Source organism: Coccinella septempunctata, chromosome 5 (assembly GCF_907165205.1).
Source record: "Coccinella septempunctata chromosome 5, icCocSept1.1, whole genome shotgun sequence".
NCBI lineage: Eukaryota > Metazoa > Arthropoda > Insecta > Coleoptera > Coccinellidae > Coccinella > Coccinella septempunctata.
Genome location: NC_058193.1, coordinates 2,348,040 through 2,408,987, shown reverse-complemented (window position 1 = coordinate 2,408,987; position 60,948 = coordinate 2,348,040). Strand labels below are relative to the sequence as shown.

The window sequence follows — 60,948 nt, the reverse complement described above, 5'->3', positions numbered from 1 at the left end:
GCGCGAGTTGTACAACAATTCAGACTCAAGTAACGAGAGCTCGACTCAGATGGAGCGGCCACATTCAGAGGATGCAAGACACAAGACTGCCCAAAATAGCTCTGTATGGCGAATTCACAGAAGGAGCCCGAAAACCATGCAGGAGGCCAGTATAAGCGGTTTAAGGATATGCTACATCAATCCCTGAAATCAGTTAATGCCAATCATAACTGGGAACAACTAGCGTTGGAAAGGTCACAGTGGAGGTCTCTGGTAAACAGTTATAATGGAGACTCGAGAAGGATACAGCGGCGGCCAGCCCACCCATCTGGTTGGTGACTATCCATGCCCTGAGTGTGAAAGGATCTGCAGGTCACGGTTGGGTCTCTTCAGTCAGTTACAGGCGTAGATAGATAGATAGATAGATTCCTCTATCTACGGTTACAGGAGGAAGAAATTACAAGTCTGTTCGCACTTTTTTTTATTTTTGTAGATTTATTTCCGGTAACGGGATACAGCAATGGAATGGAATGGATAGAAAGGGAAGGCACAGTCCATGTCTATATGTCTATGGAATAACCCAAACCAAACAGAAATTCTTCACTGGAAATTTTCCTTTTTCGCAGTAGGAAATTGTATGAGCTGGCAACAAGGACTGAAGTCCCTTGTTGACACCTGTCAACTTGACTTGAGTTGTCAGACAACTCATAAACATCAAAAAAATTGTTGGTTATTTTGATTTATCATTAGTAAGATTCAGCTCAGCTGCGATTTATGGTTAAGATCCTCTTGGTCTTCTACTCTGTTTCCTGTGTTATTGGTTTAGATGTTAACTATAAAAATAATCTGTAGGAAATTGATAGTTGAAAACTAATCGATATGTCTGACTACTTGAAAATTGGTCGAAAGGTCGAAATATCAGGCAAAGACGTGCAAGGGGTTATAGCATATTATGGTCAAACAGAATTTGCTCCTGGAAAATGGATAGGAGTAATTCTCAATGAGCCCAAAGGAAAAAACAATGGGATTGTTAGAGGTCGAGAGTATTTCAAAGTATGTTGAATGTCAACTTTGTATAATAAAACTTGATTTTTTGCCTTCATTTTAGTGCGAAGAAAATCATGGAATGTTTGTGAGGGCTCAGCAGATCATACCTCTGGATGATGAAGGAAAGGCACTTGAAACAACATCAGGAATTGCAAGACCTAAAGCTAGGCAGAGCATGTAAGTTCCAAATGATCAATTGGGGATTCGTAGTAGTATTGCATTGCTATTTCAATTCACATATTTTTCATGACTAGAGTTGGAACGAAGGCAAAACCTACACCGTAAGTTTATAAAACATTACATATCAATAGAATGCTAATAATTATTGCAATTGTTTGAAATTTTTTATGGCTGCTGGATAGAGTGAAAAGGAAATCATCACCACAGAAAATTCCCCCCTCTCTCTCTGCATCTAGGTAACCTACTGAGCTTATATCTGTAACAATACATCATCAATAAGGAATGATATATTTTCATGCATGTTCTGATAGTAAATAATATTAGTAAATGATGAAACTTTTCCATTTTCTATGGGTTAAGAAATATACGGGGTGGCTCGTCTGAGATGTGTTTGCAACAAAGTGCTTTTTCGAAAATAAGCATAGGATAAAATATCCTTAAAATAGTCAAAGGAATAACCTCTTGAATTTTTTCCGCAAGTACATTTATGTTCTTAATTTAATCGAACAAATTTGTAAGATAATTGTATCAGTTTTGAATGCTGATTAGTTTTCCTTGAATTTGAATTTTCTTCTTTTCAAGTATTTTTCTAGGTTATATTTATATCTTCTAGTTCTGTGATTGAAACTACAGAAATTTTTGGAAATTTTTTGTAACCAAATACACTGCGCAAAAAATTCTTCTGAAAATCTCAATTTTAATGAAAGTTAACTCTACATTGACTTTATAACTTATTTTTTTTGTTCTCTCGGGTAGGTTTTGAACGAAACAAGACTCATAAAAAGGACGAGAAATTCAGGATTTCACCGAATCTTATGTGAAAGAAGAGAAATAAACAATTTTCAAAATACTGAAATGCTGATAAGTGATTTGATACTTGGTATTTCCACCCCTTGCGTTAATTACAGCTCGGCAACGACGGTTCATACTAAAAATGAGTGATCTTAAAATGTTCTCATCTAATCCTTCCCAGATTTCTCCGAGTTGGATTCCTAAGTCATTAAGAGTAGCTGGATGATTTTCTGAACTTCTCAGCCTTCTATTGAGGTTGTCCCAAACCTGCTCAATCGGATTGAGATCTGGATTTCTTGCTGGCCATTCCTTTCGAGAGACTTCAACCTCTTCAAGGTACTCCTGAACGATGCGCGCACGATGGGTTCTAGCATTATCGTCCATAAAAATGAAATTTTCACCAATGTATGGGGCAAATGGCACTACATGCTCTTCAAGAATGTTCCTTATATACTTATCAGCATTCATAGCTCCATTATCAACTACCACTAGGTCTGTGCGAGCAGTCAAAGATATTCCACCCCATACCCTAATCGATCCTCCCCCGAAACCAGTAGTATTCAGGAAATTGCACTGAGCATATCTTTCATGTGGACGTCTGTACACAAGGGAACGTCGATCAAAATGGTAGAGGCAGAATCTAGACTCATCTGTGAAGAGAACTCTTTCCCAATCGGCCTTTTCCCAATGGATATGCTCTCTCGCGAAATCCAAACGCGTCCTTCGATGGGCTGGGGTAAGAGCTGGGCCTCTTGCCGCGACACGAGGCCTTAAATCATATTCTCTGAGGCGATTTCTTATTGTCTGAGTGCTAATTTGCACCTCATGAGTTTGCTCAAGCTGAATTTGAAGGAGGCGAGCGGTTACAAACCGTTGTCTCAAAGAAGAAACTCTCAAGTAACGTTCTTGAATGGCAGTTGTTACCCGTGGTCTACCCTGTCCTGGCCTTCGGACATTCATACCTGTCTCCCTGAATCGCTGCAACATTCTGGACACACTTGTATGGGAAACTCCAAACCTTTCTGCAATTCTTGTGTATGTCCACCCTTCTTCTCGCAAAACTACCGCTTGGGCACATTTCTCTTGGGTAAAATTGCGTGTTTCGCGTTGCATAGCGATCGAGTGTAGAAAATCAAATGAAAGAAAAACTAAGGATCAATAGAATTGATCGAGAACAACTGATTTTAGAATGGAGCCAATACATTCAAAATCTGATAATATCATCTTTTTTTATTCCTGCTGGAAAAAAAACATCTGTATTGAAGAAAACCATTGAAAGTGGATAACATATGCATGCATAATTCTGATAAAAATAATTATCATTGAGAACACCTTCAGCTGTAGAATAAATTTGAGATTTCCATAATGTGCGTTAATTTTTTTGCGCAGTGTATTAAGCTGCGACTGGAATTTCAAGGCCAACTGGGGTGTCAATAATTCTTAAATGGGGTATAGAGGGTGAGTCCTTGACTCGTACAAATATTTTAACAGTAAATTCTTGAGGTCAAAAGAAATATTTTTTCCTACACCATTTTTTGCCGATTCGGCCCTGATAAAAAGATATAGCTATTTTAAGTTTTCATAATGTGCCATCCCTGAAAAAACAAACTTACCTTCAGAATAACCAACTATATAAATCTGTGACACTACACATCTGTGACACTACACATCTGTGGATCTTTTAAACAGAGTTATAATTAGCCAATGTACCCAATTTTTCAAATTTCACGAATACTCTTTAATTTTTGAACATCAAATTACTCGAAAACGGCGCATTGTACGAGAACATATGAACAATACTTTTATTTTATAAAACGTTCAAATATTAATCAGCGTCCAACTTAGTTTCAAGAGGTGGGTTTTTTGAATTTTTGGTATTTTTATGTTACGTGATGGTCATAATGAAAAAACTTGAAGACGTGGGTGATATTTTGTGTTCGAAAAAGATCAATCAAATAAATGAAAAACGATATTCAGAAATTCATTTCATTCGATAAAACCGTTTGTAGTTTTTCAACAGCCTCTATCTTTTAAATCTAGCCGATTCGGAAAAAATGGCAAAGGAAAAAAGTGTTTCTTTTGACCTCAAAAATATACTGTTAAAATATTTGTACTAATCAAAGACTCACCCTGTATAGTCCATTCAAGAATGATTGACATCCCAGTAGGTCTTGAAAGTCCAGACTCAGCAAAAATTTCTCTAGTTTCAATTTGAGTATTTTTTCCGAAGTTTATTGCGAATAGTAGATTACGCCCCATCTTTCATGTCGAAGTGCACTTCGGCCAGCCAATTGATCACGAATGCTTTATGATAAATGACTGACGCACAACAGAAATGATCCACGACATATGGATATCTTTCGAAGAATAATATTTTAAGTATTAATTTAAGGTATCGATTGAAATTTATTCTGGCAGGATTCTACATTTCCAGAAACTTTTTAGTGTTTTCACTCCCAATCTCTGGAACAAAATCAATTAAAAAAATTGAAATGGGTCCATATCAGACACCTTCATCACACGAAAATCTTCATTTAATTTTTAAATTACCGGATGTTCCTTTTTCAGTAAATTAATCCTAAGAGGTCTGAAACACTGGTGTATGCACTTGTCACTTTTTGCAAGCATCAACATTTCAGCAAATCGGGGATATGGGATCAGTTTCGTGGCGGCGCCACCATGTCATTTGCTTTTTTCTATCCTTGTTCTACCGAAGGAAGTCCAATGATACTCTCTCGTTTTATTTTGTTTTGCGTTTTTTTTTTTTTAATCTTTTTGTAGGTTCATTCTCGGTAACGGGATACAGCAATGAATGAATGTTTTGCGTTGATATCGAATATCGATGAACGAGTCCAAAATATGAACTGGCCCATTTTGTCAGCTGTTAAAGAATATTTGTGATTTACAGTTTAATTTTCGTTGTAAAAACAAATCTGTCAATATCTCAACACTATCGAATAAGGGTTCGAAGGACTGATCTTCAAGATAATTTGTAATTGACAACTTGAATTCGGGAGGGGGATAATTCAATATGATTTCAATAAAACACAGTTGATTGGTCAAATATCCAATATATTCAGTTGACGGAAAGGGAATTTTCACTATATCTACTTAGGAAGAACATTTGAAGAACAGACTCGAATAGATTTATGTATTTCTGATTCTCAATACATGCTCACAATTCACAGTTTACAGTTTCATTGAAATAATGCTGAAGTTGACATAAAACTTAGCTATATCCGTCCCGAATGTTCGTCCATCTGATTTGGTTCTGCCTCAAATTCCAACAACACCGAATTCTTAGCTTTAGTTCTTTATTCTTCATACAGAAAACTGAACTTACTGAACGACATGTTGAATAAATGAATGTTCTACACCTCTTTCTCGAAACTAATACATTTTCACACACCAATAATCACTTATAAAAACAACATATTTGTAAGTCGTACGAAAGTATTCAAATTATTTTCAAATATCAATTGACAATGCTCTATCAAATTCTAAACAGCGCTACCTACAGTGAGAAAAACGAAACTGATCCCTTATCCCCACGAAATTAAAAACAAAATCGAATCAGTGAATATACCAGAGTTTTAGAGATCTTAATTAATCCAAATATGATCTATTCCTACCGAACAAATTATTGGTTTGATCCAACAAAATACACGTGGACTCTTTAATCTTTCGTTTATGATGATCCGGTTCTGTCATTAAAATTTACACAGGAGCAAATTGTTCTAGAAATTGGGAGTGAAAACCCTAAAAAACTTCAGGAAATTAATTTAAGGACCTATAAAAGTAGATTGTGATGTAAAATGGACCTGGAAACACGCTCTGATTATGAAGGCATTCTCCTCCTTATATTCCATCTCAAAGTTGAACTCCATAATGAAAGCCTCAGGGTTGGTTTATGCTGATCAGATTAGATCTGCGGTTATGCATTACACTTGTGTGATATAAAGTTTCTAACGAGTATTCATTTGTCTTTTTTTTTAATGGTGAATAACTCGAAAACTGCTTCTAGATAGCTATATCTTTTGAAACTCTTTAGGGCTTTCACTCTCAGTCTCTGAAACATAATCATTTAAAAAATTGAAACAATTTATTGTTGGATCAAAATAATTATTTGGCCAATTGTTCAGTAGGAATAGATCGTATTTGGATTGATTTACTGAGGAAAGAACTGAAATCTGGTCAATTCAAAATTAAATGAATCAATGTCTCCGTGTATTGACAAATTAATGCCAATTGAGAAACTACAGTTCAGAAGATTTTTTAAGAATTCGTCTGATGAAGGACTTTCATTTAGACTCCGAAACGTTACGAAGTTATCAGTTTTAAGTTTAATTTATTCGTTCATTGTCAGGCAACAATTTTTTCTATCTGATTTGCTCCTATCAATTTAGTTCAAGAATTTACGCAGGAGCAAATCAAATATTTCAATTTTTTAACCCTAAAGACTTCCAGCGGAGTCCTCCCAGATTGAATTTCAAAGGATATCTGGATAGCTATAGGCGTTAACAATGCAACGCCCTCAGTCCGCAGCCGCGGAACTATAAATGCTTTTGCGTTCAGACGCCTATGGGAAATATTGCAGAAAATGTAAAGATATACACTGTGTTCAATTTGAAATAAACGAGTTGATATTCATCCTTCCTTATATTTAAAAAAAGAAGGTCTATTTGCCTCTTGCCTTAGTACAAAATTTCAAATGGATTAACTCCTAAACTGGTTATTATAATTTGTTCAAATTCATTTATTTTTTATCTGATGTTCAGTTTTACTAGTTATGTATTCCCTTGCCACTTAGTATGCTTTTGAATTTTGTGCAAAATTCATCCGCCACGATAATTTCCGAAAGGACACGTTCGTTTCTTCTTTCACTCTAAAAATCTATTTAAGAATTTTCAGTCACTACACATTCATACTCCAACGGACTAATTATATTCAGTTCAAGAATATCTTTGGCAAGTAGTCGCCAGTCCTTATCAGGAAGCAGACAATCGTTGTCAGGAAGCAGGCAATCTTTGAGTGGAAGTAGACAGTCATTAAGTGGTAGTAGAAGTCATTTAGCATCACCAGTAGCAGAGAAAAATAGCGAAATTGGAGAAAGTGGCAATCAGTCATCTAAAAGAGCATCTTTCATTGAGGTAAGAATAAAAAATGAGGAACGCAATGAAATGAAGTCATTAGATTTTGTGCGCTTTTTCAAACTCATCACTAGGGCGGTCACTCATCCAGGTAGTTGAGTCGCCCAACGCTGTTTAGATTCCAGGACAAAATTATTTTCTTTTTATTGTCTATAGCCCGTTTGCAACAGCCGAGAATTCTCTACAAAATTCTCGCAAGAAAACGGCAGAGATTATTTTGTATGCAACTGAACAGAGAATTCTACCGAAAAATTTTCGAGTAAATTCTCTAGAGAATTCTCGGCTGTTGCAAACGGGCTTATTAGATGACGGAATTATCAATCAGAAGCACATCTACAAACTATATTAACTTAGACAAATTGCCGCATACGCAATTCAGTCAATTCTGTCACCCTGAACCCGTCACTTCATCAGCTGTCACTTCCACATTTTTCATTTTCGTGTATCATCAGGATGTAGGAATATTTCCATATAACGTAGTTTAATGCCCAGTTTCACGAGGCTTGCTTTGAAGCGAAAAAACAAATATGAGCATTCAAAATATCATTCTTCCATCAAATTATAATAAAAACGACTATTTAGGGATTCTCAATAAAGTGGTTAAGTTTCCTAGATAGTTTTCGTGATAGTCTGCGTAATTGGTGGTTTAGGTCAATTCCAACTTATGTAGTAATAGAATGCAGGAAAGCCCTGCGTGAGCTGTAATTCAGAGAACTCATATTTAATATAGATTTGAAGAAACGTATTTGAAAAATCAGAAAAACTACGATGACACATAACCTAAAATAAAATGAAGGCTGTTCATTTCAAATTGACGCTTAAATCCCCACCACTAATCGATCAACCATGCGATCGCAGCGACTCCTATGTTCCCCGTTTTTGGAGACACATTTTTAGTACGGCGATCATTCTCCTTCTCTCTACTCTCCATATTTGGAGTTCACATTTGACAAGAAAAACAAATAATGACACAAAATATCGACGGTTTTAAGAAGGCATAGACACAGATTACAGAAACAATTTTTTGTAATCTGTGGATATAGAATTCTATATCTTCTTGATCGGTTCCACTATTGTCGAATTAATAAAAATTACTAGACTTTAGTTAAGGCATTCTACTAAGTTTCGAATGGTGTATTTCTGAATTTTGAAGCGAATCTTTCACGTGTTGGATAACTAATGAAAAAGGGTTTCCATAAATAATCTTAAATTCGATTTTGGAGATTCGAGAAACTTACCCATTCAAATGTAGATTGGAGCGACATTGTGATGACAGTTCGAACTAAAAAGTTAATGCAGTCATTGTCATTCTTGAAGAGGATTTTGAGATTTTCGTCAAATGAATTCTTTTTTCTCAGTTTAGAGTTGTTTTTTCTCAATTTTGAATATTGGTTGTCGAAACTGGTTTAATTATTATCAATTTTAGGTCAATAAATTTCATGAAGTATTAGTATTTATGAAGAAAATTCCGAACTAAGTTCTGAATCAGCTAATAAAAGAAAGCAATATTTTTTTAATCCGAACTTCTTGGCTCTTTGCACGATCATAATAGAAGGAAATTGGTTATATGGAGAGCCACAACTATGATATCTTGCCTTCACCATTATATGCAATGGCTAAAATTGCAACATTGATGTTTAGAAAACTTATCCATGTTGAACTGAAAATCAGAAATGATTTTCTAAATTAATTTTGTGTGAATGTTATCGACATCCATTATAACGTCGGATCTCCCATGGAACAAGTAGCTATCAACATCGCTGGCCCCTTTCCTGTAACAGACCATGGGAACAAGTACATTATGGTAGCGATGGACTATTTCACAAATGGGTGGAAGCCTACGGTATTCCCAATCAAGAGGAAGAGGAGAGTACGGTTGCTGATAAATTGCTCAAAGAATTCACAAAGCTCCCCAGAGGAAAACCGAAGGTCGTCCATTTCAACCGATTACCCCCGTATGCGCAGGACGAAGAAGAAATACGTCTTGTGGAAGTTTTGATGCAAGGTAGCAGCAAACACCAGAAATTTATGGATTGCTATGGTGATTCACGCGTTGCACGGTTCGACGTCACACAGGAAGTACATCAAGACCTCTTTAAAGTTTCTGAGGAATACTCTCGCTCATTGTGTAGCGAAAGACCTTTGTATGAGCAAAGGTATAGCAAGAGTATTCAGAAACAAATTTGGACGTCAGAAAAAACTATCGCGACAGCACCCAAGAATCGGAAAAGCTTGGAAATTGAAGGCTGCAGGTCGGTTCATTTATTACCAAGACACCAAGCAACATTCCCATCAGAAGCCAACCTATCCGAATTTATGGACAACACTGCATAGCTTGAAAGAAGACCTTCCACGCTTTGGAGTTAGGGAAATTAGCTGTTCCCAAGCTCGGTTGTGGACTGGACCAGCTGAATTGGCGGGTTGTGCGAAGCATGCTGGAGGTGGTATTTCAGGAGACTGGTATACGGATGTTAGCATGCAATTTCAACCCGAATCAAACCAAGGAGCCTAGCAAAACTGTGGAGTGTCACTTCCATCACAAAGGCTACTGAGGAAGTGGTGACGAGTGCAGGTTTCGCCATGGTCCTCGGAAAAATTCACGGAATCTGTTCTGGGACAGAACAGGCTCAAGGATGGGGCAGTGTAAGCAGTCCGGCCTGTCCCTTCTAGAAAGTACGGGACGTCGCGAGAATGTTTCCGGCGCCTATACAAGGCCCAGCGAAGGGGAAGGACAGGAGAACAGTGCAGTATGGTGCAGTTCGCAGTGCAAGCGACGAATAAAAAATAAATAGTAGTGACATATGTAGTTAGTTTGTTAGTTATTAGTGCTAGTATAAGTGTAAATGAATAATCCTAATCAGTCGGACGTTTTAATTAGGTGAAGAAAACGTTACAATATGTATGTATATCAACTTACTAGGTAGAAAATTTCCTATCGGGATGAAACACATTTGTTTTTTGTATGAATCGTTTCTTTTTGAGGTTATATATCCAGGTTAGTCAAATCACCCTCTATTGTTCGTAACTAATTTGAAGTAGACAAAAACTTTACCATCCTATAAGGAAGAGATATGTACATATGTACTTAAACATTGACTAAACATTCATTTCATCGTAGAAAATAGTAAAAACTGACATCTTCACAAGAAAGTTGTAATGTAACACCAAAATATTCTCCGTTCCTCGATGTAACCAAGTAAAAGTGTATTTACTTACAAAAATTGACACCAGGGAGCGGAATTCCCAATTACGATTAACTTAGCTAAGTTTCGAATATTGGCGACAAAGCTGAGGAAAATGTCCGAAAGATCACGTTATGATCAAAGATTATAGAGTAGAAAGATAGGAAACGCCCTCATATCGCTAGTACTAAAAACCGACTACATTTTGGCCAGTGAAAACACGCGTGACAATGAGATGGCGCTATAAACGCACTGTCAATACAGGAAAACTTTTTGATAACAGTTTTCTGTTTTTTAATTGAGGGGCGCGAAATTCGAATTCTATTTCTCGTATTGCATTCCAATATTGATTTTGTTTCTATCAGAAAACAAACATCCTGAGCGACAATACAAAAGTACGGTTTTGCTTTGTGATCAGGATGTTAGTTTTCATCTAAACATTTTGGGATCAATTGATAACAACGAAAAACGCTGTTGGATGTGCTATATGTTTATTTGCAATTCATAAAAAAATTACAAAAATTGAAATAGTGGGCAATAAATGAAGCTTTAACTAGGACGTCTAAGGTGTTGTTTCTGTACAATAGGTTGTTCTGAATGAACTTAGTTGAATTTGTGAAATATATATATATATATATATCAGAAATTAATATGAACCAATATTCAACATACCATCATAGCATACATATTCCAGTTACTTACATATGTAGGTATTATTTAAAGAATTTTCAGAACCACACTTAAAAAAAAAACCTTACAGACAGATGCAAGACCTGTATGTCAGTATAGTTTCTTGGTACTTTTTTTATGATTTCCTTATGATATGGTCTCTTCATGACACAATATACAAATCGATTAATGAATGAACAAAACACTCACAGCAGGTTTCATAAAACTTTGACTTTCTAAACAACATTCATAACACCTGTACCAAGGCTTCTAGAATGCTGTATCTCCTAGAAAGAGTATTTGGAAAGTGTAACATCAGTAAAGGATGGGTGGAAAAACACACTATATGATTTATATATTTATACTTCGGCGATCGATTTCGGTTTACAGTGGAACCATCATCAGGCCAGCTGAAATTATCATTGATTAGGAATGCAAATTCTGGTATTTTTTTTTTACATTTTAGAAGTATTAAAAGTGAGGTTAAGTAATAACAACAAAAGAAGGAAGAAACAGAAGCGTGCAAGCGGACATACCGTTTAGTAATTCAGCTGAAGTAACAACCATGAAAAATTCTTGTTCATAATTCAAAAGACAATTGATCCTTAATTCCAATTTGTTGGCGATATTTAATGTATTTTTTGGAGCAGGCATTCAGTCTAGAAACCAGAAAGATGTTTGAACGGAAACAGAGGTGCGAGATTACGGTAAGGAAAGGAGTGTCAAGGTTTGGCGGGTAAATTTAAATTAAATGCAGGGAGTTATCAGCTTAAACTACACACTGATGGAAGAATTTATTTGTAACATCAGTACTTGTCGCTCTCTCTATGTAACATACATTCGACCACTAATTGAGTATGCCGGTCCTGTTTGGGACGCGAGATTGGTTGGTGACAGGACCTCTTTGGAGAACATACAAAGGCGAGCAACTAGGATGGCTTTTGGTTTCCAGCGACCTAGTTACGATGATCGGCTCCGTATGATGAACTTGCCACGCTTTGAAGATAGACGATCGAGGGGAGATCTCATAACAACATATAGAGCACTACGAGGAATGTTTGGGGTGGATCTCTCTCATCTGTATATTCCCAATACAAGTCAACGGCTTCGTGGTCACGACTTTAAATTGTACCGTGAAAGTTTTCATCATGCGGCGAGAGAAAATTTCCTCCCTAATCGGGTTTTTCATTCTTGGAATCGGCTTCCATCTGAGGTAGTGAATAGTGTGAGTGTTAATTCATTTAAGAACGGTTTGGACCGATTGTCGTCAGATAGTAGTTACTGAAAGGTTGCACTGTGTATGTCTTTCATATTATTTTTGTTTTTTTTTGAGCCTTATAGATTTTCTTGGCTCTTGATTTGAATAAATAATAATAATAATAACAATTTGACAGTCACTCGGTTCCCAAATGGAATTCAATAAAACCTCTGCATTTCTGAATATATTGAAAGAGTAGCAATTGAGAATCATTGAATGGACCTATAAAGATCATCATTTCCCCTTAATAGGCCGTTCATGAAAGGGATGTTTTCGGCATACAACAATTTATGTTGATGAACAGTTCTCAATTGACCTGCAGTAAAATGTTCATTGCACATGGTGTAGTTAATAGTGTTTGCTGAATTAATTGTCTTCAAGCTCTGAGAATTTTATCCACTTCGGAGCACTGAAAATTAGAATCAATAAATGACTGATTCACATGTTACGACTTTTAATACTTACACTTCCATTTTCCTTAGTTGAGTGAAAAACTTAATCACGTAAAATACATTTCATTATTTGATTCACCGTTCTTCACCATTCAATAATTTTCGAACAATATTTTGATGTTTTCACCAAGAAATAAGACAAAAAAATTCAAAAATCAGCAACTAGAACGAGCCAGATAAACAAAAAGCGGAATGAGAATCAAAACATTCAAAACCTCTTCGATCAAAATTGACGTCTGAAATCTTAAAAAATTTCATATATTTCTGCAAATGGCACTCAAATTAATATTTTAACCAGTCCTAGCGTCTTAAAAACACGCGTGACACACAGATGGCGCTCAAATCGCTTTAGTCGCCTCGTTTCCCATCTTTCTACTCTATAATCTTTGGTTATGATGAAAACGTTTCTATGGATAATCTTCATAAACTTCAAACTTCAATAAAATCATTTTAAGTTTCCATTGGTTTTCATGCTCAGAGATATCTTCCTTATTTCTGGTAGCGCTACACCACAAAAAAGTGGAGTGATTTTGTGACTGAAAATCGTAGAAGATTAGTATTGGCTGTCATTCTACTTTGGAATCAATTTAGCAATCAACAGCTAATACGAATCTTTCTGTGATTTTTCTTTGAAAATTTTTCGAAGGTGTTTGTATGGATTACTACAAGAAAATTTTAAATGTGCGCCTTATAAGCCTTTTCCATTCATTTTATTCCTCGAATTAGTACTTGTACCGTAAAAACAGATGGTGCTGAAGCTATGCGCGGGGGGGAACCGCTCCGCTTTTGATGGCCCGTAACAGGCGCTGCCCATAGGTCATATACATCTGTCAGGAGTTTCTTTATTATGTAGCTGGACAGAAAATTTTCCTCTGAATTGAGCACGAATAGTGGTCTCAGCTCAGGCAGTCGAGGCTTTTCATGGAGGGACCGTCCTCTAAGAGGATGTCAAGAAAATGTTGAACATATACTGTTCATCTGCAGCAACCTTGAAAACTTAAGGATAACACTTGGGAAACCCAAAAAGTGAAGTAGGTCTGGCAACTACTTTGGACATGTATGAACTCACAGGTTACTTAAATAGATGAGGTTGAGTATTTCATTGATCCAAGCAGGTTACGTCTTTTGATAGTGAAGAGTCTTGAACCCCATGACTTCCTAGAATAAAAGTATGGTCTTTTAGAATTTGACACATAGGTACGTACCGGACAGTTACTCACCAAGCCAACAAGAATATTCACGTACCATATCCTTGGGTATACTCAAACACCACGCGATACTCATCTCCAAGTCGATAAAGTCAATAACCTTATAATTATTATTATTACAGTGCCTTCAATATGAAAACACTTGTTGGGTTTGGGAACGTTATTAAAAGGTTTCTTTTAATAACAAAAAATTTGGAACGAAAAATCTGTTGAGTGCCTTCAATTCCAAAACATACCACAGCTTCAAAGTTGTTCATGATAATCATCTCATCTACCTATAACCGAGGAAAATTGAAGCGCTACTGATTTTATTTTTATTTTTTTTTATTTTTATTTCAACAGGAACCCCAACAGGAAACCCAATAATAGAGGTTCACAAATTTTTAACTTAATTATAAATAAAAAACATGTATGTGGTTTCTTAACATCTAACAGAACAAATATTCAGAATAAGAAAACATATTCGCCTACATACGTTATTCACTTCCAAGAAACCAGAAAAAAAAAGAGAAAAAAGTAGGAAACATCCCATCACCGCGAACTCTCATCAATATGATGACTTCAAATATCCTATAACCGACTGATGTGTAATTGACATGATAATTCTTATAGAAATTGAAAATTTTTCAACGTGTTTATTCATTTCTAAATTCCCACCCTTACAATTACACTTGAATTCATTTTGTACATATTTTTTATAGACGGGCTTTGTGGAAACTCTGAAGCCGCAATTCACACCTGGACAAGCATTAACCAGTGCTCCAACGCCGGTGTCATCGATGGAGGAAAAAATTACAATTATGCAAATTCAACAGGAGTGTGAGAATAGGAATCAACAAATCAAAGATCTACAAGAAAAACTTGAAACGTTAAAAATGAAACGTCAAGAAGATAAGGAAAAACTCAAAGATTTCGATAAGTTGAAGATTCAGGTTAGTTGCTTCTATTGCATCGATATTATCCAGATATACATGAGTGTCGAATTTTCAATTTTCTTAAACAAATTTTTCAGCTCGATCATCTACTGGAGTTTAAATCTAAAATAATGGAGTCACAAGCGAGTCTCCAGAGAGAACTACAAAGAGCAAAGCAAGAGGCTAAGGAGGCAGTGGAGGCTAGAGAAAATCACGCTGATGAGGTAGGAGATCTTGCTGAAACGCTAGAAATGGCTTTGCTAGATAAAGAAATGGCAGAAGAAAAATGTGAAACCCTTCAGTTGGAATTGACTGTTTGCAAAGAAAAACTAGAAGAAGTCACTTTAGATTTAGAGATTTTGAAAAATGAAATGCAAGAAAAAGGTATTTATTGGTGAAATCAAACGTAAAGTTAAATTCATTTGAATTTTTTTCTCAGCAAGTGGCATTAAGACCGCAGTGGATGATGAAATGACGAGTTATGAAGTTAAACAAATTCAACAACAGAATCTTCGTCTGAAGGAAACGCTAGTGAAAATGAGGGATCTTTCGGCACATGATAAACATGAATATCAAAAGTTGATGAAAGACATGGAACAGAAGAATTCTGAAATTACTGAACTGAGCAAAACGAAAGAAAAACTTAGTGCCAGGGTTGAATCATTGGAACAACAAATTGCCGACTTGCAGGAACAAGTAAAGCCTTATTTTTTGCTATTAATGTTCTAGTCTCAATAATTTATCTAAATTCTCAGGTCGATGCCGCTTTAGGAGCAGAAGAAATGGTGGTGCTACTAGGCGAACAAAAATTGACGTTAGAAGAGAAAGTTACTGCTTTAGAAGAAGAAGTAATGGAACTTGAAGCATTGCAAGATATGAACAATCAACTTCTTGAAGGAAGCAATGAAATTGAAGCAGACCTGAGGGAAGAATTAGAAATGGCAAGAGCTCAAACTAGACAGGTACCTTTATGTCCTTATCTTCTTCATAAAATGATGTGTTATTCGAACATAGGCATTGAGAGACAGGGACGCAGCAATTGAAACAATAGCGGATCGTGAAACAACTATCGGTAAATTCAGGGAATTGGTCCAGAAGCTGAGAGATCAATCAATAAATCTTCAAGATCGGCTGGAAAAAGAATCTAGCAAACCTGTATCTGGACTTCCTGAAATATTGGATTTCAAGAAGATGTTTTCGGAGAATAAAGCACATACGAAGGCTATTGATTTGGAATTGCGGAGGGTGGATATAGAACAGCTTCAACAGCATGTCAAATATCTTACGTCTTATATGCCTGAATCCTTCATGAGTAGAGGAGGTAAAATAGGATTTATTTAAAATATTTTGATTTTTATTGTCGCAGTCACTATTTAATTCCAGTTAATTGATTTTCAGGGGATTATGATGCGATATTGGTATTGCTGCTGATTCCACGTTTGATAACTAAAACAGAAATACTTCTGGGTCAGGTCAAAGATAAATTTCCGGTTGTCGAAAAAATCACTAGACCAGCTATTCTCAAAGAGCATGCTATTGAACAATATGCTTTTAGATGCAGAGTTGCATTTTACATTTATGCCTTGCAGGTAAATATAAAAAATATACCTTTTTCATACTGAAAATAACATTTTGCTTTTGATTTTTAATGCATCTGAAATTTACCGACACAATAGAACGGGGGCCACCTGTATGTTATCTGTTTAGCGTTATTTCGATACTAACTACTACCTGCGGCTACGCTGGCTCAAAATTTCATGGTAGTACGTTAGTTAAGATATCATTAGAATAACTCAAGGAAGAAAATGCTCAAAATATCAACAAACATCAATATGAAAAATGAAATAGAAAAGAATAAATTGGCAATCAGATCAAAAAATTAACAAGCATGTAACAAAAACCCTCACGATGAAGAAAACTGAAAACAAACTCTAATCACCGAAAGATTCACGGAATCTTCCTGAAAAAAATATCTACGGCCTACGACGTTAAGACTTATTACGATCCTAGTCCAAATCGAAATTATTGTGTCTCTTCCCATTACCTCGCCTATTTCTTTGATCTGTTATATCTCGCGAAATATCCGTTAGGAAACTTTGGTGTGAAGAATGGTTCTCATCAAAAATAATCACTTTCATTTTCATATTGATTCATTCCATGCTAGTCAAAAACCTTCTTTGAATGGAATATTATTTTGCATTGAATTAAAAATGTTGAAATTGGTTATAGTTTGATTTCCTCGAAAGTTAGATATATGTCATTGCCTTCGCAGACCTGATAATTTTCCTCTATCTCTTATAGTTCACACAGCGTCGGCCATAAGAGCCTGAAATAGCCAGCTACATGTACGACGTATTCAGAAAAATCGATATTTTTTATCATCTCTTCATTATTTATTTATTTATTTGTTTATTAGTTACATAGACTACAAATCATCAATACATTGAAGTTCCCGTAGAATCATTATGTTTTGTACAATATAAAATGAAGTAAACGAACATTAGAGTCCGGTAGGTGGCGTAATTTTTGAACTAGTGATCGATCTTCACACGAATTTTTTAGGATGAGTAGTTCTCCACTTGTACATATGAAGTCTGCGCGTCAGCCAGTCCAATAGCGGTGGGCGTGGGAGGCGGTGAAACTCGCCAAAAAAATCTCAAAAAAAAGTGATTGATCTCCACGTGAAACTTTGTAATAATGTGAATTATTCATGATTATGAGTGAAAATGGGCGTCAGTCACTTTCCCGATGGTGGAAACATCGTCACTCAGGCGGTTGAAGTGGTCGGAAAAATCTGAAAATTTACAAGTGACCGATCTTCACTTGAAATTTTGAAAAATGATTATTTTAATCAAATTGAACGTAAAAATGGACGTCAGTTACGTTTATAGTGGTGAATTCTGCGTCAGTCAGGCTTCCAAAGTCAAGGGCATATATTTATGCACATACGTGTATCTATGTGTTCAGTGCTACGCCACTGATATGAGCATGCGTGCATGCATTAGCAGATCAGGTGACATATGAATAAAAGGACAGTTTAAACCTACATGTCGTTTGAATAACGTTTGGTATCTAACATGGCGCAGTCGGTTATGGAAATTTAGAAATCGTGGTAGAAAATCGCGAAGTCAAAGATGGGAGATTATCGAGGAATTCCACAAATGAATTTCAGTGGGGATTTAGCCGGAAACTGGAAACTGTGGAGGCAAAAGTTCGAGAATTATCTGGTGGCGTCAGAGGTTAATAAGAAGGATGAGAAAATCCAAATAGCCCAACTTCTTCATTACATTGGAGAAGATGGAATTATTATCTACAATACATTCACATTCGACGAGGGAACTAAAGATAAATTAGCAACAATAATGAAGAAATTCGACGAACATTTTTTGCCGAAGAAGAATCTCTCATATGAAAGATTTATGTTTTTTACAAGAAAACAACGTGATAACGAGAGTATCGAGCAGTTCGTCACGAATTTGAAAAATAAGGCAAGATCATGCGAATTTGGAGATCTCAAGGAAAGCCTTATCAAGGACATAATGGTATGTGGCCTGCAGAGTCAACTTCTTAAGGAAAAACTTCTGCAGGAAAATGACATCGAATTGGACGATGCAGTCAAAATGTGTTTAGCGGTGGAGAAATCACGTGAACAATCCAATGAAATGGCAGGGTCCAGTCTGGAAGTCGAGGCAGTGAATTATCATCGATCTAAACGATATTCTAAAATACCTGGGAATATGGACTTCAAGAAACGGGAAGACGACGTATCCAGTGGTCGCCAACATGTGTGTTTCAGGTGCGGAATTTTTCACGAAAGAAATCAGTGTCCGGCGTTCGGGAAACGATGCCGTGGGTGCGGTTTACAGGGTCATTTTGCGAAGATGTGCAGAAAGAGGAACATCGATCAGTTGGATGTTGAAAATCAAAGTGTGGAAGGTGATGAAAAGTCTGTATTCATTTACAGCATAGGACATAAGGTTGATAGAAATAATTCTTGGTTTGCTTCCATTTTAGTCTATAATAGATCATTTCTTAATTTCAAACTGGATACGGGTGCACAGGCAAATTTGATTTCTCTTAAACATCTAGAATTGATAAAAATACCGAGAAAGTTTATTTTGGAAACGGATGTCTCATTGAAATCTTATACAAACAACTCAGTGCCAGTTTTGGGTAGGTGTTATCTTCCTTGTAAACACAAAGATATCGAATGCATTTTGGAATTTTATGTTGTAGAATCGAATTTTAATAGTTTATTAGGCTTAGAAGGATGTCAAAGATTGAATTTAATTAAAAGAATCGATAGTGTTAAAACGAGTGGAAATGATATTTATCCAAAGCTAATTAACAATAACAAAGAACTTTTCACTGGATTAGGTAGTATATCAGGTGAATATCACATAGAATTGAAAGATAACTTCATTCCGGTTGTTCACCCCCCGCGCAAAATTCCAATTCCGTTATTGGGTAAATTTAAGGATACTTTGGTCAAACTTGAAAGAATGAAAATAATTAGAAAAATAGAAGAACCTACGGATTGGGTGAATTCAATAGTAATTGTAAAGAAAAGTGATGGAAATTTAAGAATTTGTTTAGACCCTCGAGACTTAAATTCAGCTATTAAGCGAGAAATTTTCCAGATACCAACAATAGAACAAATTACATCAAAATTAGCGGGAGCTCAATTTTTCAGCAAGTTGGACGCGAATAACGGATTTTGGCAAATTCGTCTCGATGATGAAAGCGCAAAATTATGTACTTTTTCCACTCCTTTTGGGAGGTATTGTTTTTTAAGAATGCCATACGGAATTAAATCGGCGCCAGAAATTTTTCAAAAACGTTTCAAGCAAATATTTGATTTAGAAGGAACAGAATTATATATTGATGATCTTATAGTTTATGGTAAAACAAAAGAGGAGCATGACCGACGTTTATTGCAAGTTTTTGAAAGAGCTCGAAAGTATAATGTAACATTTAATAGAGAAAAATGCCAATTTGGGTTATCAGAGATAACTTTTTTAGGGTACACATTCACGAAAGACGGTTATTTTCCTACTTCAGAAAGAGTTGAAGCTATAAAAAATTTTCCTAAGCCAAAAAGTAAGAAGGAAGTCCAGAGATTTTTAGGAGTAGTCACTTATGTCGGTAAATTCATTCCTAATTTGTCCAATTTGAATTTTCCATTGCGAGAATTAATAAAAAATGATGTTTGTTTCTGTTGGACAGAAAAACAAGAGAAATCTTTTGAAGAATTGAAAAGGAAATTGATTGAACACCCGGTACTACAATATTACGACATTAAAAAACTTGTTGTGGTTTCAGTTGATGCAAGTAAGAACGGTTTAGGAGCATGTTTGTTACAGAATAAATTACCGGTGGCTTATGCATCTCGGGCATTGTCGGATACACAGCAAAGGTGGGCACAGATAGAGAAAGAATTAGCCGCAATTCTATTCGGTTGTGAAAAATTTTATCAGTATATTTATGGTAGATCATTTATTGTAGAGACAGATCACAGACCTTTATTAGGAATTTTTAAAAAACCACTAGTAGCATGCCCGGCTAGGTTACAGCGAATGGTTCTACAACTACAAAAATTCGATTTCAAACTTGTTTTCAAACCTGGCAGAGATCTGTTCATATCCGACGCTTTATCTCGTGCTGTATATGATAATGATGAGTATAAACTTGAAGGCGAATTAGACGTATGCGTAATAGAGAACAATTGTGAAATGACTAATAAAAAATATTTAGAAATGATAAGATTGACAGAAGAAGATGCTGAACTTAAACAGTTAAGAAAATTTGTAATGAACGGTTGGCCAAAATCTATCAAAAAATTACCAGATGTTGTTAAACCCTACTTCAAATTTAGACATGAAATAGTTGAGAGTAATGGTTTACTGTTTAAGGGAGGTCAAATATGCATTCCTTCAAAAATGAGACCTGAGATAATTGAGAAAATTCATTACGGTCATTTTGGAATAATAAAATGTAAAAATAGAGCGAAACAATCCTTTTTTTGGCCTAACATGTGTAAACAAATAGAAAGTAAGGTACTTTCTTGTAGATTATGTCTCAAGTATAGAGTTTCTAATAAAAAAGAAGAACTGATATTGCATGAAATCCCCAATATTCCTTGGTATAAGATAGGAAGTGATATTTTGTATTTGGGATCTATAATGTACTTGCTCGTAGTCGACTATTATACCAAGTGGGTTGAATTGATTAAATTAGATGTTAATGCACATTCAGACACAGTGATAGGTTGCCTGAAAGATATTTTTGCAAGATGGGGAATACCTGCAATGTTGGTCTCTGATGGAGGTCCACAGTTCAGTTCAGGAAAATTTAAAGAATTCTCTGAAAGGTGGAACTTCATCCATACAATATCAAGTTCAAGATACCCTCAATCGAATGGGATGGTGGAAAGAACAAAACAGACTTTGAAAAAATTACTTTATAAAGCTTCTGATGAAAAGAAAGAAATCGAATTAGTTTTGCTGATGTATAGAAATACACCTTTAGAAAGCGGTTTTTCTCCATCCCAGTTGATGATGTCGAGAAATCTTAGAGATATTCTTCCTTATTCTGATAGACAGTTGAAACCCTTAGTAGTAGACTATGAATCCTATAATCAACAAATGAGAAAGTCTAGACAGAAACAAAAACAGTATTATGATGAGAAAAGTCAAATGTTAAAGCCAATACCTTTAGATAGTAGAGTAAGATTTCAGAAGAATTCAGGGTCTTCATGGTCGTTTGGCAGAATCTTGGAGAGACCGAGAGATCGTTCATATAAAATTAAAACTGAGGATGGATCACATCTAGTAAGGAATCGTAGATTTGTCGAAATTCTGCCGAACGAGTATGGAGGTCCATATACATGTAACACGGAAATTAAAGATGAGATGTATTCTCCTGATGTAACAAATAATTCAGATAATTTAGATTTGACTGATTGTTTGGATAATAGTGTTGAGAATTATAATATTCCTAGTACATCCTCGTCTGGAAGAACCATAAAAAAGCCAGATAGGCTTATGTACATGTAATTATGTAATTTCGTTCAGTATCTTGTAAAGAAGGGAGATGTCATATATTTATGCACATACGTGTATCTATGTGTTCAGTGCTACGCCACTGATATGAGCATGCGTGCATGCATTAGCAGATCAGGTGACATATGAATAAAAGGACAGTTTAAACCTACATGTCGTTTGAATAACGTTTGGTATCTAACAGTGACCAGCTTCCTTTGGCGCGCTGCACCTCATGCAGTTCGAATGACGCATATTCCACCGGCATCGTGCCGGCTGACGATTATTTATCGAGTGTACATAACAATTACTTGTTTATACAGGGTGTTTCATCATATAAATAAATAAATAAACTTTATTGAACCTTTTGGACACTTATGAAATGTATAGGACATGTCATATATTATAACAAATACGAGAGAAAAAAAAAATAAATTCAACAAATGGAGTCCTTAAGGAACTCATCCACACTATAGTAACACCTGTTAGTTAAAAGGAACTTAACTTCTCTCTTGAAAGATTTTCCACTCATCGATTTCAAGCGACTGGGCAAATGGTTATATAATTTGATACTTATATAATTAGGTGAGGACTCATATTTAACTGAATGATGCCTGGGGAAGGCTATGGTATCAGTGTGTCATGTTTCATACCCATGAAAATCGGACGACATGAATCACGTGGCCGAAGTTTGAATATAAGCTTTATGACGCGTTTCTGAGAAATGAAAACTCGAAATTGTTGAAATGTTTCCTGATTGTAGGAAACTACAAGGAAAATGTTCGAAAATTGTGTTCATTAAGAAAATGAAATTCAATTTGGAAAAAAAAATCACGAACATCGAAGGTTTTCCGCCATTTTGAAATTTTTTTTTCGGAGTTCTTCATCTTTTCTGAATTGAGCACTCAAAAATACTCTGATGTGACCAGAAACCGTTACTTTGAGGTTTATACATAACTGAGCACACTCAATAGAATATTGCTCAAATACGACGTTGAACACCTTATTTCTCGGTTATGCGTCGAAAACGGGGTATATGTCATAAGGCAGAAGTGATTCTCCCAGTGTCATTTACCCACTATATATGTTTGTCCAGTTTATGATGAAATACTCTGTATAAACAAGTAATTGTTGTGTACAGGGTGGGCAAATTTCGATGTTTTAGCACTACAGTTTTTGAACCAGAGGAGATACACAAAATCTGATACCCCATTCTCGTTCTCTTTTTCTGAGAAACTAACAATAGTAGTAGTCATTTTTGGCCACTTTCATTTGTTTTCGAGTTATAAGCAAAAATTGGAAAAATGACGATATCGAAATAAATTTATATCTCCGCTAATACTGATGATAGAGCTCTGAAATTGAAACATTATATAGGCACTTTTTTACGTATAATCCAGTGGCGTGCTCGACTTTTTAGCAGGATTTTTGATTACGAAGCTATTACCCACAGTTATGTTTTTTTTAATGGGAACACTAGTTTTCTGTACAATTTTTTGAAAGCTCAATTCTTACTGATTTCAAAAAGATATAACATCATATGGCTTGTATCAATATAAATAATAGAAAATGGTCAAAAACCTTTTTTCTCAATATTTCTATGGTTTCAACTTTTGATGAGCATAGAAAAATATAGCATCGTATGATTACCACTGTCTCCTTCTATAAGTCCTCTCATTATAATGAAAATTTATGAAATATATCTTGATTCAAATTTTGTGGAAATTGGTAAAAAGCATAGAAAGAATGACATTGCCGGAAGGAGACTGCTTTTGTTATAGGAAACTCTATTTTTCCATTATTTATATTGATACAAACCATATGATGTTATATATTTTTGAAATCAGTAAAAATGAAGCTTTCAAAAAATTGCACAGAAATCTAATGTTCCCATTTAAAAAAACATAACTTTGGGTCATAGCTTCGTAATTAAAAGTCCTGCTTAGAAGGCGAGCACGCCACTGGATTCTACGTAAAAAAGTGCCTGTATAATGTTTCAATTTCAGAGCTCTATCATCAGTATTAGCGGAGATATAAATTTATTCCGATATCGCCATTTTTCCAATTTTTGCTTATAACTCGAAAACAAAAGAATGTGGCCAAAAATCACTACTACTATTGTAAGTTTCTTAGAAAAAGAGAACGAGAAAGGGGTATTAGATTTTATCTATCTCCTCTGGTTTAAAATTAAAAGCTGTAGTGCTAAAACATCGAAATTTGCCCACCCTGTACACTCGATAAATATCGGTGGAATATGCGTCAGTCGAACTGCATAAGATGCAGCACGCCAAAGGAAGCTGGTCATTGGCCTTGACTTTGGAAGCCTGATTGACGCAGAATCCACCACTATAAACGTGACTGACGTCCATTTTTACGTTCAATTTGATTGAAATAATAATTTTTCAAAATTTCAAGTGAAGATCGGTCACTTGTCAATTTTCAGATTTTTCCGATCACTTCAACCGCCTGACTGACGATGTTTCCACCATCGGGAAAGTGACTGACGCCCATTTTCACTCATAATCATGAATAATTTACATTATTACAAAGTTTCACGTGGAGATCAATCACTTTTTTTTGAGATTTTTCCGGCGAGTTTCACCGCCTCCCACGCCCACGCCCACCACGGTCGAGCTGACTGACTTTCGATTTTGAGTACAGTAATAGTGCAACTGTCTAATTAATCACATTTGAGTTGGAGATAAATCACTGATAAAAAAGTGACACCACCTACCGGATTATTATGGTAAATGTGTCTTTGTAAATTCTTCAACTGATTTATTGAACAATTTGAGAGATTGTGCGCGTTTTATTTCTTCTGATAAGTTGTTATATACCGTTGCAGCCTGGTAGAAAGGTGAATGTTCAGTCTTTTTTTCATTGGTATGAGGTATTCTCATTGGTTGTGAAGACCCTGCTGGTGCCAAAAACTTCAAGAAGCTTGCAGATGAAAAACTATCATTAAATTATAAAATATTAAATGTTAGAAAGTATCACCTAAGGGTCAAAATAGGGGGTCTTGCTGAAGATTATTCAAATAATGATATGTTGAGACTCCTAAGAGGCCAGAACGATGTTTTCTATAAATAATCAACTATGTCAGGACACGAATACCAGTGATGAATGATGTTTTCTATGAGAAGATTTTGAAAACCTGGGTTACCAAGAAGAATGAGAACATTTTTCAAGCATTAGTTGAATTGGATGCCGCTAGTTATGGTTTGATAATGGACAGAGAAAAGATCTTTGTGAATTTCGATGCTTGTTCGGTTTATGAACTCCTTTCATGAGTGTATAAACTGTACCAATGCCAATTTGACTGATACTGCTCATGTTGTGTGGGATGCTGCAAAATGCGTTGCGAGGTTCTGATTTTACCATCATAAATATTTATATACCACCCGATTCTACGTTTAACCTGTATGAATAAATATTCGAATCTATATCCACATTTGCCTCGTACAGTATAATTGTACCTTAAATGCCAACCGCAAAATGCTGGGCCTTGTTTTAAGTAAATGGCCTATTATAGTGCCAGAGTCTCTTCATCCTCTTGTGACAGTTTATTCGCATCATCCGCCATTGGAGTTTTCCTTGGCCTCAGAGTCGAGGCCGAACAGCTCCCGGGGATCCGCCTCGAGAGTTTTAATTTCAGGAAGGCTGATTTTCCCAGTCTTTATGATAAACTACTGCATACTAGCTGGGATTTTCTGGATGCTTACGATGACGTCAACCTGGCTTGTGATTTCTGAATGTTTCCCTAGATCATCCAACAAAAGGTGTTCCTACCCGCCATGGTTCACGGGTCATATCATCAGTAAGCTAAAGGCTAAAGATGGTTACCTGCGTAGGTATAGGAGTTCTGGGGATGTCAACTTTCTGAATACTTACAGGGATCTGAAAAAAGATATTAGTCACGCGCGATCCAACTTTGCGAGGAAGGCTGAGAGCGATCTCTCGGCGGATTTATCCAAGTTTTGGTTTTACTTGAATGTCTTTCGAAACAGTTGTTCTATTCCCGAATCCATGAATTTCGAGGATCATCAGTTATCGGATCCTCAGGATATAGTGGTTTCTTTCGCATCATTTTTTCGTTCTGCTTTTATTGATTCGACTGGCTATCAGAATGAATATTTCCTGAGATTACTGAGGATGCTGTACTCAGGTCACTTAAAAGGTGCAAAGCGAAAATGAAAGCCGGGCCGGACGGGGTTCCATCTTTCCTCTTGAAAGACTGTGCGATAATTTTTGCCAGACCACTTACTATGATTTTCAATTTGCCGCTTTCAGCTCTCACTTTTCCTTCTGTCTGAAAGGGGGGTAGGGTCACTGCTCCTGTTTTCAAAAAAAGCAACCGCAGCAACGTTGATAACTAATGACCGATCGTTATTTTGAGCAACTTTGGTAAGGTTTTTTAGAGGGTACTCTATGATATCATTTATTCACATGTACAATGCCAGATATCCGAAGTCAGCATGGCTTCATCAAGGGTCGGTCAACTGTGAGTAACTTGACTTGCATTACTCAATTCATTAGCGATGCTCTGGATGAATCGACCGACTGGACCAAGGTATACTTCTGGGAAAGTTGTTCTCATCTGGGTTGACTATGGACTTTGTTATGTTCTTGGGGTCCTATCTCACGGACAGAAAACTCTGGGTGCAATGCCTGGGTTACAAATCTTTCGAGTTCATTGCGTCTTCAGGTGTTCCCCAGGGCTGCATAATTGGTCCACTGTTCTATAATTTTCATAAATGATATTTGTTTGTATGTTGTCTGTTAATGCTCCCATTTTCTAATTGGCTTCGGCTATTGAAAGGTGTATGACTTAAATAAATAAATAAATTTCTGTGTTGAATTTGAGTAGGCCATGCTCGGTCTGTACATTAATTTGCACTGATCAACCACTTTTGTGATCTTCATATTGGGTATCTCCAGGATATTATACAACTCAGTTGTTGGAGTATCATTTGGTAAATTGTATATAGCCTGCAAAGCTCACCATAGTGAAATTCCCATCAAAATCGGACATCTATTTCTGAAGTTATGGAAAGACTAACAAACACACGGACATTCAAATTTATATGAGTAAGGATGGTCAACACCTTACCATTTTCACTTTTGCCATTTCATAGCATTATAATACAGTTTTCTGCTTGGTACAAAAATTTTCGGGGTTTTTAGAGAAAATCATCTAGATTTTCAGATTACAACCTATATTTTATATTATTTCAGTCGATTTTACGTGAAAAAAATATTGGGATTACTTAGAATCACCCCTATTCTTAAAATGAAATCTTTCAGAGTTATCAATGAAAAACTGGAAATAGGCAAAAAGGACAATTTCGAACAAACTAAAATGTTCCGATAAATAATTTTGTCATTTCATGAATTTTATCTGATAAATGGTTTGTTGTGGTTGGTTGTGATCTCATACACGAGCATTATCCGTACAGATCAAATTCGTAGTGATTTGATTTGACAGATCATAACTAACATACCAAATACGCACGCCGATTCTTCATACCGGATTCGAGGTGTCAGATCTGTTAGTTAGTGGAGTGAAAGCCTAGATTTTACACTGATTTGATCTGGGTCGTGGTATTTCGGGCGAGCTAAGAGATCTAGCCGTAGTACAGACAATTTGATTTGCCACGTATCAGATATAACGGATTATCCACTTGTGTACGGGGCTCTTGTAAATCTACAGATTTAATTCTCATTGAGCCATATCCGGCTCGTTTTCAACCATAATCTCAATTAAGGGCAAGTAGTACATACGATTCGAGATCAAGACGACATTGGTTGCTTTACGGATGCTACCCCAAATACGGAAATGTGCCTTAGTATGAATTACGAACTGATACATTTGAAAAATAGAAATTACCACGCAAGTGGTAATATAAGGGATATTGAATAATTTTCTATTATTCCTGAATTTCAGAGTAATTTTTGTATATATCACTATGAAAATTTTTGCGATATATAAAGAATAGAATCGCCGATGTCACCCCACCGCTATTTTTATCGAAATATGTTGAAAAACCGTCGAAGAATGATTGTGAAAACAAGTTTTATAGACACTAAAGTTCAACTTTTTTTTCCATAAAAAAACTAAATTGGAAAAAAAGAGACGGGGTGGCATCAAGACGTCCTTTAACTTCAATTTAAAAAAAATCAAGGCTTTACGTACAAAATTGAAGCCGTAAATTAAGAACTAGTGAATGCCATTTTTGAATGGAGATTCTCGAGGTATTACTTCCCTTTGAGGATATCCTTACGAATTTTACTGGCCACGAATCAGATATCACGGATTATCCCGCTTATGTATGGGGCCAATTTATTAAGAATACATCAACAGTTCATTAAATGCCAAAATTATTTATCAGATTATTATAGAATTTTAGTTGGTTCGAAATTGCCTTCTTCCCTTATTTCTAGTTCTCATATTAGGTTTAGGGGTTATTTAAAGTAACTCCAATCTTTTATGCGTAAAATAGGTTGAAACAATATGAAATACAGGTTGTCCCTTGAAAATCTATTGAGTAATTCGATTTGTCCAAACTTGATGATCTTCTCATAAACACCCTGTACATTTTAGGTCCAAACACCAAACGGTGTTATGATACTACATAATAGAAGAATTTAATATGGTAACGATATTTTGGGAAAAAACCCCCCAACAGAAATATTCAATAAAGTATGACCTTCCTTTTTTACAATTTTTTTCATAAAAATTCTAATAACTCTGTTTCTACCCAAGGTATGTTTTCTTTTTCCATGTAATTTGTGAATACTTTTTTTGGGTTGGAACACCTGTTTGTATTCCTATCTTCATAAATAAAAAGGTATGGTATACTGTTGGGATAGGATCTGTGAAGTTAGCGAAAAGGTGGAAGGACTAATTCTAAAACTGTGTTGAATATTCAGTCGCTAATTAGCGCCGTATAAATCACTGACGGCATCTCTGTAGTTTTTGAGCTACACGCAATTATATATACAGGGTGTCCCAAAACTAGTTAATAAAACGTCACACCACGATAGAGTAGACCAAATACTATTGAATGACACCAATATTAGTTCAGCGAGAATGTACCGTTTCCAAAATAATCAGAATTTTATGACAATACCTAAAGTTGCCGATTTTCGAACTATTTTTTTCAATCGCAGGGCCAGTTTGTGACAAAGGATAGCGATTTTAAATCATATTAATATTATTAATCCTAGATTATTGGTTTATCACACCTAATTAAAATTTTTCAGCGTAGTTAATCGAAAACCCAAGTAAATGTAAATTAAAACGATTATTTTTTCTACATAATTTTTATTACTCAGAATAAACCCCCTCTATAGGGGTGATAATATGGGCGAAAAACGCTGTCCTTAATCACAAATTGGCCCTGTGATTAGAAAAATAGACCGAAAATCGGCAATTTCAGGTTAGGTTTTTTTGGAAACGGTACATTTTCGCTCAAATAATGTTGGTGTCATTCCATAGTATTTGATCTAATCTACCGTGGTGTGACGTTTGATTCGCTAGTTTTGGGACATCCTGTATATATATTTTAATACCATATCGTCATCTGTGGAGAGATATGCGAGTCATTCTGCGTAATAGGTTCGGGGTCATTGCGAATACTCACTTTCAAAAGACCTGCATTGTTCTTGAATTTTGAAAAAAAATGAAAGCCTCGGATTCAAACATCATTAAAGGCTTTTAGATGAAAATAAAATAAAATCAATTTTATTTCGATGAATTATGACGTTCAAACAACAAATTCAAATTAGTAATAAAAATTTTTAAAAAATACGAATCAAATTTAAACAAAAAATGAAAACTTAATCAATAAATGAGCAAACTAATATGAAGTATTTGAGCAATGCATATAGGTACTCGTCTAGGCATTCCAATAATTAAATTATTTATTATTTCCTGCAGCATATTCGTCAATTCCTCGGTATTAGACACAATCAGTTCTTGCGAATTTCGTGGTGGATTATTTGGGTAACGAATTATATTATTGAAGACGCCAGAGGAAATCCACGATTTCAAACGCAGAAAGGACAGGAAGACAATTACGTCAACGAGTATATAAGATTTTTAATTGGTTAGACTCATCTGACAACGTTGCAATTTCGTCATACCCCATGAAGAAGAATAACTTTATATTTTTATAGATCCACTGAAATAACTACTCGGAAAGAGCCCGAATAAAAAAATGTTTCAATTGAAAGTTTCTTCGGGGGAACAGAATGCATTCAATCTGACCTTGAAGTTTGATTTCAAAGTTGAACAGATTTGTTGGAATAGGATAGAACTGTGCATTACTAATTATTGGCAAACTTTTGAATATTCTATTGGGTAAAATCTGCTATTGATTTAATTTTTGTTTGTATTTTTCAATTAAGAAATTTATTTTTGATTTGTTATTTGCCTCTCCATAAATACTCAATTCCTCAAATATGCTCAGTAGTTTGTAGAATATTTTTATCATAATCATTCTGAACATAAAATACTTCATATCTCCACAACGATTTATTTTACGACAAAAACGAAGGAGACAAAATGTTTCTAGTTTTTGCGAATAATAAGATTCTGCAAAGAAAGATGTATATATACTCGAAAAATCTACTTGACCTTGGAATGACCTTTTAATCTAACTCCAAGGTCAGATTAAGTATCTGCATTCGATGTCTCTCAGAAGACAAAGAAAGTTATTCGAAACATTTCTTAATCCAGGCTCTCCCCGAGAAGTAATTTCAGTGAATCTCTTAGAATGGGCCATCCTGTATATGTTCTTCGGCAAAATCTGTTTCCATAGACTTAATTAGCTTTATTAAGTTTATGAATGTTGCTAATTTTTAATAGGTTTATTTGGTGGATCGACAGATAGCAGATCATGATTAAAAATTGGGTGTATCAGCATTTAGATTTGAAAAATGGTTGGGACTGAGTTTTGAACTATCCTTCATATGTCATGTGAAAAAAGTGCATATTTTAAGATACTGAAAATATCCATTAGGTCTATAATGATTTAATTATAAATTCTCATAATATTATTCTTCTTACTATTGATTATACTTGCATATTTATCTAATTCCTTGTATTTTAATGGAATATTTCTGTGGCTTTACCTGATAGATATATTTTTTCAGACAATCTTGCATCAATACTATTATTGTTTGAATATATGCAAACCAGAAGTTCTACTCAAAATAGGGGGAAGCTTCCCCGAAATTGCAGTGCAAGAGAAAGTTGTGGATGGATACGTGGAGTTGGTCAAAAGGGATCAGTTGGATGAAAATGTGACAGTTGAGGCATTGGAGAAGTGCGTGACATATTTCAATACCCTATTTCCCATTGTTCTAGGTGTTGATGCGAAAATAAATCACACGCGTTTATTATCCGATACTGTGAAATGTTTGTATAATGCATGTGACGGTTTCAATACTGACGCTCTTGTCGTGAGAAATTTGATAGAGGTAAAACATGTTGCATCGCCCTGTTGAACAAAATTATAATTCATATGATTGCAGACTGCAAATGTGGGAGATATTGGTTTATTAGCACAGTATATAATAACTACGTGTGAACAACTCCAACAGCAGTTGAAATTGGTTAAAAGACGTTTGCCAACAGACCCTAATGTTTCCCAACTTGGATTTACCAGGGAAGTTTTCGAAAATTTGTATCAATGTTACCAACAATCTGGAAAGATATTGAAAACATTGCAAGATATAGTTAAAACATCCGTACAAGTTATGACATCTTCAACAGGTAAAGGATATAAAATGTCTGAACTTTCGTTCATTTAATTGATTTTTTCAGAATTTGAAAAAGGCCTAACACAGGATAAACTGAAAGATATTGCAATAAACGCTAGTGACAAAATATATAAACAAGACGATCTAGGTCCTGTGCAGAGTATAAAGAATTCATTAACTTTCGTTGTCACTGAAATAACACAAATAGCACAATTTTTACAAGACAATGAGTTTGATATTAGTACGTCTAGTCGATGTCCTGAAAAGGTATTAAATTTAAATAGTAGTTGTTTCCATGTTTTAATTATTATTGTATTATTTTATCGTACCAATCGATTTTTTCAAGGCTACTCCACCAGTAGTTTTAAGGGCTGAGACGGTTAAGAAGGAATTGGAACAAACCAAAACATTAACTAGTCGTCTTGAAAACAAAGAATCAGATCTAAAAGAGTTGCGAAAGGTTTTGAAAGAGAAACAAGAACAACTTTCTGAAATGGTTATCAGAAAAGAACTCGCCGAAAAAAAGCTTGGAAACGTTAATAAGGATTATGAATTGACCATTGAAAAATTACAAAGAAAATTGGAGGAGGCAAATAACAATTATAAGAAGAAAGAGAAAGAATTCGAAGAAACCTTGGATCATTTACAAAGAGATATTGATTCTTTAGAAAATGAGAAGGGAGAAATGCGGGAGAAATTCAAATTATTCACGAAGAAAGCTCAGTTGGAAACGATGTCGAAGAGCATTTCAGGTGGTATAGAGCCAACAAAAAAAACAATATTTCTAAATATTCTGTTTCAGGTTCTCAACTTTCATCATTACAATCTTCCACTGGTCCGATCCTGCCCGCTGTTGTGAGAGATTCTCCGTTATTAATACAAGAGATACACAATCTCAAAAAACTATATAACACGGAAAAAAATCAACGGTTCGAGCTATCGAATAATAAATGGAGAGATATGTTGGAAAGTATGAAGCCCTTACCGTCATTTTCTACCAAACCAGATAAGATAACTGATGAACTAATGAAAGAAGGAGAAAACTTGAAACAGGTTTGAACACATCTTTTATAAATATTGAATTATTTAACCTTCACTGAATATTAGTATAACTACAGAATAACCCTTCAAACAACAAGAAACTCTGTGAGTTTGCTCTGCTCCATAAAACTCCACGTTATCTGATATGCGCCACCTCACATTTCGAAAAAAAATTATGACGAAATAAATTCTGTCTGAGCCTGTGTGTGTGTGATAAATTTTTGCGGACATGTTGAATGTCCTAATTTTGATGATATCGAGCTCGATCTCGGCTGGATGCTGTATCATGAGAATCCACGATGATAAGGAATCTACCGACTTATTTTTGTGAAAATCAGAAAAACAGTTTTTGAATTGAACAAAAAGGTGTTGGCAAGCTTCAATTCTCAATTTTAAGTTTATTGATTTAAAATTTGCACGTTGGAGCTCATCTGGAGCCTTTTGATTTAGGTCAGAATCGATGAAGCCGTTTTGTAGTTTTTGAAAACTAAACGGATTTCGGGTCCCTTGATGGAAATGTTTTGCTTCTCAGGTTTTTTTGGAGCGAATTTCATTTCAAGCTTATAAAGAGGAAATGCTCTATCATCATTAACAAGCAAATAGGCGAAGTACTCAAGAAGGAAACATAAATATGGGGTTTTAAAATTCAAATTTTCATTTCCATTTCTATATCACCATTTGGCAACATCGACTACAGATTATATAGATGATAAAGAAGCAGTTGTTCTCAGTAAACAAGACATAACCTCAATCTTTGACAGTTGTAAGTGCCCAAAGTCGTTCCAACTTATTAGGGAGTCCTGTCTTAAGGCCAGTTCATATATATTCAGAGAACTCATTATAAAGGGCGTTGTTGCCAATTTATTCACGAAATAACGTATTAGTTAGCAATCACGAAAACTTTCCCCCACCAATAGCCTTCAAATAATTCACTTAACCTCTGATGGATCCTCCTTGACGAATGCGCTGGAGCGCCATCCATTTGGAACCACTGATTGAATGCCATTGTTAGGTGCAGTTCATCAGAAATCAAGAAATCAACTAAAATTCTGCAGAATCTCGTAGCGTTTGAATTTGCTTCTCATTTTGCAGAATACATTCCCAAATTGGAATTGATTTTCATATTCTTTTATACCCAAAGTGTTGACTTGAGACCAAAATTGCTCATTTTAACGCTTAGATATTTCCTGTTGGATAAATTTTGCTTGGTCAGACGGAATGAATTTCATCAAGGAGTTATTGTGTTCTTGAATTTTCAATAAAATACTTCGCAATAGTTTACAATGAGCTTCATGTGAAACAATACTGTATTTAACTGGCTGGAAGACTCCGGTCGATAGCCGTTTGATTGTCAAATCAATAAATTTAATTTCTCTCTCTCTCTCTACTTCGCAAAATTCTCTTCTACTTAAATTATCCCCTGGAGTTTTATAAATTTGAAAGCATGGCCAAAATTCTCTGAGCAGACATACAATCAATTCCTAAATCAGATGAAGCTACTTTGATCGATGACCACGTAGGAGCTTAATTCAAGTTTATTTAGTTTTCTTCGTTTCCAATAATGATTTTGTCTCTCCTGTACAAAATTTCTCTTGATTTGGAGGAATTCCCCTTTTGTCATTCTATGTAACTCAGGATATTTAATATTGTAATTTCGTGTTCCGTCAACAATTCTACCATTTTTATAATGAAAAATGAATAGATCCCAAATAACATTACTCAAAGAATTAACAATAATTAATTAAAAAACAGGCGAATAACAGTATTGATTGAACACAAATGAAAATTATCTAAGATATTTCAAGAAGTTATGTATCTAGATGTGTAGAATATTTGGTCGAAATTAAATAAAAAATTATGAATAACATTGATTGAATAAAATCAGATGAATTGATTGATTCACAACGTCAATGATTGTATTTCTGAGAAGAATAATATTCGAAATGTGATGAAGAAAATGTATTGATGTACAATTTATTTTATATATTTTTTTGTGTGTGAAGAGTTCGTGTACCATTTAGTAATGAGTTAATAATTTGTGAACTAATATTCTGCGATTGGTTGAGTAAATGGGGTGGATTTTTACACCTCTTCATCAACTTGAATTTGTCAAAAATCTTTTGAAATGATTTTTCAGGAAATCCTGCTCAATTTGGCGAAACCTAAATTTCCGTCAGTTTATAAATATAAAGCAAATAATATGGCACAAGCATGGAATAAACATTTTGCAGAGGAACATTCTAAATGGTTGGATCTCGAGAGAAGGGCCCAGAATTTTCAGTCAAGAGTCGCTGAAAATATATTGAAAAAGAAGGAAGGTGGACGAATTAAAGCTGATTTTGCAACGTTTCCTACTAATGAAATGACAAAAGTACGTAATGATTTTGTTTCGTATATTTGGGTATATGACAGCTATTTGTTGTATTTTGCGTCATATTTTCATGAATATGTTACTAGCGGAGAGGTATTCATTCATTCATTGCTGTTTCACGTTACCGGGAATAAATCTACAAAAAGACAAAAAAAAACGGTGCGAACTTACAATTTCTCAGGGCAATGTATCAAATATTATTCATTTCATACTTTGCCTTAGGGTCGTTGCAAGGGCGCCAAGATTTTGAGACTTGAGAAACATTCATTTTTATATTCTGAAGCATTGAAAATATGAATTTAAAATGCTATTTCGTGTTCGTGTGAGGTGCGGGTGTTTCAAATTGTTTTATATATCTGTATCTTCTGTGATATTAGATATCGGGGAAGAAGTCTAATAACTGTGTCTTCTAAATATTCTTTATTGAAATTTTCCTAACTCTGTTTCTGAACTTCTTCAGGAACTAAAAAAAAATACACAAAAAATTCAATTTAATTTAATTAATCGACATTGTCAAATCATTCAAAATGGACGGTAACATTATATGAATATTATATTGCTGACCATAAGTTGTGGCGTGTTTCTGTAGCATCGCAAATTTTCTTCAATCCCGCTACTATAACTGTAACTAAGATGTCTAAAACACTGGTGTGTGCACTTGTCAGTTTTTGCAAGCATCAACATTTCAGAAAATCGGGGATATGGGATCAGTTTCGTGGCGGCGCCACCATGTCTTTTGCTTCGTTCTATCCTTGTTCTGCCAAAGCTAGTCCAATGATACTCTCTCGTTTTATTTTGTTTTGCGTTGATATCGAACATAGATCAACGAATTCAAAATATGAACTGGCCCGTTTTGTCAGCTGTTGCAAAAACAAATCTGTCAATATTTCAACATTATCGAATAAGGGATCGAAGGAGTATTTACTATTCTTCTTCAAGGTAATTTCCGTTTCACAAATTTAATTCATGTGGGGGTAATTCAATATGATTTTAATAAAACACAGTTGATTGGTCAAATATCCAATATATTCAGTTGACGGAAAGAGAATTTCCACTATATCTACTCATGAAGAATATTTGAAGAACAGACTAGAATAGATTTATGTATTTCTGTTTCTCAATACATGCCCTCAATTCACATTACATATTTCCAATACAGTTTCTTTGAAATATTGCTGAAGTTGCCATAAAACTTAGCTATATCCGTCCCGAATGTTCGTTCATCTGATTTGGTTCTGCCTCAAATTTCAACAACACCTAATTCTTAGCCGTAGTTCTTGATTGTCATGTTGAATAAATGAATGTTCTACACCCCTTTCTCGAAACTAATACATTTTCACACACCAATAATCGCTTATAAATACAACATATTCGTAAGTCGTAGGAAAGTATTCAAATTATTTTCAAATATCAATTGACAATGCTCTGTCAAATTCTAAACAGCGCTACCTACAGTGAGAATAACGAAACTGATCCCATGTCCCCACGAAATTAAGAACAAAATCGAATCAGTGAATACACCAGAGTTTTAGACATCTTAACTGTAACTAACGTCTTGACATCAAACTAGGTTAGCAAACCCGATAGTGTCGGTCCAACACGCATCTGTGATCCTGTCAGAAAATTTCACGTTCTTTGTTTTCTTCAACCAGTCGGTTCAATGTAACCTGTCAAATTTTGATTACCGGCATAGACTAATTGAACAGAGAATAGATATCCCACTCGAGAAACAAGCTTCAGCTGCATCTGTTTTCACGGTGCAGGTATTAATTTGAGAAAAAAAATAATTTGGAAAGGATTCTGTAGTGTGTAGTGCACATTTCAAATTTTCTTGTAGTTATCGAGACAAACATCTTTGAGAAAAGTTAAATGAGAGAATGATCCGCATTTGCTGTTGATTGCGAAATTTTTTTCAATGTTAAAGGAGAGCTAATACGAATCCTTTACGACTTTCAGTCCTCTTATTTTCTACTACGTTTAAAGCCACTGCACTTTCTTATAGTGTAGCATATGGAAGATAAGATATCTCTGAGTATTTCTCTGTCTCTTCACTCGATCATATTCAATCGAATCCATTTCATTGCCACTATCAATTTTCGAATGATTTTACTCAAAAATTATAGAGTAGAAAGATAGGAAACGCCGTCATATGTCTAATACTAAAAACCGACTACATTTTGGTCAGTGAAAACTCAAAACACACTTGATGAGGTGGCGCTCAAAACGTACTTTCAATACAGAAAAACTGTTTAGTAACAGTATTATCACTTCCGAACTGTGGCGTTCGAAAGCGATTGGAAATAGTCGAGAGGTGGAGGGGATCAAAATTCGTTTTCAATGATCCATTTCTCGGAGCGCCGTTGACATATAGCGACATCAGCAGGGATCGAATGCGAACCTCCGATCATTGAATAAATTAAGCCAAATTGTAAATTACGTTGATAGTCTGAAAATTAAATATAATGGAAGTTTCGACGGCATGCATGCCATTCAATAACTTTCGAACGATATTTTGGGGTTTTAATCGAGAAATTTGGCTAAAAAATTCAATAATGAGAAACTAGAATGAGCTAAATTAACAAAAAGCGGTACGAGATTTACGAGAATCAAAACATTCAAAATCTATCTGATCAAAATGGTCATCTGAAATCTTATAAAATTTCATATGTTTCTGCGAATGGCACTCAAATCGATACGCTTGATACACAGATGGTTCTCACATCACTTCAGTCGGTTTCCCATCTTTATAGACCATATTAGTGAGGTTAGGCGGGAATTTTGAATCGCGATCCATCGGTGGATCTGGTCCCTGAATTCCCTATGCATTTCTTATGGGACTAAAAATGCCGCGTACTTCTCGCCTGTTTTTGGATATTTTAGCGAATTTCTTAAGATTTATTTCTGTTGGAATGTGTTCTATGATCCTTTCTTAACAAGTTGAAAACAAAATTTCGTAATAAAATGGTATATTTTTTTAATAATGGATCAATATAAAATTGGTCGGCAAGATCCATGGAAGTTTGTCGTAGCTTCATTTCGTTTCTAAACTCTGACAACTAACGCGCAAGCGTAGCATGTCATTTTCCTTGTTACGGTTCATGATTGACGTATAGCAGAAATGATCTACGACATACGGATATATTCCGTATAATAATGTGTTCAATTTTGATTTTAGGACATATAAAAGTATTTAGTGATGTAAAATATACTTGGAAACAACCTCTAATAATGGCGGCACCCAATTTTGCATGTCTTTATATTAACATTTACTTCTAGCTAGCGATATTCCATCTTAAAGTTGATTCCTTTGTAAAAAAATTTGAATATGGATCTCCCGCCAATTGTGTGATTCTAACCTCACTAATATGGTCTATACTCTATAATCTTTGATTTTATTGAAGTTGGATTATGTTATGTTTTTGTCATAACGTGATCTTTCGAATCTTTTCTGCATCTTTGCCGCCAATATACAATAATTGGCTAAGTACATAAATCGAAATTGAGGTTGGCGCAAACTAATTAGAATTAGGCGAATCTCAAAATTTGAAGATTGCTCAATTAAGCCTGAAAAGTTTGGGAAAACCGGCATTAGTCGTGTCCAATATTGAGCATTGACTCGGTATATATCACGATAATTCACGAGTGATTACGATCAGCTTGTCCCGAATGCAGCCACACCTAACCACCAAGTTTAGAATAATTTTTCGTTTTGAGTGTACCATCATTCATTCATTCATTGCTGTATCCCGTTACCGGGAATAAATCTACAAAAAGAAGAAGGAAAAAAAAAAAAAAATTCGAACAGACTTGTAACTTCTTAGTGCTAGTTGCGACTGTGTGCCCTCCTGTGACTAAAGAGACCCAACCGTGACCTGCAGATCCTTCCACACTCAGGGCATGGATAGTCTCCAACCAGATCTGGCCGCCGCTGTATCCTTCTCGATTCTCCACTATAACTGTGGACCAAAGACCTCCACTGTGACCTGTCTAACGCTAGTTGTTCCCAGTTATGATTAGCATTAACTGATTTTAGGGATTGATGTAGTGTATCCTTAAACCGCTTATACTGGCCTCCTGGTTTCCGGGCTCCCTCAGTGAGTTCGCCGTATAGAGCTATTTTGGGGAGTCTTGTGTCTTGCATCCTCAGAATGTGGCCGCTCCATCTGAGTCGGGCCCTCGTTACTTGAGTCTCAATTGTTGTACAACTCGCGCGCTGCAAGACTTCTGCATTCGAAACTTTGTGGAACCATCTGATGTGCATTATCTGTCTTAGATGACGTTGCTGCGTCTGTTCAAGCTGTTTAATATGTCGCCTGTAGGGAGTCCAGCTTTCGCTTCCGTAAAGAAGCGTTGGGAGGACCACTGCTCTGTAAACAGCTGTCTTGGTCTTCAGATTGAGGTCGTGATTTTGGAACACTCTGTCCTTCAGCTTCCAGAATGCCCGTGATGCCGAATTGATACGGTTGTGTATTTCCGTGTCAAGGTTAGCCCTAGTATTTATAAAGCTTCCCAAGTATTTGAACTGCTCAACCTGTTCTAGAGTTTCATTGTCCAGGCTGATATCTTTTTGAAGGCTTTCTGGCGGACTTACCAGGATTTTGGTCTTGTCAATATTGAGTCTAAGGCCTAAAGCTTCGTATATATGTTTATAGGTGTCCATCATTATCTGTAGATCCTCTGAGCTGCTAGCGATGAGTGAACAGTCGTCTGCATATTGAAGTTCCGTGATAAACTTGGTACGGGTTTTTGCTCTGAGGCGCTTCAGGTTAAACAGGCCTCCATCAAATCTGAATCTTATCCCAACACCTCTTACGGGCATGCTCATGTCAGCAATTATCGATACAGCTATGGCGAAAATATTGAACAGTAAAGGCGCTAATACGCAGCCTTGTTTTATTCCAGAGTTGGTTGAGAAATGGTCGGTTTTAGAGCCATTATGCTGTATTCTAGCGGTGTTGTTGGTATGAAGGCTTTTACACACTGCTAGGAATTTTTCGGGTACTCCTAGACGTGCCATGATTTTCCAGAGCGCTCTCCGATTCACCGAGTCGAATGCCTTGCTTAAATCGATGAAGGCTGTATAAATCCTTGATTGTTGTTCACGGGCCTTCTCTTGTAGCTGTCGAAGTGTAAAAATTAGGTCCACCGTACCTCGATTTAGTCGAAAGCCGCACTGGGATTCAGGTAAAAGCCTCTCTAAGAGTGGAACCAGACGATTAGCCATAATCTTCGAGAGAACTTTACCGGCCACATTAAGCAACGATATGCCCCTGTAATTGTTGCAATTCGACGTATCGCCTTTGTTCTTATAGAGGTTGATGACTAAAGCGTCTCTGAAGTCTTGTGGCACATCTCCCTGTTCCCAGATCTTGCGGAATAGTATTAGGAGACTATTGACAATGTCCTCATCCAAGGCTTTGAATATCTCCGCCGGAATGCCGTCTAGACCAGGGGACTTATCATTTTTCATATTTTTAATCGCGCTTATGATTTCCGACATTGAAATTTCGTCATCAAGCGATGTCATCGGACTATACGCGGGAAGCAGGTCCAAAATGGTTAAATCCGAGTCGTTATTTTGATTCAAGACCTGTGAGTAATGCTCCTTCCATCTTTCGAGAATATTTCTGTCATCAGTTAGAATAGCTCCATGACCATCTCTCATAGGAAAGTCAGCTATTCTGCTTGGACCATAAACAGTTTTAATAGCTTCGAAAAAACGCCTGTAGTCATGGTTATCGGCGTAAGCTTGTATTTCTCTAGCTTTTTCTTTCCACCAGCTGTCCTTGATTTTTCTTATTTCTTGACGGACCTCGCGTTTTATGTTTATGAAACCTATTTGGGCTGCAACATCGCCAGGCTTGTTAATTGCGGTTTTCATCGCTTTGTGTTTTGCGTCCAAAAGGGGTGCGATATGAGTTTCGCTGTCGGCAAACCAGTCTGGGGATTTTCGGGAGCGTTCCGTGCCCAGTATTTCCTTCGCTGTATTTGTGAGGGATGACTTGAAACGGAGCCAATGAGTCTCAATGTCGTCGTTATAATCCGGTGGTGTTAGGCTATCTTTGACGGCAGCTGTGAATCTGTCCTTTGTAGAAGGGTTTTGTAGTTTGGATATTTGAAGGCGCTCTCTTAGATACTTCGGCTTGCGTTGATATTTTGGGCGCATTGAGATTTTCATTTTCGAGATTACCAGCCTATGATCAGTCCAGCACTCCAGATCTGCTCTGGGTTTAGTGACCAACACCTCTTTCAGATCTTTCCTTCTCACGATCACATAGTCGAGGGTATGCCAATGCCCTGAGCGCGGGTGGCGCCAGGTCCCCCTTGAATTGGGTCTCGTAATAAAATAGGTGTTCGTTATACACAGATTGTGTTCTGCACAAAGAGCCAGCAGACGTTCTCCATTCGAATTGATGCTGTCTGTGCCGTGTTTCCCTATTATTCCCGGCCATAGTTCTGAGTCTTGACCTCTGCCCACTCTAGCGTTGAAGTCTCCAAGGAGAATTATTCGTTCCCGTTTTGGGATTTTACTTAATGTAGCAACGAGTGTTTCGTAAAAAGTGTCCTTTAAGTTGTCAGAGGAGTTCAAAGTGGGTGCGTATACTGCAATGATGTTCACAAACGTGTTATTCGCTGCAGGAAAACGTAGGGTCATTAAACGTTCTGAGATACCAACTGGATTTTCGGTAAGTTTGTCGGCCAGGTCGTTTCTAATGGCAAAGCCTACGCCATATTGTCTGATTTCGCCTTCCGGCAAGCCTTTCCAGAAAAATGTATACGCTTGTTCTACCAAGCTACCTTCGTCCGAAAAGCGTGTTTCGTTTAAAGCAACTATTGCAATGGATGTTCGTTGCAGTTCCTTATCGATTAGGGCAGTACGCCTCTCTGGTCGGTCGGCCTTGGGGTTGTCTAGCAAGGTTCTGACGTTCCATGCTGCAAAAGCTATGTGCTTTTCATTGGTGTTTGTTCGATGATTCACTCGCTCAGGCACCCTCCCCCGGAGATCCGAATGGGAGGGTATTTTACCTCCGGATACGAATTTTGTCCTGTTCGACTGATCCATCTTTTTGTAGGAGCTGCGTTAGAAGGTGTTCAAAAGCTGCACTGGTAACGCTGTCAGTGCAACTTTGGTTGCGGCTACGACTAGATTATCTTGTGGCACAGGTAACCTGAGACGACAAGGTCTGAGACGTAACTTGAGCAACGCAGAGAGCCATTTCCTGCTCAAGCCAATGTTTAGGCTACGTAATTGTGGGAAACAGAGTTATACCGCTCATGTTCGGTCGCCAGAGCCTCGTTCGTAAGAACAGGGTGCACCGCGAGTAGGTGAGGTTGGCATTTGAGAGGAGAGGCTATAAAACGCATCCTTCCCCTTTACATCCCAACAGATGGCACTGGATACAAGTGTGGTTTACAGTGACTCTATCAAACACAGTGGCGACAATTGGAAATTTAGCAAGAATATGGCGGCTTAGAAGCACAGATTTCAATGCTATGATCTCTAATTCGGAATGCAGATTGGCTCATGTCACGTCACGTGACCAAATCCGCCATATTCTTGCTAAAACGATAAAAAAAACGAGACCACAATTGTCGCCACTGTCTCGTTAGAGTCACTGTAGTGTGGTTTATCTATACTTTTAAGTTAATCTATGATTACCAGTGCTTCGGTACTTCATCAATTCTGAGATATTGCAGTATATGTGACTGACAGCACCAAAGACTGTATTTACGTTCAGACTGTTGTCACACATATTAATCTCTCCCGATTCTAAGAAAAGTCTCTTATTTAGGTTTTCAACTTTTCATACAATACTCACTTCACTTATATTCATGACATAACCCGTCTCCACCTTAGAACATAGATACATGGAATGGACATTCCGTGCTACGAATGAATTGTATCCATAGATTGTTTTATTAATCTATGATTGTATCTAGTACACACATTCGATGTTTTTCTGTCTAGCGCGACACTAGCTAACAAGTTATTTCGTATTGTATGACTTTCTTATGATTAAATTTAGCGAATCAAACAATATTTTCCTCATAATTCCCTTGCTAAACGTGAGAATATATCGATCCAATTTTTTTTCGTGCATTGTATGTGTGGATGTGGCCAACTTCACGCCGGTCTATTCTAAACATAATAACGGAGCGCTGTAAGCTTTATACCTCAGAACGCAAGGAACATTTATAAATAAAAAATTGTACCTTTTTTGACAAAGTTTAGACAAAAATAATTGTTGCTTCTTATTATTTATGTATTCATAAACAATATAAATAACTGAATCAGTAGAGTCTGAATAACCCTCAGAAGTAGTTAGGGGGATTGAATTTGAGCAAAAATGTATTGAAAAGTTTTTCTGCAAAATCAATAGTTTTCGAGTTATTTGCGATTGAAACCTAAGATTTTCCACCTAAAGAAGCCACGTTTTCAAATGGGTTTTAACGAAAAACTATGAGCTTTATCGAAAAACTTGTTAAAAACAAAATTGTAGCTTATTAAAAAACAAAACAATCCAGCTGTCCACGAACTATGTATCTGAATACAATGTGAACCAAGATATGACTTATCTATGTTGAGTATGAATTTGCAAACTACTGAATATTAAATGCTCAACATCAAATAGCAGAAAAACAAAGACAAATTCGGGAAATATTTCTTGGACCATTTTTGAAGTACTTGAGAAGAGCTTCCAAAATAACTTTTTCAAAAATGAATTGTTCGAATATTGACGGAGCTATGACATTCAAATCTTCCACATGGTTATTTATCAGCATGAAATATTTTAATAGTTTCCCCACCATTACCACCAAATATAGACGGCATCCTTTTACACTTCTTAGCACTTGGGTACTGTCAAGGTTATCCAGGAGTTTGGAGCGTCTTTTATGTGCGGTTTGGTAAAAAAACGAAATCAAGTGAATATCATAATCCATTTTCACTACCAATATTTACTTTTTTCTTAAAAAATTCCTTCTTCTTCGTCTCTATAGGTATGTCAGAAACGGTTGTTCGACAGAATATCGAATTTCAGGCCTTTATAATTTGGGGTGTCCCTGAGATTAGCGTTTAAGTGTACCCTAAACGTTGGTAGAAACCAAATCGTGTCGGTGAAAACGGGCATTGACTCACTCGTGAGTCGTGTTAATATATTGAAACCTATAAGGATAGTCCCCATTCCAGAAATGCAGAAAAATGCATCAGATTTTTGACACGCAAATAATGACCAGTGGGAAGAAACTACAAAATAACACTCTTACGATTCAAGCTAATTTGAATATTGCTTTTCAGGCTTATCATGAAGAGACTCCCGTGAAACTTGGATTCATCAAAATCCCTGCCACGAACATCAAGGAGAACAAAACCAGAGGAATGGAAAAGCTAGAAGTCGATTTTTTCAATGTACAATGTCTTATGGCGGAACTCATGGGCATGTCTTCTAATATAACCCACGATAATCCCATATTTTCAACCTGAGTTGCAATATCGGTATTCTCTCCATTAGATTTACTTACTGTCTTGGCAATTCGGGTCGCTTTCACATCTTCTAATTTTGGAGAATAAACTTCAAATTCTTGTGTAGCTAATTCAATGATTACTTATAGTATTGTTAACTAAAAATATTAAGTTAAGTGCTTAGATTTAATCGAATATTGCACGTTGGAGCATCATGTTCATCGATTTTGTTAAATAATAGTATTAATAATATCTTAATTGAAGTATTTATTCTTAATTATGTACATATATAATAAAAAAAGCTATTTGTGAAATGAGAATATTATGTGAAAAAGTAATAAATTATTACTTATTACTTTTTCACATGTTGTAACGCCTTTTTCCTGGTGTACTCGAGCGCCAGCTATTCTTTAAGGGAGAATAGCAAACCTATCCTGGTAGCTACTAACCGAAGACAAGGTTCCTCGGTGTCTGGGGTGTTAGCGATAACCAGTGAAAGTCAAAATCAACGCACACAAATTATATTTGTCGACTCGTACAAGGAAACACAAATGGCACTATTATAAAGTTCGTACAGAGAAAGATTCGAGATCAGTGAATTTACAGGGGCAAAACGGACGGAATGAAAGAGGATCCGATCTCAAACGTTATACGGGGGCTTACGGACTCATTCGCCAGCCGAGTGCCTCCTTAACCGCAGGGGTGAACACGGGAACGAGATAAAAAAAGGAAAATGCGGGAAGGGTGAGCCACCCCAAAGTGCCTTCGGTACCCCCCGGGTATCCACACCAGCAAGGTACTTTAATGACAGTAGGGGTGGACTGAAAGAGAAGAAGGGAAAAGTGAGGGAAAGGTGAGCCACCCCAAAGTGCCTCCGGTACCCCCCGGGTATCCACACCAGCAGGATACTTTAATGACAGTAGGTGTGGAACTCAGACTGTGGTATAGGAATGGTGAAGATAGGAGCTGAAGTTCCAACAGTGAATAAAAAAAAACGGAGTGTCGTCTTACCTCTGGGTTATGTTCGGCCACCTACACTCGCAAAACAGAAAGAATCGCCCAAGTACGGTGAATAAGAAAAGAAAGAAAAAGAAAATTGGAATTCTATTCGTTAAAAAACTAAAAAGAAATCTTCTGATAAATACGGCGGACGGCACTAGTCGTAAGCAAGTTCTCGTAACAGGCGAAAAACGTAAGTGACAACAGGTTAATCGTAAGTCGATAGCAAGTAAATCGTAAGTGAATAGCCTGCGGGGGAACATCTGATTTTATACCCACAGGGGGGGGGTGCGGAAATCGAAATTCGGTAAAATATGCGTCGATGAAGACGTCTTAATTTCGACTTATCTGTGCTAGCGAACAAAAAACTCGGTTATCTTCCAATTCAGGATGTTTTATACGGTGCGACATCGTTTTTAGGAAATTAAAACGGAATAAAAACGGTGAGGAATGTTTACAATTCCAAACGATGTCGGAATCCTGAATTGGAAATTTGAAAAGATTTCTCGGAAAATTAATTCAACAACAAAATTACTTAAGAATGAAAACTAAAAGAATTATTCTAAAATGAGGGGGTAGGTTCGAAAACTACCCGCTCATTACAATGATATTTCCAATCGTTTCTCAGTTTGAATTGAGCCAGAAAATAATCGAATTTGTTTTTTTGATTTCCACTCTCGTCCATATTCTTTAAATATTAAATCACTTTTTCAGTGTTCTAGTGTATAATCGAATATTTTTTTAGTGTTACGGTTATTGGGTGATTATGAACCCATTTAAACATTCGGTTAAGGAGGATGGGATATCAGCTTTGCTCCTGAGATTGCTCCAATCCCAACAGTGGAACATTTTTCGGAGGTTGGAAGCTCATTCCAAGAAAAGGCCCAAAAAGCAGATTGTCCTACTTTGGATTCACACTTTCATTCCGTATTTCTAAGATTAATTTCAAAAATCAAAATTATTGTAAATGCGATGCAACGGAAGGCTCTGGAAGCGGGAAGAAACTGCAGGTGAACGGAGCGTAAACCAGTGTGATTTGTGTGGATAAACTGCAGAGAGATCGCAGAACGACAACTGTTAACCGCCGCGGTCGTGTTGTCATTCTTGAGTTTGGAGTGCCTGTTAAGTCACAAAGTGGACTTTACAAAAAATCAATTAATTTAAAGAATATTTCATCACCTTCATAACATAAGATATTGTAACAATTTAGAAGGTTAATTTGTATTAGATAGTTTTCATAATACTGTCGTTAGAGTCCGACCGAACTTTCGGTTTCGTTTTCGGTTTCGGCCAAAAAAACAGGTTTCGGCTCAGTTTCGTTTTCGGCCAAAATCCAGCCGTAACCGAAACTGAGTTCGGTGCAGCTGCGCTGCTAAGGGTTATCCATAGGATTGTTACTCTTTCGTTATTCATCGTGTATGCGCTCATTGTAATTGTCCTCGCTGGATGATATGGAATCATTTGCGTGACTGGTCTTGGCGCAGCAAACTTTGCATTAGTGCTGTTTGCTGTTAAATTTCGGTAGGGCTATCATGACCTATAAATTACAACATTATCTCGAAATGATAGAAGAAGACGAAGACAAAAGTCTTATTTTCATTCACATCATGTATATGAAATAAAATCTACAATATCATTCACGTTGTCGTCAATAGCGGATTTGCAACCCGCTAGGCACTTAGCCCTGTTGAATTTAGTCAAATTATTTTCACCTACTCTGTTTTTGTCACGAACAGCCGCCCTATCAGGCCTACTTTTGGCCTTGAAGGCAAATCCGCCACTGGTAGTCGTTAAATAACGTTTATATAAAGATCTCTACAGCTTTTTTGATCTGCATTCTGAGTTAACTTTGGTTCATTGACAGGATAGTCATCAAAATGAGCAAAATTTAGAAGATATTTTCTTTTCTTAAAGAATATTCTCGTACAATTAAAAATATTGAGAAAAAATATTTCTGTTTGAATTCTTCATTACATGTTTTCCACTAGTGTGTGTAATTCGAAGTTTAATAAAATTGGAAAGGTATGGAAGGAATTACCCATTTCATTTCGACATTTTTTTAAAACCACAAATTATTCACTGGATTGAAAAAATAATTATATATTTATTTATTTATATTGATTATCAGTTTTAAGATCAGATTATCGAGATTATTATTATGTAACTGAAAAATAATGACTGATTATGATGAATTTTCTTCCACGGAAACATGGCATTATTGAAGTTTCGGTTTCGTTTTCGGCCGAAACTGAGACCGCAGCCGAAATTCGGTTTCGGCCGTGAAAACTAGTTTCGGTCGGACCCTAACTGTCGTCTAGCCTTGCACCAAATATACGAAAGAAAGAATACGCAACTAAGCAAGGTCCGAACCATGAATCACGTCCACTATCGAACTCTGTCGCCTCTCTCTACTCCTATCGTTCATTTAAAAGAGTTTACTGAAAAAGATTAAAAGAACGATAGGAGTAGAGAAAGACGACAAAGAGTGGCGGTTTGTCTTATGGGGCAATGCCTCACCAAATAAATTCTGGAAATTACAGGTATTAATAGTCCGGGAGGCAGAGGTTTTTTTTTCAAGGAATTTCATCCCGGCTGAATTTAATAATGTAGGTTGTAGTCATATTGCAAATTACGAAACCGACCGTCAGCTTCAATACCATCGGTGGGTGCGGGCGTGAGAGGCGTGGGAGTGGATTGGTTCTCGGAGCTTTCGGAAATGAACCAAGAAAACTTTGTGAAACCTATTTTTGATTAAGTTGTAAATCGGGATGAATTCATTCCCTCACTCAGTCCAACTACTGGCCAGAGAACGAGTGTCTCTTGGAGGATCCATAAGGATGCTGAATGATCGAGATGACTGCAATGGTGCTTCCTTCCAAAATTGAACTAGTCTCTACTGATTACTGATTGCTGGATGTGTTGGACGGATAAACCAAACCGGCCACTGCGACCAAGCGGTCTATTGTAGCACACAGGCAAGCTAGATCTCTCCCTCCAGTCCCATCCTGCTCAAAAAGGAGAAGATGTCGGAGGGGGAGTGATTCTTGAATTCCTCTAGGATCATCGTCGGAGAATAAAATTCTCCATGTCTGACCCTTGTCTGCCGCCGGGCAGTCACAGAGGATGTGCTCAATCGTTTCGTCCTCCTCTAAGCAGAGTCTGCAGAGCGGGTCATTGACGATGCTAAGCTTTTTGAGATGGGCTCTGAGTTTACAATGTCCTGTGAAAGCAGCTATTATATATCTCAGATTTGTTCTAGAAAATCCTAGCCAACGACTGCTGTATGGGCTGGGAGGCACTGAAATAACCCTATGCGAGTGACGCAATCCAGGACGGTTGCGCCAGTACTCCATGACCTTTCGCCTTATCCAGCTGTTGTTTCGGTCCCTGATCAAGGAATTGGATATTCCTAAACTAGGTCCCGGGCCAATAAGCGTTGATGTTGCGCCTTCTCTGGCTAGAGCATCCGATACATCGTTGCCTCTGAAGCCAGAGTGTCCAGGTTCCCAAATCAGTTGCAGTCTGTTTAAACTTCCCAATTTGGAGAGTTTAGATCTGCACTCAAATACCTGTGCCGAGTTGCATTTGTCTGCTGCGAGAGATTTAATCGCAGCTTGACTATCCATTAGCATTTTTATTGACCTACCCGCCCAAGCAATGTTAAGCAAATGGCTGGCGCATAGATCAATGGCGAAGATTTCTGCCTGAAATGCTGTCGCCGAATTTCCCAGACTGGCACTGAGTTCGGTCAGAGGTCTACGACTGACTACTTCGGCTCCAGATCCCTGCCTGGTTCTGGACCAATCAGTAAACCAGCAAGGTCCTTGTAGATAGAATTCCTTGTGACGGAGCCATTCGTCACTGATTGGAATCAGAGAACTGAAGGTTCCATCTATGCTGGTTCTTGTGATTATCTGATCAGTTCTCATGCCCATCACCTCGTCTGTCTCCAGTTGGACTGAAAGACGATTGGGCACGAAAATGAGTTTGTCAGGCTTATTTACGGTAAGGTGGTGGAGCCTGCGGGTTGCTAGTCTTGCCTCTCCCTGGACAAAAATGTGAAGGGGAGGGAGGTCTAATAGCATCTCCATGGACACAGTTGGAGTAGAGCGGAATTCCCCCGAAATCATGAGGCAAGCCGTTCTCTGGAGTTTTGAAAGTTTGTTTTGGGTTAGGACGCGTTCTGTGCAGCACCACCAGGCTATACAGCCGTAGGTGATCAATGGTCTGATCACTATCACGTACAGCCAGCGGAGCTGCTTCGGCGCTATCCCCCCAAGTCTTTCCACAAATCCTTTGGCAGGCCCATAAGGAGTGCCTGGCTTTGGTGATGACTCTTTCCACTTGGGAGTTCCAGTAAAGCTTCCTATCCAGGGTAATGCCTAGATATTTGGCTTCCTCTACGAGTGGAATAGTCTAACCGTAGAGAATTGGAGGAGAAATTTGGAACTTTCTTCTCCTGGTGAAGGGAACAATCAAAGGTTCACACCTAACTGCTCCCCATCACACCAACCTTGAATCACAGTTAGCGTTTCCTGAAGAGCAGCTGACATGATTACATCGTCATTGCCGTCAGTCAAACAACTATATCATCCAACATATACGTCAAGCGAGCTGATGATTGCAATTAGATTGTCAACCAAAAGGGACCCTGCGGGCAACCTCTGCCTGCTTTGAATCTAAACGCTTCGCCGCAAAGCAACTAGTCTCTAACTGGGACTTTATATTCACCGTGTGAACTATAAACTTCAATAATCGTAGGAAAATTTTTCCCTCAAATGAAAATTACGCTTTGAATTTCTTGAACGTGAAGGAGGCTAATTATTAACTGAACAAAAAAAACTGAATATTACACTACATACACACTTAATCCTTGATAATAATTTGAAATCTGCATTTCGTACATACTGAAGACATCTGTTGAGTCGTAGATTTTTCGAAAGTTGAAAATGCAGGTCTCTTCGCACTGTTTCAAATAAAATTACTTGGCGCGAACAGTAATTAGCCACTATTTTTTTTTAAATTCAATTAATGAATACAATAACAATAAAAATGATTTATTAATTTTTTTAGGCATTATATAAACATATAAGAATTGTCAGCTGAAAAAAAAAATTAAATAACAAAAATTCTATCGAATAATAGATAATATAACGAAAATATAATAAATGATGATAATATAAAACATGAATAAGCAATTAACGCTAAAAGCATTAGTCAATCAGCATTGATTTTTTTTCGTTCTTGAATTGTTTTCCATAGATTCTTCTTGTAATTCTTGGATAGGTAATTATATAATTCATTCCTGTTAAAATAGATGACGATCAAGGACACAACCCCAGAGTGTTAACTTAATGATACATTGGCTTTTACAGTCTCCACTAATGAAATTTCAACAATTATATAAAAAAAAACACCCATGTTTTGAAACAAAAATTCCTCAATGAAAAAAATTGTGATTGGAAAATTTTTGACAGAATCTTTAAGCTGCAGGCACATTATGCTGCTGAGTGCTGTGGGTATGCACCGTCGGTCGGCTCGTGCCGATATGCCGCCGTGTGCCGATGAAAATCGCTCAATTGTCGGTCTCTATTAAAGGAAGCCGATGGAAATGTAGTGAGGATGTGCCAACCGCTGGATTCGACCGGCTTCAGTTGCAATTCGACGGAGAAGCCGATACATATGTGGATGCGTCTTGTCTAGTTGGCTTTGCCGATCGGCAAGGCGCTTCGCACACAGCATAATGTGGATGCAGCTTAAGACGTCTAGTGTAAAAAACTGAGACTGCGTATGTATTTTATGTAACTATTTGTTATCATGATTCTCGTAAGTACCAAGCTGGTACCTAACTCGCAGGTGCCCTAGAAAGAGCTTGAGCGAGTAGGAGGACCAGCTGTGTAGTCTTACTACGCACAGCACTATTAATTTTCACCCAATAGCGAATGGTTTTTACGTATTCAGCCATGGTAAAAAATTCTCCATGAAAAATTTTCGACATTTCCGCCTATTTACTTCAAAAGAAGTAAGACTATGAAGGTATTCATTCGTTCATGCAAGTTCCAAATCAATTTTTATAAATAAGTATGAAACTAGCTAGACGGTAATCTCCTTCACATTGTTCTTGAAACAAAGGAGAACAGGAACAAAGTGGTTTTGAATTTTCTAGTATTGATCTCCATTGATTGAGCACCAGTTTCCATTGTGGATTTCTGTAATGAATCATTCTATATACAAGTAAACATTGGTTCCAATAGTAGTAGACATTTATTTTATGAACGATTGTATTAATTAACATGCTCTCATTTAAAAATTACAACAGGATTAAAAATAATATTCAGGATAAACTTCACACCAACATATATATGATGAAAATTATCATAAACATTTGAAGTATCTTTGGCTTTAGTAACTGTTCTTATATCAATATTAAAACAACTATGACAACCGAGAGCTTCTATCGAAATATGAGGTTTGTATCCTCCCAAAATACCGTCCGCGCCTATATTCTGATTATTGAATAATTTTCCTTTGAACCAAATGTGATCCCCCGATTTCAATCTCGTTGTGATATTCTTGAAGGAGTTATCTAGTACCAAAATCAGCATTTCTGACCTTTTTCCCCAAATTCCTGCACTCATTCTCATAGTAATTTCGAATTCATATTCGTTATATTTTTCTAAGGTACATTTATTTGCATTTTCTTTCATACTGTGAAGGACCAGACATTCATCTGAATTTTTGTGCATTGTATGACAAATTGAATTAGATATTTTCTCTCCAAAATAGCAGAGAAGAGTGTCGTAAATTTTTTCCGGTAATTTTTCGAGTATTTTAATGTAAATATTCGAAACGGATCTTATTTTAATGGTATGTATGTAACCATCCCAAGATACCAATGCATTTTCTAGTCCAGCACAATTGAGTTGGGATAATGCAATATTTTCGTCTTCCCAAAATGGCTCATAACAAAACTTTCGAAATATATCCCAAGGTAAATATTCCGGTTCTTCGTCCTCAGATAATTCTTCGAATTTTTTATTCTCATTCATCATGTTGATGATCGTTATCAGTGCTATTATCATAATAATAATTTGTATGACAGCAGTATATTTTTTGACATGGCTCTGTGCTAGATGCCAGGAAATGAAAATAGCAACACAACTTATTAAAAAGAAGATACTAAGTGTGAATAACATGCTAGACGAAATTAGCCATTTGGTCAAAACTGCCGCTGGCAACAGCGCACTGGTTAAACCAACTAATGGTAAAAACATTACAACGCCAACTAAAGCTAAAACTCCTCTTAAAAGCCCATAAACGGTTGCCCCTTGCGAGCCTATAATACACATCTGGAGCCAACTCAAGGTAACACAATGAGGTATCAGAATTTTGTATGTCCCTCTCCAATTCTGTTTCGATGCTAACTGAATCAACAGAATTGGAATGGCCAAAAACAACACCAATCTGAAATTGAAACAAAATTGAATACTATTACCCATAACATAACTTGTAAACGTTTGTATTTTCAGATCAAGAAATCTCCAACCCTTGGTCACTATTGGATCTGTATCATAAGGGTATTTTGCTAGTACATTGATAGCGAAACTCAAAAGAATTGTTGCACCACAAGACATTTCAGAGTTCCTCTTTGGCATGAAACCGAACAATGTTAAAAACGTGAAAAGGAAAGAAAAGACTGTTAGTTCAGAATCGGGAGTCCAGTGTTCAGAAATAAAAGAGTAAATAAAGAGATTCACTAATAACGCAACGAAAAATTGACCATATGGTTTCAAGTTCTTTTTAACATATTGATATTCTACTTGCTCTGCATTCAAATTGCCGCCTGAATAGCAAAGGAATAGACCCGACCATAATCTAAATTCTTGGAATTCTCTCTGGTTCTGTAACATTTGGCAAGTTGTCACTACCATGAATATATAACTTAGATAGTATAGCAGTATGGGTAATATATAAGCATAACTATGCACATTGAGAAGTGAATAAACTATCAGTAGAATAAATAAACGAAACTCATAATTTAAATTTAAGACTTCCAATTTCTCACAAACCCACTGCAAAACTCTCCAATGGAATATTTTCAATGTTAGCCACGGATGTAAAATTGATCGGTAAAAATATGGAATATTATCCATAGCATGTAAATCCGGAGTTAAACTTAATGATTTATTCATCAATGGTAGACTTCCTTGAGAGTAATCTATAGCTGCTGATACAAGATTATCTTCTGTTAGTTTCTCACTAGAACTTTTGCATTCTAGTCTCAATGTCCAATCAGTGTCACAGTCTGAATCACTTGCTTCTTCCTTGTTCTTCATGAGTTCTCCATTTTGAATATCCATATTTTCAATTTCAGACGGTAGATTCGTTTTCTGTCCATTATTTCTTTCAATCGAGAATATTTCTTTCTGAAGTTGATCTGTTGTTATGTAATCACTACCATTAGATAAGCTGAAATAAAAATAATAACTATATGTTGAATTTGAGTCAATCTATAGTGACGAATAACGGAATAAATATACTGTTTGTTTTTTATTTTTATATTTATTTCTATGCTAAGACCCAAACATTAAGAATTTGTTTAATTTGATAAAAGATTCAAGAGATGCCGCCAGTGTCAAGGTAGCCCTCTTTTTAGAGGGGGGGGGGCATAAGCGACCGCCCAAGGCATAAAAGAATGGGGCTCCATAGGTCGCCTCCTATACTCTCCCAATGCAATGAGTCGGGGGCGTCCTAGGCGATTAAAATTTTGTGACTAAATTTTCAAACCGCAGTACACACGAGTTAGCATTTTTTCAGAGATGATGAAATATTTCCATACCAGTATGAATTGTTTTCTATTTCAAACGTCGATACAAAATTAAAATCTCTCATCCTCTCAGCAAAGGAACAAATAAATACCCAAATATTTAACCGAACACTACAAACACTTCAAAAACATGGTATAGCCTGCAAAATAATATTCCCATATAAAATCTTCAACCATGGTTCGGAGTTCTAATAGGGATATTAAATTTCTCTGCAAGAAGATTCTAACGATTTCTTCTTGTAAACTCTGTTTCTGCATCAATAAAGATATGTAGTATAATTTTCATAATAATTATTAATGATGTTTGGGATTATGTACATGTAGTAGGCAGAGGTTTGGTGTGCATCGAATGGGTTCCTGTAAAAGGAATTTTTTGGGACAACTATAAGTGATAACTTGACAAACTAAATTAAAATGTTACATTGCGTAAAAAAATCAGCAACCAGCCTTGGTGAAAATATAACATCATAAATATTAAAAGGGAGAGGAGACTTTTTTTGGAGAAATATCTGAGTAGAAGGTCGTTATCTAGTCCTGCTGTTTGGTGCAGCAAAGAAAGATATGAGGAATGTCTCCTATCTCTTCACATTCGCAAATGGGATTGTCCTTGAGACCAATACTATATAAATAAGCTGGAGAAAGGTAGTGGACTGATTTGAGATGGGTCTGGGTCGATGTATTTTCGAAAACCAAGTTTCATTAGGGAATGAGAATTCATCATAAAACAATACGTTGATTCTCTCCTTGTACAAGTGAATGCTAAAAAAGGTGTTTGCAGAGAACGGCCACAGTTCTTGTGGAACAGTTAGGATTTGTTGGAGTTGTTCAGTCAGTTGTTCAGCCATGTCATGATAATTACATGATCATATGCACTTCGGATGTCCCATGCACCATATACAAATGAAGCTAAGTATACAAATCCACTGAACGGCTTCTGCGAAAACCAAATAGAGGTATCAGAGGACCAATTTTTTCCTCGATCTACTGTTCAATTCTATTTTTTTTAATGTTTTCAGAATCTTGGTCGCCCAGGGGGTGAAAGCGATTGGCCCTCGGATTGGCCTATAACTATAAGGCGACATAGGCGGCTTGCCTTTTTTTCAAAAATGGTATTATCAAGGATTACCCTACACCATTTCATGGTAAAAGGGAATCGATTATATATATATTATCAAGGTTTCTTTATAGTCTTCTGGCACCGTACCTTCAAGAAGACTTCTGTTGAAGATTTGAAGTAATATAAGCTTAGCTCTTCGAGAAAGGTTTGAAAATAGCGGGTAACCAAGACCATGCAGGCCTTTCGAGGTGTCTTTTTTCCGAAGTAGAGCATAGTCCAATTCTTCCAGTGTGAAAGATATCACAGTTCCAGAATTTGATACAGTAATGATGGGTTATATTTATATATTTCTGATCTGTGATTGAAACTACAGAAATTATTGTGACCAGATATTAAGCTACTCCTGGACTTTCAAGGACTACTGGGCTGTCGATCATTCTCGAATGGACTATATACAGGATGAGTCTTTCACTCGAACAAATATTTTAACGCAGATGCTTGAGAATGAAGGAAAAACTTTTTTCCTTTACCATGTCTTCCGAATCGGCTCGATTTAAACGATACAGCTGTGATGGGCTTTTTCTCTCACCCTGGACGCTCCTTACCTTCGCTAGGGCGCCAGTGGGGCAATCAGTGGAACCCCACGTCTCTCACAGAATCTCCAAAGAATTAGAGAGAATGATCAGTGGAGAAGGGTAGCAGTGAAAACTAGGGTGGTAGCGTCTTCTTGGTCTCTGCTTTCTGACGGTTTTTAATCGTCCAAAAAGAGAACCTACCTCTTCTGACGAAAATCTAGCTCTAACTGATTTAAGGAACTGTCTCTTTCCGGCAAATCATATATTCTGTTTCTATTGTATCATATTCGAATATTCAATTGATGTGGCCGATACTGTATCCACACCTATTCAATATTTTGATATGATTGACAAAGCAAATTCCCATTAGGCGATTTTTCGTGAAATCTGCTCTGATGATAGATAGATAATTTAATTAGAAAGCCTAATAATAATAAATACAATTTTCAAAACTGCTAACACGCTACAACAATAAATAAATAGCGTTGGACAGGTCACAGTGGAGGTCTTTGGTACACAGTTATAATGGAGACTCGAGAAGGATACAGCGGCGGCCAGAAATGGTTGCTGACTATCCATACCCGGATTGTGGATGGATCTGTAGGTCACGGTTGGGTCTCTTCAGTCACAGGAGGGCACCAAGTAGCAGTCTTTTTGAAGATGTATTCCCGGTATCGGGATATAGCAATGAATGAATGAACGACTGGTTCAAGCGGAAACAAAAAGAGGGTGCATGAAAGAGACACAGTGAGGGACGTAGCTGTCTTAGGTCATTTAGCAATGGAACCGCCTTTAGTACTAGGGAAATTGCCCGATGTATCTGGTGTTTCACGCACAATCATGAGAATCCTTAAACAACATAAATTCCATCCTTATAAGATACGATTGGTTCAGGAACTGAATGAAGATGATCCCATCGAGATAGAATAATAGAGAGAAGTCATCATTCGACTAAAATGGTATCAGCCATATTGGTACGAGACTCTGACATTCATGAATTTTCTGTCAGTTTTGCGTTTTTTAGAGTTCAATTCTGGTCACATTTACACAATTGCGTTCATGTTTCCTATTCATATTGGACAATAAAATGGTGTCATGTGCTCTACGCAGTTTTTCCGGCAGAGACGAGGTAAATAAAAAGAAAATCACAGGAATAACATTTCATAGGTGAGAATGAGTAATAAACAGATCCGTATTCGTAATTCTTTCATTTCTTTCTTGATAATCTGATAGTAATGTATATTATTATCGTCTGAAAAAAAATTCTTTATTTGATATTCGATTAACTTTATTTTAACAGATTTCCTCTTGGGTGAAATTTGTTAACCGAGGAATCTGGCAACCTTCGAATTATGAGGGGTTTTGTTCCAAATATTTTACAGCAGAATGTTTTGATCGGACATCACAAAGCTTAGTTCGTTTGCAACGAAATGCGGTTCCCACAATATATGAAGTAGGTATGAAAAATACCTACACGTTTATTATATGATGATTGATTTTGAGGAAGTAATTTGTTGTTGTGAAATTTCAATTTTCCCTGAAGCCTGAAAGCAAGGAAAATGAGGAATTTAACCTTTTTTTGTAAAGGCTATTACTACTATTTCACTTAGATATAGTAGCTTTTGTATAGGAATATACTTAAAACTCTTTGCATTATAGGAGGAAGCAGTTCTACCACCATAAATAAGAATTCTTTCTGATATTGTGATTTCACCGCAAACGGAGATTATTGACGCAGTAGTAAATAGATCTGCTCTACCAACTTCTGAAACTAGTCCACAAAAAACTGACGATTTACCAAGAATTTCAAATCAAGTGAGCTCGCTTATAGAGAATTCTCCCAGGAAAAGAAAATTACTCACAATATCCATCTAAAGATGTTATTTGGATTTGCACGCAGACGGAGAAGGAATTGAAAAATTATTTTTCCTCTGCTGGTTCGAACATCTTACTTGATGTATTGACCAATAGAATACTCAGAGAATTCACCAATACAAATGTATTCTTAGATTTAGTTGTACATAGTTTAAACTAATCTGTATTTGATAGTCACAGATATTTATTAATAAAAAGCGTTATTTATAAATAAATTTATGTAAGAATGACATATTTAATGAAAAGAAAGCGAAATGAAAAACTTAATATGAGGCACTATAATAATAAAATTATTTTGTTTAAAGGCCAATAAATCATTTACTTTCACAAATCTATATTGTTTCCCTCTTGTTCATCTGGGTATAATACTAGTAAATATTGTCAAATTTTATTCAGATTTCTCAAAAACCGAGTCAAAAACTTTGTTTGGGTGCTCACTTTCAAGAATATACCTATACATCTCATTGAAAGTTTACTTAATCCGACTCTGTTCTATCCGCCATATTGGTCCCAGACTTAGCCACGCCTAGTGGTACCGTTTTTTTCTAGCACTATTGAATCTCATAGCGTCTCCTCTCTATTCTATCTCGATGGGATGATCCCGATCGCCAACTCCAGTTCTGTGAAGTCGTCAGTGAAATGATTAACGGTAATCAAAACTTCATGTTCGATATCTATATTTCGGACGAGTATTCATTTTACCTTAACGGCATTGTAAACGGGCATAACTGTAGGTATTGGTCAGATGAAAATCCAAGATTATTTTTATTTATTTATTATTCATTTATTAACGGTACATGACCTTTTAGTTAAGAAAAAAAATACAAATCAATCCATCAAAACACAAAAGAGAGTAGACGTAGAGTAAATTCAAGTATACATACATATAAATATTTACATCAAAACAGAAAGAAGACAATAGAGCAACAACTCAAATGTATCCAAAATATCACAGTCTTATCGGGTACTTCAAATCCCTTCTCAACCTCGAAATGGAATCATGAAATATATCAACTCCTAAGGAGTCCACGACATTAGCGTTTCTCATCATCCTCGAAACCGGAGAATTTAAACAATAATTAGTCCTCGACTGTGCGAGTCGAAACAAATCAAACCTTCGGATGGGTCTAGGAGGAACATACAGACTGAATTGCGATAACAAGTCAGGGGAGTACAAAAGACCTTGAAAGAGCTTAGCAATTAATATCACATCCGCATGAAACCTCCTCGTTCTCAAAGAGGACAATCCAGGACGGTCGTGCATTCGACTAGCTGAGAAAGTATAGATCGAGAAAGTACCCATTCTAACAGCAGCACACCTGAGAAACCTGTTCTGAACCCTCTCCAGCAAAGAAACATCGATCGATAAGTATGGAGACCACACGACAGATGAGAACTCCAACATAGGTCTAACAGCTAACTAAAGATATATAAAGATGTTGCAGAGTCTCGACGTTGAAGTCCCTAGCATTTCTAATAACGAATCCCAAAGTCCTGAGAGTTGACGCAGAAATGGCCTGAATATGTGCCCTAAAAGACAATGTGCTATCATATGAAACACCCAGATCCTTGAAAACAAACACTCTATCTATATTCTTACCACCTATACAATAATCGACCATGATGGGGCGCTCCAGACGGGATATTGTCATGAACTTACATTTATCGACGTTGATGGCCAGACAATTGGCAGCACACCAATCCTCAACTGCCTTTAAGTCCGATCTCAATCTCTCAACGTCGGATAACGATTTTACTGAAAAGAAAAGCTTCAAATCATCCGCAAAGAGCAAGAACTTAACAAATCGGATGACAAGACTTAGGTCATTGATAAAAATCAAAAATAACAATGGGCCTAGGTGACTACCCTTGGGGACTCTCGAAGTTACCGGTATCGAAAATGATAACGTACCGCCTACTTTAACGGTTTGGTATCTGCCTCAGATATAAGACATCAACCACCGACATAAGTTATCATGGAGACCAAACATCCTAAGCTTTCTACCAAGAATTTTATGGGACACACTATCCAACGCCTTCGCTAGATCAGTGTAAACAACTTCGACCTGTCTGTGATCCTCCAAAGCCTCAAGAACAAACTGAGTGAAAACCAGAAGATTTGTCTCAACGTTTCTACCCCGGAAAAAACCATGCTGTTCAGGAATAATTCTATCATATATTCTCGATTTTATTTGCTCATGAATTATTGATTCAAATAACTTAGGGATCACGCTGAGTATCGTTATTGGTATATAATTGGAAACATCCTCCTTGGATCCCGATTTAAAAATAGGCTTGATGAATCCAGTCTTCCAAATATCCGGAAAAACGCCATCATTTAAGGACTTATTGAACAATATTTGAAGTGGGAGAGCAATGAATTCCTTGCACTTCTTTGAAAGGTGCATTTACACCAAACGAGCATTGTTTTCGAACGTTTCAAAACGTTTTGAAACGTTTTGAAATGTTTTCAAACGTTCGAAAACTCAGTATGGGAGGTGTTCCCACAGCCCGCGCCTGTCCGAACGAGCAGTTGTTCTTGATAATTCAACGAGGTCTCTCTAAAGTGCACCGACATGGAGCCCTCATTATCTAAAATTGCAATTTCTACTGAATCTATAGTACTCAGAGTCTCTGATAGTAATAATCTCTCAAATGAAAGAACTATGCCAAAGGAGGAGACGAACAACCTGGGTGAATTCTTTTCTAAAAGGAAGAAATTTTACCCAGCTGCTAGATGACTTGAGAGCGGACGAAACTGAACTTTTTAGAAATTTCAGCCGCATGTCATTATCGGACAAAATTGAGGAAAAAGTGTCAAGAAAGACACCAATCATCGAGAGAGCATTCCAGCGTCGGTTAGACTGGCACTAACGATTTTTGGCTACGGTAGGGTGACCAGACGTCCGTCATTGTGACGGACAGTCCATCAATCGTCCAAGAAGTCCGTCACTGGAAAACGTCTGTCAAAATCTTAAATTTAATTCAGTATTTTTCCCAAGATTATTTGAGATGGATATTAAAAAAAGAAAGTGCAAATTTATGGAAGATCTTTCGAAAGAATTTCCATTTTTTAAAACACAAAACTTGATTCTGAAGTCCAA

General features: G+C 36.5%; 2 protein-coding genes across 4 annotated transcripts in view; one reads left to right on the top strand and one right to left on the bottom strand.

Moving 5' to 3' along the window:
• The first annotated feature begins 730 nt into the window (after positions 1-730).
• On the top strand, positions 731-44,825 carry LOC123313139 (dynactin subunit 1). 3 transcript variants are annotated; one of them, XM_044897874.1, is made up of 17 exons: positions 731-1,032; positions 1,088-1,203; positions 1,281-1,307; positions 6,950-7,148; positions 14,619-14,849; positions 14,930-15,215; positions 15,271-15,527; positions 15,587-15,793; positions 15,846-16,152; positions 16,230-16,420; positions 31,028-31,354; positions 31,409-31,649; positions 31,701-31,903; positions 31,983-32,391; positions 32,439-32,689; positions 34,815-35,048; positions 44,347-44,825. In XM_044897874.1, exons 1-17 carry the CDS (start codon positions 859-861, stop codon positions 44,530-44,532), a joined length of 3,846 nt encoding a protein of 1,281 aa, XP_044753809.1. In that variant the 5' UTR covers positions 731-858; the 3' UTR covers positions 44,533-44,825. The 3 variants fall into 3 exon arrangements, with proteins under 3 accessions (XP_044753809.1, XP_044753810.1, XP_044753811.1); XM_044897875.1 differs by having other exon boundaries at positions 732-1,032; positions 31,983-32,388; XM_044897876.1 differs by lacking the exon at positions 1,281-1,307 and having other exon boundaries at positions 732-1,032.
• Positions 44,826-51,444: 6,619 nt separating this feature from the next.
• LOC123313521 (wolframin) overlaps positions 51,445-60,948 on the bottom strand; it is a 16,179-nt gene continuing 6,675 nt past the window's right edge. Inside the window, exon 3 of the mRNA XM_044898440.1 lies at positions 51,445-53,979. Within this exon, the coding sequence (XP_044754375.1) occupies positions 51,810-53,979 (2,170 nt within the window). The 3' untranslated portion in view covers positions 51,445-51,809. The remainder of the gene's footprint in view (positions 53,980-60,948) is intronic.

Bases quoted from the DNA above. Each gene is read 5' to 3' on its own strand.
- LOC123313139 (XM_044897874.1), top strand. From the start codon at position 859: ATGTCTGACTACTTGAAAATTGGTCGAAAGGTCGAAATATCAGGCAAA. The intron at 16,421-31,027 runs GTAAATATAAAA...ATATTTTTTCAG, and splicing joins TTTACATTTATGCCTTGCAG to ACAATCTTGCATCAATACTA. The intron at 31,650-31,700 runs GTAAAGGATATA...TGATTTTTTCAG, and splicing joins AGTTATGACATCTTCAACAG to AATTTGAAAAAGGCCTAACA.